Source organism: Rhinolophus sinicus, chromosome 14, assembly GCF_057876585.1.
Source record: "Rhinolophus sinicus isolate RSI-liver-muscle chromosome 14, RSI-T2T, whole genome shotgun sequence".
Taxonomy (NCBI): Eukaryota; Metazoa; Chordata; class Mammalia; order Chiroptera; family Rhinolophidae; genus Rhinolophus; species Rhinolophus sinicus.
The window spans coordinates 58,712,766-58,784,854 of record NC_142514.1 but is presented as its reverse complement, the minus strand read 5'-3'; the positions used below and the strand labels follow the sequence as shown (position 1 = coordinate 58,784,854).

Below are 72,089 nucleotides of genomic sequence, written 5' to 3'. Positions count from 1 at the left end.
GTTGCTTTTTTTTCCTCACTCATATTTTCTGTACCACAACAGTGTCCTAATTCTGAAGGTCAGCTTCTTCCAAACACCCCCAGTGTCCCACTGTTCCCCATCCACGCCCCACATTCAACAGAGTCACATGTCATGTTAGTATAGACTACATAAAATGGTCAGGAAATGGCAACATAGAAACTTTCAAATCTGCTATTACTATTAAGAAAGCGTTTTCATATTGTCACTATACAAGTACCATAAAGTCATATTTCTGGACCTTTTTTTTTTTTTTTGAGTTCAGAGTGAAGAGAAATGCTAAATAGGGCCTTGTAAGTCTGTCTTATATGTGAAGTTATTCTCCATACTCCAAATGCATATATATATGCATGATCCTCCTGTCATGCAGTTCTGTCCAGGCAAATTAGAGTAAAAGGAAACAACAAACTCAGCATGTGAAATAACGATCAGCCAATGAATACATATTTCAAGAAGTAAAACATTCTTAAGTTAATTGCAATAAAGAACACAAATAATTGAAATCATAAAATATATTGATGATGACTCAATAATTAAAATCTGAAATGTGAGCCATCATAGGCTGATTTTCCCCCCAGCTATTGTCAAATATCCTGATTTTAAAATAAGCATCTTAGAGCAGACATGAGGTAAGACCAGTGTTACAACAGCAAAGTATAAGACAACCAGAAGTTAAAAATAAAGAAGAAATTGACTGAATTTCCCATGAGAGATAATTGTGTTAGCCATATCTAAGTTCTCTAATTCTTTAAAGATGTTATAGGGTCGATAATTAAGAAAACATTTTTAAGGTGAGCAATTAAATAACTATTTCCAATTAAATAACCTGGTTCTTAAGTTTTTAATCTGCTGGGTAGTGATGAAGGGAGTAAGGACTTAAAATTGCCAAATGAGAATAGCTCTGACTCTATAGGTTCAAATCAATCTCTTTCGGTAGGCTCCATCTTTTATGGGTAAAAGTTCAGTTTTTCAGCCTTTCTATCCCACTCCAATCTATTCAAGGGAGCAAAAAAGTGATGTCATGTAGACATCTGCTTTGGAAGTTTGAGCTCATGGCCATTTGCCTCTGGTCATGAGACTTTATACACCATGAGTTCTTCAACTGGACCAGAGAAGATTTCAATCTTCTGATCCTCCTTTATTCTTTACATAAAAATCCTACACGTGCAGGTTATGATGAAATAGAAATGTTACTTTTTGATGATTTACCTAAAATACATAAGCCTTTGCAAATTCATTGCTATTTTGGATGTGTTACTACTGAAGGAGCATTTTGCATTTCCCAGGTTCCCCTGTCTTAATATAGATATTTCTTTCACATACAACCCTGAGGATTCCCTTAGAAGGAAAAATGATAAACTGACACTGACTTTCTTTCACTAAAACTTTCTTTCCCAGAATTTCTCTAACTTCCAACTCAGACATCTTTCCACATTCTATTTTGGCAGGTAGGATTTCTATTACATCATATTCTGGGTTCTCAATGCCTGATTTAGAATGAAACTGACTGTTCAAACTTGTCTCTGTCAGAACTTGGCTCTTGATTGTGCATGCAAGCTTAAGGAATTTAGAAAATCCTTTCTCAGTAATGTCTAGCTTTCCAGAATACTGTCTCACAAAAGACACTGAAATTCTTAGTGACTTTAGTGACTCATTTGACAATAATAACCTTGTAATGATTTTATTGCTATAACTGGTATATCCATTTTTCCCAGAGTTAAGCCTCTTGGCTTGTCCTTAAGAGAACATGACAGGGGAAAATTATTTAGGAGGAATAAAAACAAATCAAATTAATATTTTCAAATATTGTCTCATTATTGGGTAGAGGAAGTGGCAATAAAAACAAATTCTATAGTATAATATTTGTATTTTTTGCAAACATATGCTTATGCTGTTGAGTGAACACTATATAATTTAATATTAATATCCTTATTTAATAGAGTATCAATTTTATCATCATTACTTATACATTATTATTTAATTGTTATTATATATAAGAAGTTACCGAATATTAGCCCTACAGTGTCTTAAATAAATTTAAGCCATATAACATTGCAGATTTCTATCTTTTGTAAAAAGACTTCAAAAATTTGGTATATTCAGGCTTATATTTTCTCATAGAACAATTAGCAGGAGCTAAGTAGTGGCTGGCAGCTTTCAATGACATTGGCCCCTTGGTTAATTTCAGTCCTTTTCACTTGCTATTTTCTCTCTAACACAATAACCATTTATTTATTAGTAGTAACTTCATGGTCTCTCTAAGAAAATGAGTCTACTAAATATATTAGGACTGTGTACACAAATCTAAGAAACCATATTTGGATTGGGTAAGCTCTAAATTATGGTCACAGTCAACAATCCAGGCCCATAAATTGCAAAACCAATAAGCAACATCCTTCGCCATATGCTACTACCTGTGCCAGGCTTATTTCTGTCAATGTGTGCTGCCACCTAGAAGTTACAGTGGCACTGACAATGGCCATTGCCTCGATTCTTAATTCTGGCACTTCTCACATTTCTTGCCCTAATACAGAACCACGTATTTAAGAACCTTTGATTTCCCTTCCCCATTTAGAAGGTCAATAGGTTGCCTGAGCCCTGAGAAAAGGTCTTATGGATCTTGTGTGCCAGATGGAATTGGGAATAATAACTGTGATATTACCTATAATATCACAGAGAAAGAAAGCAAATAAGAAGTGGTATCCAAATGAAGTAACAAGGACAAATTCCCAAACGCATACTTGAATCAGGATCTAAAAGCACGATAAATTGAAAGAGCCGAGAAGGTCTCAAAAATCACAACAGAAGAAATAACATAAAGCAGCAGCCTAGACTAATTCTAACTGTGTGCTGAAGGACATGAAGCTAGATTTGTATTTTTGTTTTCTGTATTTTTTTTTCAATTACAGTTGACATACAATATTATGTTAGTTTCAGGTGTACAACACAGTGATTAGGCATTTCTATACCTTACAAAGTGATCTCCCGGATAAGTCTACTACCCATCTGACACCATACGTAGTTATTACAATACTATTGACTATATTCCCTAACCTGTACTTTACATACCCATTACTGATTTTATAATTGGCAATTTGTACATCTTAATCCCTTTGCTTTTCTCACCCATACGCCAAACCTCTTCCCATCTGGCAGCCATCATTTTTTTCTATGTATCTATGAGCTTCTTTCTGTTTTGTTTGTTCATTTATTTTGTTTTATAGAAACAAGTCAGGCAGAAAAAGACATATGGGTAACTGGCACGTAGACTGAATCTACGCAGAAGGCCTAGGATGAAATGGACAAAACAGGAACTTAAAATTTGGGTTGGCACTAGAATGAAGCAGTTAAGAAGCTCCCTCTAAAAAAGAAAAAAAGAAAAAAAAAGACGTCCCTCTGACTTTATCTATTCTCTGGATGTGTGACATAATTTAACAATACAGGAGAGTTTAGAAAATCTATATAGTAGCATAGAAAAGCAATAAGATTAAAACATTTAAAGTGTATGGTGCTTATAGTTTGAATAATATGAATCTGTGTCAAATTATAGATACTTCTTAAAAATAATTGTGTGATATGTGGTTGTATATTTTTATTCAGCAAGTATTTTCTAAGAACTTAAAATTGTGTCAAATATAAAGACTAAAAAAAAGAACAGTTCGTTCAGGGCATAAGAAGAATTTCCCTTTAAGAAGTATATAATCGCTTTTTTAGAACAAGATATACATTCTGTTTAGAGTAATTTGAAGCCAGCAGTAGCAATTTTCCATTATCACAGTCCTTCTTTTAAGTACCAAACACAATATCAGATGATAGAAGTGAAATATTTCATTCAGTCCTCAAGGTAAGTAAAAGAGATATTATTATTTCCGTTTGAAAAAATAAGGGAACTGAAAACCTTTTGGCTAGATTATCTTGATAGCTTTCCTAAATCTCAATTCCACATCACCCAAAGCCTTTGTTTAATGCATTCTTCAAGCAATTTCCAAATTTATATTACTAAAACATATCTCTGATCTTGTCACTTATTATTCTGTATGGAAAAGTTAAATTTCTTAGCCTACCCTTCAAGGTACTGCAAGATTTTTTGCTAATACAATACTGCAACAATTGTCACTATTTTTTCCCTTTCAACACTATATTTCAATGTATTCCAGAGCTCTCTTCTGCCCAACAGCTTTAAACTTCAGTAATTGAGCATTTGTTCCACCTTTGCCCATTCAAGGAATGTCCTTTCTCCATTTTCTTAATAACAAAAGATTACATATTTTTCAAGTTAAAAAAAATGAAATAAAAATTTTCATGAAGTCTTTCTTGATTTCCCCAGTCTCAACTAATGTACCTCTACCATGAACAATTATCTTTGCCATGAACTGTTCTATAAGTTAACCCATTCCACTATTGTAGCATTATGTGCCCAATGATGTGAATATCAAATTGTTAATGGTTTTGTGGCTGGAAGATGTATAGGGAAAAAGATATTGAAAAATGAAAGCTGTTAGGAAGGGCACCTGGAAAGCAGGCATTGAAACCCCAAAGAAATTCTGGCATGAATGGTGAAGATGATATAATCTCTGAATTCAATGTTATTAAAACCTATTGGTATAACCCAGGATGGCCCTGAACTAGGTTTAGAGATAGGTCGGAGTAACAGGGCTCTTCATATCATGAAGATCCTGGACTTTACCTAAAAGTTATACTGGTAAAATGGTCATGGCAGTTCTGCATCTCTGAGAGGGTTAAGTTTGCTTTCTGGTGATATGAATGTATAAGTATAAAAAGATACAACGTTGGAAGTACAGGCACCAATTTGGAAATTTAGGTTTAAACATCCTTTTCTGAGGTAGCACAGACAGTGGTTTCTTCTTACCTTACTTGAAATTTTGCAGCAAAGACAGAAGCAGCATCCAGAGCAGGTAGTTCAATTCTATCTACCTTTCAGTGATATAACCCAACAGTCAAATCACAGAGAGCAAAGAAACTCTGTGCGTGGAGGCCAGGTTAAAATTGCTGGTGTTCAGCATTGATGGAGGATAGCTCTTTTGAAAGAAAGAGAGTGTAGAGTCTCTCTAACCTCAAGTAGGAACAACTCAGTTCTAAATCCAGTAACATGTTGGAGATTACAGCAAGAAATGACCTTCGTTGCCATGACTAAATACCCTTACAATTTCTTGGAATTTCAAGGGAAAGAAATTTAAAGAAGACGAACTGGACTTTACATTAAAATATGCATATACATTCTTGATGGGCAAAATTCGTGAGAATGGTATCTGACATTCCAAGGAGTGTCTAATTTTGGCCTTCAATGTTGGTAGATTTTAAAAATAAAACCTGGCCCCTAATTATTTTCTTACTTATTTTTGTGCCCTTGAAATATTGTATTGCAGCTTCTTCTATCAAGAAATGAATCCAGTTGGCCATTCAATTTGTTGGCCAACAGGACATTAGCAAATGTGACATAAGCAGAGGCTTAAAAAATACTTGATACTGGCATTTTCCCTCTCTCTTTATGGTCCTGGGATACTCTCCCATGTGAAAAAGCCAGGGCTAGCCAGTGGGAGGACAAGACATCTTGTGGATAACAATTGAAGTCCTCAGGCTAAATGAAACTGCAGATGGGTTATCTTACACCCAGATCAGTGGAGCCCAGCCTAAAATTGTCAGTTCCTGGAGTTGTGAGTTAAATACATGGCTGTTTTTTGTTTTTTGTTTTTCAGTTTTAGAGTAATTTATTATACAATAAAAGCTACCTGATGCAGTGATTTGTGAAAGCAAACATCTAAATCACACAATTATTTATGCACATACCTCATCTTCAGTTCTAGATAGTAAGGTATTTGTGGCCAGGGTCCATGTAATACAGTATTTTATTTTTCCATAAGGATAGGCATTGTAATTTTCAGCACAGAGTAGAATCTCAGGAATCAAAATGTATGGCTCATATAAATGTTATATGAGAACTGAAAAGCAGAAATTCACGTAGGTGGATGCTTAAATAAGGGTATTAGGATCTATATTTGGCTCAGGTGACTTTTCAAAAGTATTTACACATCTGTCTTAATCTGCACAAATCTGAATCAACACACCCGTCTAATAGAAGTCTGCCACATTGTCCTTAAGAATTCTAGGAAGGGGCATTTCTTCTTAGATTAAAGCATTTGTTCTCAGATGGCATAGAAAGCACATGACTCCCCCCAATATTGGCTGCTATTAATGTTTTTTTTAATGGCCAAAAAGGAGTGTGGCAGTTAATTTTATGTATCAACTTGATGGGATGAAGTGATGCCCAGATAGTGATAAAACATTACTTATGGTTGTGGCTGTGAGGATGTCCCAGGAAGAGATTAGCATTTGAATCAGTCCACTGAGTAAAGATCACCCTCATCAGCCTGGGTGGGTAGCACCCAATCCATTGAGGGCTTGAATAGAACAAAAAGGACAGAGTAAAGTTGCTCTCTTGCTTGAGCTAGAGCATACATCTTCTCTTGGTCTTGAACTCAGACTGAATTACATCACTGGCTTTTCTGGTTCTCCAGCTTGCAGAAGGCAGATCCAGGGTTAGACTTCTTGGCCTCCATATTTATGTGAGCCAATTTCTATGATAAATCTCTCTCTTTCCATATACTCAATATACACACACACAAACATATATATATATATACACACACACATATATATGTATATACGTATATACATATATACGTATGTAGGTATACATATATACGTACATATGTGTGTGTGTATATATATATACACACACATATATATAATTACTCTGGAGAATCTTATTACAAGAGTTATACGTAAAAGTTGTTCCTTTTCTTGACCCATGAGCTGTCAATACCCTGTGGTATTATCTTCCTGTACATTGTCTTTATTGCCTGCACAAACCAGTAAAGCCATTTGAAGTTCTCTTCCTGTTAGGCCCTATGGGAAGTGAATTGACAGAGGAAACAGAGTTTGAAAAATAAAGCAAGGAATGCTGACCTGTTTTCTTCATTAAGAGAATGTCCTCCAGCCCTTCCCTCTCTTGGTTGGCACAGCACACATATATGCATGCATACACAGCCAATGTGTTTTGGTCTATAGGTCTGCATGTTTTCTTCTCTTTTTACTTTTTTGTCTTATAACATAATGTAAACTTACAACTCACATGGATATGACTACCTCTAGAGATTATAAAGGAGATGTTTTATAAATGTTGAAATTTATATTAGACTAACATGCATGCTGTTTTGGGAAAACAGCTCACTGGGCTGCAGAAATGCCATGATGGTTTTCTAAAATGTATAACCCAAATTACTATTGATAATAACATGACACAATAATTAACACCTGCATAACATTTTTCATTTTAAGAATACTTTAGGAATATTAATTGCATAACCTCTTCAACACCCCACTTTACAACTAGTAAAACCAAAGCAGAGGTTAAGTGATTTCTCAAAAGTAAAAATACACTGCATGAAATTTGTCAACATGCCCTTGATGTGCCCACCTTAACCTTAGACAAACAAGTGATCTCTCTTTTCCCTTCATCTCTAGGATTAGGAAAATGTTCCTGGCAGTCATATAGTACTCTACTACCAGCCATTATAATAGCCAATAGTCCATCTACTGAATTATATTCAGATGCTTTCTGAAAAGGAAGAAAGCCTCATGAAAAATCTGCCAGCAAGATAATAAATTAAAATCTGAGAGTGCTCTATTTTATCTCCAATTTGTAAGTACAAAAGAAATTCTAAATAGATTTGTTGGTGGCAGATGTTGTAGTCCTTTCAACTCAGGGCAAAGGAGAACAATAGTTAGGAGGGAAGGACAAAGATATAGGCAAGGACAATACAGAATCTGTAGACCTCACAGATATGACTATAGAACAAATGATATGCAAAGATGACACACTTTCCTAAGTGACGCCATTCTGTAGAGGGGCACTGAGTAACCAATATTTGCAATTCATTTAACTATTATCTTTCTTTAGCTACTATCTAAGGACAATTCTGTTCACTAGAGTTAGCAACACACAAATTTGGCTAATACCTAGATTTTAATGCACAAAATGAGCTCTATATCTTGGGAACAGGTCTGTGCAATTTGTCCTATTTGTGCAATTTGTCCTATTTAATAAAGTAGAGTAAACCTGAAAAGTGGTAGTGTAATTTGTGCCATAGTGTATAGGTACAACATATAAAAATAATTCTCAGGTGTTTTATATTTTGGTTAAGGATTCTTTCCAGAAGCTACCAGGTAAGTCTCTGTTAAGTTCTCAGTATTAAAAATGTTAAGAACATATAGAAAAGCAGATACTCTTAATCAGTGAATTAGGAGAATAGTCTCAATAGTGAGATGTCTAAGTGATGAGATTCAACATAGGGTAGATGATGACAGAAACAAAGTCAAAACTAGGAATTATATTAATTAACTGATGTTGGCCTGATGAGAAATGTGCTATATTTTGTAAATAAAGCAGCTTAATGTGATTAAGAAGTTGCTATTATAATCAAAATCTGTTGGTATCTTTGCTAATTTAATTAAAATTGTGAGAAATATATATTGGACACTTTGGAATTATTATCTTGGAACTTTGGAGCTGCAATATCAACATTTATTTGAATAGAATATATAAACCATACTATTGCTGGCATTATAGTAGACTATCCTAAATGAATCTCCTGAGGGACAATGAGAGGAATGTAAAAGAAAAAAAATACACAGAGAGAGGCCAGAAATAATGTGAAAATAGGAAAGTTGAGGATTTCAAATAAATGCTAGGTAACCTGAACTCACTTTGATAGCTTTGGGGGCACTGAGATAGAAAATAAAGTCTAAAAACTGGGGCTTATTGAAGATGGGAAGTCTTACAGGAGACCATCTCATAAAGCTGAAAACCTAAAGGGAAACACTCTCAATATAAATGAGAAATAAACCCCCATTCAGAAGGGAATATCAGAACAATGTCCTCTGTTGGAGAGAAAAATCATCTAGTCTGGAAATTTATAACCAAAATTCAGGCCTCATGTGGTTTTGTATTTGAAATTCATGAAAACTCTGTGGCCTGGAATAGCTCTAAATGGTCCCAAATTGATAGTGTATCCAGGCAACTAGTAGAAGCAATTATTTATCCTCTGCGGATAAAACAACCTTAACTCAAACATGAAATAACGTCTTCAGTTAAAGATCCAAGGAAATTGAGTACTCACTGTCAAAAATTACAAAATACAAATTAACTAGGTAAAGGGAGTGAAAACTACCCCAAATAACTGTGATTGATTGGGAGAAACCCAGAACTCCCTCCCCTAACTAAAGCTGTGCTGCCCAGTTGCAAGAAATGAGGTCAGATGACTTCTCTGAAGCTGAGAGTAGCTTGTTCAAAGTCACACCCTTTCTGAAGCAGGTTGCAGCTGGTGACATGGCAAGGTGTGGGTACAAAGGCCCAGCTATTTCTTCCCAGGACAACTCCAGGGGGCAGTATTTGCTCCCCAGCTCTGTATCATGTTGACTGATGTTGGTGTGGAGCCTGAACTGCAGTATGACTTCCTCTCCCTGCTCTTCATAGGGATTCTCAATAAATATCTTCTACCTCAAATTCAATGTCAGCATCTGCTTTCGTAGAATCAACAAGTAACAGCACAGACAACAGAACCTGACCCTCAAAGGTATCCAATGCTGAATATAAAATAAATCTATTTAATAGATTTTAAGAGATAAAGGATAAGCTTGAAACATCACCAAGGAAAACAGACTATTAAAAAGAGATTTGAAAACAACCAACTAGAGTTTCTAGAAATGAGCAGTTGTGAGTTGAAATGAAAAATTCAGTGGATGGATTAAATAGCAAAATAGAACGAAGAAACTGTGAATTAGAAAATACATTTAAATAAATTATCAAGAACATAGCCCTGAGAAGAAAATGATTAACAATACGAAAGAAAAATGGAGACATAGAAAAAGTGAGATATATGCCTAAGGGTAATATCAGAAGAATAAAATAGAAAAAAAAAAAAAAAATGTGAAAGGAAGTGCTATTTAAAGAGATAAAGACTGAAATATTGACCAGAATTGTTGAAATAAGCCAATTCTCAGGTTCAGAAACCAACCCCCAAAATCTCAAGCCTAATAAAATAATTCCACATCCATTCACAATATAATGACAATCTATAACACAAACAGAAGATATTTTTAAAGAAAACAAAGAAAAGCTAGAACAACAATTACACTGATGATAGAATGAAAGACAGAATATTGGCTAATAAAAAATATAGTCAACTCATCGAATATTATTCTCAGTGATATTGCCTTTAAAGAATGACTTTTAAAAAATAAAAAACATTTGCAAATACAGAAAGAAGTATTTGGAACAACAGATCTACACCAAAGAATCTTACAAAACATATATTTATTTGGACTGGAAATTATTCCAGATGAAAGGTCTGAGAAGAAATAGTGAGTGAAGATATTTATGAATGTTTAAATAAAACAACCTGAATCTAAAAATCGTTATTGGTATGAAAACATATTAACAACAATGTCTAAAATAATGTTGAATAACATGGATTTGGAGAAAATTAGATTTAAATAATTTGTTTTACATTATTAGAGAATAAAGTTTTTGAAAATAACTCTTGACTTGATCCTTAAAATTTGCATGTTAAAATAGCTAGAATAAAGCCCAAGAGACTAGCAATAGAATAAATAACTAAGTTCTAAGATGCTAAAAATTAAACAGAATATCTAAAAAGCAAATCTAAAATAAAATATTTAAAAATTCTAAGAAAATATTAAAACACACTGCATGAGCAAGTGGGATTTATTTCAGAATCAAAGATGATTTTTTATTAAATAAAAGATAAATAGAATTTATCATTCTCATAAATTATGATGGTCAAACTATCTCACTCATAGAAATAGAGTCTGATAAAATTAATGTTCACTTATGAATAAACTGTCAGCTAATTAGAGACAAAATTTATTGCTCAGCATGATGGAAAAATAAGTAAAATATATAAGAATAAAAAAAGGGAAAACAAAACTTTTGTTTATTGAAGATGATGCCACTGTCTATGTAAATAGCCAAAAGAATCTACAGATAAATTATGAGAGCTAATGACAAAAATTAACAAGCTCACAAAATGTAATGATCAATATACAAAAGTTAATTGAATTTCTATATATTGGTAATAATCAGAATATATCATTTAAAATATAAATTACATTTATCTATGTTTATATGTAGATATACCATTTAAAGTAGCAATAACAAGTATCTAGGAATAAATCTGACAAAAGATAAAATTATTTTATATAGAAAATTATACATATTATACAATAAATAAACCCTTAACAAATGGAGAAATAGTACATGTTTTTGAAATGGTTGACTGAATGTTGTAAAAATATCCAATTTCATGGGATTGTTGTGTAACATAATATCAATAAGTCAGAGTAAAATTCTGTGTGTTTGTGTTTCTTTTAACTCAGGAAGCTGATTCTGAAAATTATATGAACAAACAAATGCCCAGGTATTTCCAAGATGTACGCAAAGCAATTTGATGAGGAAGATAAAATGAGTAGATCAGCCCTATAAAAAAATCAAAACTTATAAATCCACACTAAGACATATGTTCTTGGACACTATTAAGACAAATAAAAAAGAAGAGAAAGTTAAGAAAATGACCCATGCATGTAAAGACACAATTCATGTCATAACCATCATTGTGAGTCAGTGGAGAAAGGGTAGATTGTTTAAAATTTGGCATTGGAAAAACTAGTTTTTCCACAGGGAAAAAAAAATTTTAATTAGATCCCTACTTTATAGAAACTCAATTTCAGGTGAGTTAAAGAATGAAATGTAAAAGGAAAAACAACAAACATTTTGAAAACTCTATTTAGTACAATATTTTTAGGACCACATGATAAAATGGATTTCTTAGGAAAATGGATTTTTTGAAAAATCAGATTATTATAAAATTAAGGAATTTTTGTCATACCCTGAAAATATAAACACTACCTGGGAGAAGATATGTCCAACACATATTACAATAAATTATATATCAATAAGAAAATTACAGAGCCCTATAGAAAAATGAACATAGGATAAAAAGGATTTCCTCAGAAGAGGAACACAAAGGTTTATAATAAATGAAAATATTTTCAATATAATTATCAAATATATGCAGTTTAAAACTACAAAAATTTTATATCCATGATAGGCAAAAATGTAAAAGCTTGAAAATATGACAGAATGTATGTAAAGTAATAGGGATTACCAAACTGAGTTGGTTGAAATTAAAAATTGTTCAAGCATTTGGGAAAACAGTTTGACACTACTTAGTAATTTTGAAAATGAGCACACCCTATATTCTAATCAGTCCATGCTTTGGAAAATGCCATAGAGAAACACTAGGATACACGTAGCAGTAGATAGGTTTTTAAAAGGTACATAGAATCATCATTTAAAATGGCAAAATATCCCAACCCATAAACAGTAGAATGGAAAAATAAATAGTGGCATATTCATACAATGAGAAACTATACAGCTTTCAAATAAATAAATTGCAGCTACTAAAATCAAGCAGCATAAATTTTGCACTCTTAATTTTGAATGAAAGATAACACCAAAAAGAAACCAAACAAACAAACACTATATATATATATATATATATATATATATATATATATATATATATATATATAATGTGATTCCTTTTGTATAAATTTTACAAAGACATAAAACTATACATTATATATGTCGTAAAGCTATAGACTAAAGGAAATAATACTAAATTCATGCTTGTAGTTACCTTTGAGGAGAAGACAGGGTGATATTATTGGGGAAAGGCACACAGATGGCTTCTAAGATACTAATAATCTAGTTTTTAAGCTTGGAGATAGGTGGATTGATAGATGAGAGATGATAGGTAGGTAGATGATGGATAGGTGCATACATAGATAGATAGATAGATAGATAGATAGATAGATAGATAGATAGATAGATAGATAGTCATTCTGATACTAGTTTTAAAATCTGTACATGAATTTTTTTACATAGGGAACATTTTCAACAAATGAAATATATACTACACCGATATCCATTACCCCAAAAATGGTTAAACACCCTGGATTTGAAGTCAGAAAAATTTGGATGCATGTTCTGGCTCTCCGACTTACTACTTGTGTGCTTTGGGATATGTTTATGCAATCGTTTAAAGCAGGCTGCCTTTATCTGTGAAATAGAATAACAACTGTATCTACTTCATAGAAATGTAAAGTTTAAATAAAGTAGTTCAAGTCAAGTACTCAGCACAGTACCTGCCACAATAGTACTCATGCTGATACATTAGCTGTCATTAGAGTCATCACTGTGCTGCATAGGAAAAAATGAACACTTAGAGATTTATGTTAGAGTTAGGCATACCCAGGATCTAAACTGGAACTAGTTGTATGACCTCAAATCGTTTCTATTATCTCTGGTTCTCAACTTCCTCAGCTTTAAGATGGAGGAAAGAATACTTAGCTCATTCGGTAAAAGGAAGTAAGTGAAACTGTATATCAACTGCCCAGCAGAGTGCCTGACACACGATAGGTGTTCAGTGAGACATAATTCCTGTTTTAGCAGTATATTGCCATGGTCAATAAAGTATCTCAGTAGTGCATTAGAGTGGCTTTGTAATATATTAACTTGGCTAGGCTGAACTTCATTTTCCAAAAATCCTCTTTATTTTTTGGTTAAGGAAGTCCGCAAGAGAGATTCTTGTGGGAGATCCGGAAGGTGGAAGTGAACAGTAGTTATTTTTTATGGCACACACATACATTTGTGCTGATACGCTGGCTCCCCTCAGCGTGATGCAGAGACTAGGCTTTCAACGGCTGCACCTTCCCCTAAATCTCCCTATAGCTCTCCTGACTTGTGGGCCAGTTGCACATTTTTAGCTCCACAGCTTCTGTGGGACACCCATACCCTCAAGGTCAGAGGCAACAAGGCTGACACCAATTTGAGCCTTTCCAAAACCAGCTCGTGTTTGTGGGCTCTAGCTCGATCTTCCTCTCCCCTACTTGGCATTCATCTTCCCTTTCCTATTGCCTGCACTGCAGACTTGAAGCTTCAGAGGCACCAGATGCAAAGACAACAGTCTTACTGAGACTCCTTAGCCACCTCCCACAATTATATAAGGTAAAATCTTCGTTACAAAATCCTGTGTGTGTGTGTGTGTGTGTGTGTGTGTGTGTGTGTGTGTTATTGCCATTGTGTACACACACGCACACATACATATACACACAATAATATATACATACATTGATACACAAATAGAGCAACTAAGATATATATGTATGTGTGTATATATATATATATACATATATATACACACATATATATACATATATATATATATACACACACACATATATATATAGCCAAAAAATGTATACATATTTTAAGAAAGGGGAAAAAAACTGTATTAAAATTATGCTAATGGTAACTACTTTGAGCACCTCTTGTAATTGCAGAAGTCAAACATTACTCGTATTTATCATGTGTCATTGGTATATATTAGTATTACAATTTTAATACAGTTTTCCTTTCTAAAATGTGTATACATTCTTTTTGCACCCTTTGTGTATATATACTCATGCATGCATGTGTATCTTAGTACTTTTGGTTTCTGGTTGACTTATGAATGATACATAGTTCATTATTCTCACTATTTGTGAATTTTTATTTATTTATTTACATGGTGAAAAGTCTGTACTCCAGATTAAAAAGATAATACTCAGTCCACACTGGTAAGGAGATAAGAGAAGAATCATATGGAAATTCTGAGAAAAGATGTAGTTCAGGTGTGGCAGAACAAGCACATTCTATTACCTTTATAATGAAAGGGGCACTTACCGATTTGGTTAAAGATTTAAATTAGGAAAGGCTCATATTGTTAATTAGCTTGTTATCAGCCCAGAAGTGTTCAGAAACATCATCTTAAAACATCCTGTTTACATTGGGGAATATTATTTGGGATACGTTCAATAGCTGAATGGGTTTTTCACTATGGCTACCACTAGCGTTTTCCTTGCTCATTGATGTCCCTAGTGTTCACCTTCAGCCATTTTCCTGGGGAAAACAGGGAAAGGGAAGATGGAAGCTTTGGAAATCCAACTTGTCTTTCATCCTGAAGACAAGATATGTGTCTTAAAGCTAACTTCTTCTTCTTCTATGTTCACCACAAATGAAATCTGGAAAATCAAGTGACATGGTATGAATCCTATATGAATTAAGGCATTGATTTTATTGCCATTGTGTGGTATTTATCATGAAACCTGAGACATGCACAGTCATAAAACTAAACCAACCCCACCTCTTCATGTTACAGATGAGGAAAACATGGTTTAAAGAGATTACTGTCAAACTTGCCAAAGCCACATAACTATTTAGTGGCAAGTTTCTAAGGAAAGTGTATTTCTTGTACAAACAGGATTCCAATGAGTTTTGTTGGTTTGTTTGTTTGTTTCTTGCCTAATGCACAAGGCAATTCTGGGAGATTTCAGGTTTCTTAAAAGAATATAACCAAGTAAGAACACTCTGGGGCTATATATTTATTACACTTTCCAGAAATAGGTAACATTGATCCTGATGTTTTTTGGCATTTCAACAACAGCAAGATATAGAGGAAAAGCCTGAAGTATTTAAATAACTCTGTTCCTGCTTATTTTAAATTTTGTACAGTCATGATGGTGATATTTGCTATGGTTGTGGTGGTAAACCTATGAAAACTGGCTGGAAATCAATACTACCTTTTGTCTCATTCTCAGTGTTTCAGGAAAATCTCTCTCTTGACGATTGAAGATTTAATAATATCAGTAAGTGATTTTATATTCTCAGAATATTTCACTGGTTTTTATAACTTGAGGAAAACTAGTTTTGCTATTTAGGAATATTTCTCACGCCTTTAAATTGTGAACTCAGTTGGGAAGGTGCTAATGAGGTCATGGTCGTAGCCATCACTCCCATCTGGGATGGAACAGTTTTTCACAGCCAAAGAATGAACTCCAAACATCACCAAGTCACATAAAAACTAAATATCTCTGAGACACATTTAAAGATGGGTCAGAGTCAATTCATGCTCCCTACTGAGAAAAAAATAAGCACCTCCATTTTCATGCCTCACCACAAATTGCCCAATTCCTCTCCTCCTCTCATTGGCCGCATACGACTCAGAGAGGTACACACACATACTCACTCACTTGTTATGGAACCATATAATCCAATGTAGTGCCTGGTAGTGTTGTAGTGATGGTTAAGAGTGTAAGCTTTGATGCTGAATAGAATGGAGTTCAAGTCTTTGCTGATAAATTTACAAGCTGTGCAGCCACAGGCAAGTTAGTTAAGCTAAGCATCAGTTTCTTTGTTTAGAATGAGAATAATAATACTCACATCACACAGTTGCAGTGAAAGTTAAATGTGCTAGTAGTACACATAAGCCATAGCCTAATGCCTTTGCAGTCTAGCCAATAGATATTTAATTACATGTTTTGAAAAAAGTAGTATCTAGTCCAAATTTCAAAGCAACTATTTCCTTAGTGTCTCTTCTTGAATTATGTGCACTCTTTTTGAAAATTGACACAGATTAACTTGCAGCGTTGCCTTAGAAGTGATTGAGATTTTTCAAAGAATGGTTTAAAAAATATAAAACCATCTGTGGCTGGATGTCTTACCTATGTGGTCTCTTTATTTATGAAATGAAGGCATGAAAATAAATTATAGCTAATTCCCTTACTGGAGTAAAAGCATCTTTTTCCATTGGTCTATGCCTCTTTCCATCACTAGTTCAGTCCCATTAGCTCACCTTAATCAGAAAATTGATAAAGGGAAAGAAAGACACTTGAGGATAAACAAGAGGCATTTTATTGGTAGGAGAAAGAGATATACTGAATACAGACAAGTACAATGGAAAAGTGCAGGGGGAACTATGGTGAAAGAGGCTAAATTTGGGCTTGATCTAATTTAGGGCAAGAGTGGCTGGCTCTTCTTGTAATGGAGGGTCTCAGAAGCCTAAACAGGGACAGAAAAGTTTTGGGAGGTTTCAGAGTTGAATATCCCTGTGGTGTCACTAGCGAAGAGTTAGTGTGGTGAAAGGTTTAGTGAGCCCATTACTTCAGTGACTCTAAAGTCAGATTTGCACAGAAGGAGAAAACATGGGATGTGTATTCAGTAGCACAGTCATCTCAGTAGAAATTATTCATTTTCTAGGGATTAATTTGACTTGGAACCTAGCTGATTCTGCATTCTGTGTGACATGACAATATGGGTCTCAACTGGAGGAAGCTATTAGAATCAGAATCCATATTCAATTCTGCTGCATCAATGTCCACTGCTAAAATCCCAAGTCAAATCATGGCAGATGTGCTGCTTTGTTGTTCTTTCTCTCTATTTCAAAACATGATATTATTTTAACATTGAGGTGTGTGTGTGTGTGTGTGTGTGTACAAAATAACAGAATCAGGGCAGCCTGAACAATAGAAATTACTGTCTCACAGTTCTGGAGGTTAGACGTCCTAGATCCAGGTGTGGGCAGGGTTTGTTCCTTCAGCTGGCTCTATGGGAGAATCTTTTTCAAGCCCCTATCCTAGCTTTTGGTGGTTTTCTGGCAATCTTTGGTGTTCTTTGGCTTAAAGATGCATTTACTTCAGTTTCTGCTTTATGTTCTCATGGCATTCTCCCTATGTTCATGTCTGTATCCAAATCCTTTTTTATATGGACACCAATCATATTGGACTAGTGGCCCATCACATTCCAGTATGACCCCATCTTAACCAATTATATCTGCAAGGGCCTTATTTCTATATAAAATCCAATTTTGAGATACTGAAGCTTAGGACTTCAACTTATGAATTTTGGGGGAATACAATTCAACTCATAACACTGGAGATTCTGATAGAAGAGATCCCGATTTTAAGAAAACAAAGTTTAAGTACCTTTCCCAGGTATTTAAAACTTTAGGCAATCTCTCTCAAATTTACCGTTTAAAACTCATTTCCACTGTCCCTGTCCATTAAAATGCACTAAACAGAACCACATATTATTGCATGTGCAGGACCATTTTAGCTCTAACCACTTTGAATGTCAAACTTCTCCCTCTGCACACTCAGGTTTTTTTTTTTTTTTTATTTTAGAGACCAAATCAAAGGTCACCTCTTCTAGGAATCCTTCTGTTATTGCACCCCACTCCACCCCCAGTTGGCATCACCCAGTTTCTTCATTAATGACTCTGACTGAGTCTTTCTACTTAGTGCCCAAATTATCAAGACATCTGATATTGTTCTCCTGTTTAGACATTTTGTTCCCTAATGATACGTTTTATATCTAATTTATATTTAATTTCCTACACTGCTTGTCATATTACATATGTAAATTTGTTGCTCACTAAATATTGAGAAAATTTAATTAAAAAAGCAGGTAGTTTCTGATGTTCCTGCACAGTTTCTTTTTAGTCAACACCTTTCCCTCCTCGCCATAGCTCAGACAGTGACTGTCTGCCCCAGATGATTTGGGGTACAAAGCGGTTAAGCATGACACCCCAACCCCCTTCCTTCAGAAGTATGCTTAATGTGGCTACATCGGAAATGACAAGGCACCCCTCAATGGGAGATCTGTTTTCAGTTGTCTCCAACAAGGAAGTGTTTCTTCCACCCTGGAGATCAACTCACGTCTTCCTTTCACCTCAGTGTGGAAGAAAGAACACAGACACAGAGCAGGCTGGAGAGAAAGGGTTGAAGGGCCAACTTAGAGACAAGAACCGGCTTTTCAGTTAACAAGTAAAACAGGCAGCCGGCATTTGTCTGAACACTTTGGAAAGGAGAAAGACTTCCTCACTGACTAAATTGAAAGTTCATTTTGAGCATTTGCATTGCAGAGACTAAGAACTCCAAACGAAATGGCACATAGTTAATGAGGTCAGGACATGCAGAGAAAACAATTAGCAGAACAATTCATGAAAAGTCAGATTAGAGGCTTCGGCCACACGGATTAGCGGTCTTCGCTAGATGCTCAGTGAGAAAATAAATATCAACGTCAGAACCTCACAACATATAGTTCGAAATTATTGCATATATTTATGTTTAAATAATACATGCATTAAAAAGTACTGTCCTCATTAAAAACTTCTTTAGAGGTTGTATTAGATCCGGAGTTATAGGATCCTGGGATATAAGAACAAGACAGAGTGGACACTATAGAAGTACCATAATTAAGCTGCTGATCGCTCACAAAGAGCAAACTAAGGGAGTAGCAACCCTTCGAGAATGTGGTCGAAAGAATGCTGAATTCGGTCAAAGAACACTAGGCCTTACCTTTACTTAGCTGAACTTTTGGAGCTATGGTGGATCCCCCTAACGAACACCAAAACTGCTGAAGAACAGTGAACTTTTGAACTTATTTTTTCTCTTTTTGATACACTATCACCCAACTTCTCATTTTTTGTAAGATAATTATCATTATTTTCTATTTCATAAAGTTAAATTAGCAGTAACCCTAGCAAACCAGCAATGTCAGTTCACATTCCATAGGTATTTTGATTGCTTTTAACTTACAAAAGAATAAACACATTTTTTTTTTTTTTTTTTTTTTCTGAAACCAACTTTCCAACTCTTCCCATCATTTCAGCACTGCTTATGTTCGGGATCTATTAGATCTGCAGAGCACAAACTTTTGCATATTAACATTAACCATGTATCATTTCTTTTTGCCAAGTGCTAACTCACTGACTGGAAAATATAAAGACACACTCACCCTGACCCTGCTACCTGCCTTTTGTCACTCTGAGCTGATAACGCAATGTAAACTTCTTTTACCACCTCTGGATTCCAGCGCTTAGCAGCTACTGCTGGGAACTTACTGTGAGTGTAAGTACTTTTAGAAAGCTTGCTGCCTTGCTGTTAACTGTCAATAATTGGAACTGAGACAAGAGACTGACATATCCCCCCAATGCAAATCTAAGGAATTTTCTTTATAGTCACACACTCAGAGTCTTGTTGATAAATAACACTAGGGATCTAGCAAACCATATACAAAACAATCTACACTATGGTAAAATGAAGGCTGTAGAGTCACTGAGATATTAACTATGAAAGACCTCCAGGATTTCTTTTCAGTATTCTATAGAAGAGATTTGTTGGTGTGTTCATCTTTGTGGTAAATAATGCATAAATAATGGGAAAGGTATATAAGGAGAACATATAATTGGAGGAGAGCCAGCTTTTCTAAGGGTGAATGGTTCTGTTCACTTGTTTAATGTATCCTCTTGTGATGGATGCAAACCTGCAATGTTTTAGAATGCTATTTGTTTCAAGGAAAAGAAAAAGGCTTGTTTAACAAACAGAGGTTCTGGTTTTTGTATGCAGAGGGATCTCCTGTTCCTATTTCAAAAGAAGGAGACCTCAGTCAAAGTCCCCTCTGGAGTTCATGCTTTTGCCTGGGAAGGTTGAATTCATTTAAGTCCAAAAGGAATACTTCCCTCCCCTGCTCCCGTGGCCTTTGTACTGCTTGTATATCGAGGAATGAAAATTCCAAGAAATTACAGAAATAGTCATAAAAGTGATAATATTGTGATCAAAACAAATGTATCTACAGGCCTCCTAATTTTCTGTACTATGTTTTTATGCAGTCTCCAGTGGGCTTGAATACAATATTCAGGAAAAAAATATCACTTCTTCAGAGACAACAAGACCCCCTATCTGTTCACTGGAGGTGATCTCGGTAGCTTGAAAAGGAACTATGACATTATAAAGCAGAAGGAGGAGTGGTTTTCAGCCAGCTTAACTTGTGCAGAGCTGGCACATGCTGGAAAGTTATTTGTCTGTTTTTTGCTTTTTGTTTTTCCCTGCAGTATCTTTTTTTCCTTTGTTTTCTCATTACTTCCATAATATACAGTTTTATTTTGTGCTTGCAATTTTCTGCTGCAGTGACTTCAAAGTTTCTGAATAATGAATTACCACAAGGATGATAAGAAGATGTATACATACATTAGAACATTATGTTTAGTTTCACTTCACGTAATTCAGTCTCACAAAAATCTCTCCACTTACCTACCAGTGAAGCAGGATGTTCTGGCCAGGTCGGGACAGAACTTCACCTTCCTCATTCTGGGCCACCTTGATGTTTGATCCAGACCTAAGGCGATTTGCATTAGAACAACATTCAATAATTGTTCTAAATTGCTTTCCATATAGTACAGTGCCAAAGAAAAATCAACAAGTTACTGCCTTCATGACTTGAGAGAGAAAACTGTTCTATTGTATTAAATGTAAGACAAAATTGAATGTAGTTTTCAATAACTCCCAAAGCTAGTATTAAGTACCTGAACAGATAAGACCAGGATAAGGTCAAGAAAGAGGATATTTAAACATCTGTAGGCTTTTTTCTTACTTCTTTTTTCTTTTTAAACTTAAGCGTTTAAATCTTGAAAGTTCATGTCTAGTGCCTTGATCAGAGATGATAAATGAACTACTGAATTGGAAGAAGATGCTGCTATTATTTTAACCAGTAAACTAACTCAGGGTTAATCTGGGTGTTATTTAACCTATTGAAAGTGTTTTGAGTGAACATATGGTTTCTATTGTGAAATCAAGGCACAGTTTTAACTATGAATATAGATAATTACCCTTTGGACTTTAAACATTTATATGTGTCACATTGTGTCAGAGCATTTTTCATGGTCAATAGGTTGAAAGGTTATAAAGTTGAAAATGAAAATCAGTACTTTTGAGTAAAACTATATAGCCAGCACAATAACGCAATTCACTACTGCTCTCTCTTGGAAAGAGCTAGTAATAACACTCAGAAAACAATTACTACACCAACAATAGTTTAGATAGTAACTGCAAAATATGATCTCAGTTAAGCACCTAAATTTTGCATTTAGAAATTCAGCATATATGTGTATATATATTTTCATCAACTGAAATATAGATGATGGATTTTTTGTCTTAGTGTAAAGGAAAGAAAAGGAAAACTCTTAAAATTATTTTATAACTTCATATAAAATGTGTCTATTGCAAATCTGATTGGAACATTTAGTAGAAATGGAATTTCAGGACAGATATTGAGCTTTTACAGCAGGGACAAATTTTATAAATAGCTCGGTATGATCTCAATACTTTAGGCCTAAAAAACCAACTCCTTGAAATAGAAATCAAACAATATTGCAAATATCCACAGGCCTTCTGTGTGGATGGATGCCAGAGTCTCAAAAGAGCATTACCCTCTTTGAAACATAGTAACAGCAAATTATCAGACTCATAGGGGAGATAGAGAAAGAGAGAGGGAGAGGGGGAAATGCATTTTGGAAAATATATGTTTTAATTAATGCCACCAAAGTGACTAAATATTAAAGAATTTTTTAATCAACACTACTGAATTGGCAGAACGTAGCTATAAAAACAAACTATTACGAATAAGAATACTGCTTATTCTCAAAGTAGTATTTTCAGAGTAGTGTTAACATTCCTGAGTTACAGCACCCATTTTGCTCTGGCTGGTGAAGATAGTCCTGTCTTATAGTAGATGACTTATTACAAACCAGAAAAGTTGCTCCTTCTATCCTCTTACCTATCAAATGACACATTTTGGGACAAAGTGTCAAGTGGCTTTGGTTTTATTAGAAAAGGAAAGCACATACGTTGTTTGTGACATGAGCTTTGTTGCTCAGATTGTTTGGAACCATTGGTAGCAGATATCTTTATCTTTTTAAAGATCTCATAGCTAGTGTTTTAAGAATGTCGTTCCAGTGCTGCAAGATGCCAATAGGAAAATCCAACTGATGATGAAGGACTTTGAGAAATAAGAGCTTATGACAATACATACAATATTTTCATTATGCTAGACTAACAAGCAATTCAGAGACAAGTGCACAGTCTCTTTTGATAAACATATTGACCTTCATTTTCCAACAATAAACACCATGGAAGCCTCTAAGTGTTCATTTGTTTACAGCCAGTTGTATCTACGTTATTTCCATCTTTAAAATCAAATTTTAGGATTTCTACATTTGTTACTATTGTATTAGAGTTTTTTGTTTTGTTTTGTTTTGTTTTTGTTTTTCAAGAGTTGAGGCAATTCTTTCTCTAAGAAAACCAGGACTCTGGTCAGACAATTCCACACAACAACAAAATGTAATAACTAAACTTGAAGAGACTGACAGTCTCTGAGTAAATATCAAAATAATCATTTAAACCCATTCATAGTGACAAGAAACATGGAAGAAGTATACCTCTGCTTATAATTCATGTCACCATTAAATCGGTGGGGATAGAAGTGACAGAGAGATGGGAGTGGGGTCAGGGGATAAGATCATATTCTCAAGCAATGGTGTCAATAGTGGGTGAGTGGGTAAAGCAGCAGTTTATAAGAAACCAATGATTTGCAAAAGTACTTTCACTAGTCTCCCAGCCAGTAATTGTTTGCTATACCCCTACCCCCTTCACCTACACACTTTTTAAATTGACTATTAGTCACCCCTCACAGGCCAACTGAGGAGGTAACATGTTTTGAGACACAGACATTAAAAAAAAAAAAGCCCATAATTAACAATTTGCAAACAACGGAATGCACTATACATTAAAGAGAAAAATATATGTCATATTGCTAAATGAGATTGAACTATTTTATGCATTTTTTGGTAATTTTTAAAATAAAAAATATTTAAATGGAAAAAGAAAAGATTTTGGATGTTTGCATAAGTTGTAGAATATCAGAATATTTATAACTATTCTGCTCAATTATTTATGACACATTCTTTCATATAATTTTAGAGTTTACATTCTTTATTATATATCTATACATAACTCTTATTTTTTCCCAATAATATGATAATATCCCCCACTTGCCCTAAATTTCAAAATCTTACAAATGGAATTGTTTAAGGAGGATACATTTAAATATTATATTGTCTATGATAACATATACAAGGTATTTCTAAGTAAAATAATAAATATTTTATACTATTTTAGTTTTGAATGTTCTTTATGTAATTATAAAAATTATGCCTGTATTAAGTTCCCAAAGTGCCTATCTTCATTTTTTTTTATATTCATGAAATATTAAAAGTATTTTTACCCAAATATTTCTTAATGTGGAAACTCTGGAGAGGGCAAAAAGATGAAATGAACATAAAGAGTTTAGCTCTGGCAAAAGGAAATATTTTCTAACAAATGTGTAAACTATTTGAATCATAAAAATTCAATGTATGCATTCCCCCTTCAATTTATTATTAATTACTATTATTATCATTATTATTAGTCAGTTATTAGGCCTTGATAATTAAATGACTAATGGACATTTGGTCTTGCCCAGAATGTCCAAGAGACATTTGGTCCAGTCAACCCACCTACCTAACCCCATGTGTCATTATCAGCCAGGCTACCAAGGCAGAAAGGGTTACTATTTGCAATTTAGCCACAACACAATTTTTGGACCAATAAAAAATTACTGTATTTTTTAATGTATTAGCCTTGTAAACCAAAAATATAAACAAATGTTATGGGCTGTTTATTTATACTTTTGATTTACAAGAACCTAGGGGTGTTTTCTAAGTCTAGATATTTTGACAGGACCAAATATCAAGGAACTTTTGGCATGGATCAAATATCTCCATGGAAGTTTTGGGCAAGATCAAATGCACTGCAAAGAATTAAATGAATGTGTGTGCACAATATTTATATATTGTGCTTGAAACACAGTATATAGTCAGTATGTCTTAAGCATTATTATTTATTCATTAATTCATGTATTAAAAATTAATAGAGTGCCTACTATGGTATTAAATGGTAAATTAGACCAACACCATTTCCCCTCTAGATTTCACAATCTAGAATGTATTATAAACTTTACCTTAACATATTTATTTTCTAAGACAAGCTATCATATTTCTGGGATAGCTCAGCAATAGTGTTACAAAATAATGGAGGAATATATTTAATGGCTTCTCCAAGACTCTTCCATTCTCAAGAGTCTTCACTGGTTCCAATGAACCACTTTCAAAAGTAAAATCATTTACTTTATATCCCACCCAAGTCTTGACAGATACTCATTACAACCTGGAATTCAACACTGTACTGTTTAAATAAGCCAGGACTGAAATCAGAGTTCAGAACAAAAACATACCAGAAGTTAGTCTTGAGCAGTAGTTGAAATACTTTACCCTGCAACCTACTTCTGAGAGATGGTGAATTGGTTAATGAAGTCATTTCTATACATTTTATAAGCTTCTTGGAAATGCAATGGTAACAAATACGAGATATTATAAGAAATATTCCAGTGCTTTAGGATCTGTTTATAAGGTTGACCCCATTATCTAGGCTGAGAGACTCATTACCTGATATCCCCAGTGCTTACTCTCACTGGGAAAGGAAGTGACAAAGCTGACTTTTAAAATAGTTCTTACTACTATTTTAATGAATATTAAAACATTTATTAAGAATTCATAAAAAAACATTGAATAAGCTTAAGGAAATTCCTGAAAAAGACATACACCTGTGAAAACACATAAAGGACCCATGACTGTGGTTCACACTCAGCATTTTATTTTATCACTTTTAATAACATTTGCTATTACATCATAATCTGCCTGTGGTTTGCCCCTTGAGATCAAGCATAAGAATAAAGAAATGGGACCATGTTAAGGGCATTAAAAAATATCATGATCAGTACTGGTAATCTTCTAAAAAAAAAAAAAGAAAAACAAAACCAAAAACCATTTGCTGGATTTCTTCAAAGTTCTGGATAACATCACAATATTGTTAGAATCATTTCTGGAGGGAAAGAAATAAACAGTATTGATGTTATGTTAGCACAAAGATGTTACTATCTTTCTTTTAAAATATAATTGAGGTACATGGAATTAGAGTTGTTAGTCCACAAGGCATAACTAATTTCAAAATTTGACCACCCAAGATTTCTTTCCTATGACACTGTTATTATGAGAAAGTTTCCGTTCTTCCAACTCATTTATTTTGTCTCAAATGTATTAAAGGTTGACAAGAAGTCTCATTCATTAATAACTAAGACATGACTTCAACCTATCACATTTCCAAAATTAATGTTCAGTTCATCTGCAACACATTTCTCCAACATCTTTAATAGTATGTGGGGCTGCTACTCAGCTGGAGGAAGCCTTGATGCTAGCAAGGCCCCTACTCATTCCATGCACTAAACAGAGAAAAAAAAGATCTAGAGATAATGCGAGATTATCTTGTTCATCCAATCCCTGATCTTACTCATGAAAGGAAAAGTCCACAAGCTGGGTTTAGAAAATTCTGAAACAATTCTAAAACAATATATAATTGACAAAATATTTGGAAGTTCTTTAACATTCTGATGGATAAAAATTGATAACATCAACTACTTGCCCAAGTTTAAATCCCGATGCAAAAATGTATCAGTTCTGTAGCCTTAGGCAAATGACTTCACCTCTCTGATAGTCTTTCTCATGTGTGTGATGTCATGGTTATTGCATGTAACCAACCCATCATTTCTGCTCAAACTATTGTAGTATCCCCACTTTATAGAAATTGTACATCACTATTTAGTAGAAAACATGACACATTTTGTCTAGTGCGCAACCAAATACTAGTGTTTGGTGTGTTTTTTTTCAGTCCTTATATATAAAAAGTACTTTCACCTATTATTTTCTTAAGCTAAATGATTCATTGTATTCCAGATAGCCTGAAATTAGTTTACAGCATTGAACTCAAGCTCTAAGGTGTATTTGAAATGTGTCAAAAGTCATCCGCTGCATTAATCATTATTTCTACTCATTTGCATTTCTTTCTGGGTTATCTTCATTGGAATTAAAAAAGTAAGTATTCAGGACACTGCTAGTTATGAACATTTTCAGTAGCTTCCAAGGTGATATCTGAAACCAGCCCCCAAAGAGAAGTGCATCAAGAAACCTTAGAAAGAGGCAGTCCAGTCTAGACTGGTAGGTGGAAAGACAACTTCCTTACAAAGCTTGTCTTGGGTGACTGCAAGATGTATAGTTTTCTGCATCGACTGCTAAAGCTTAAGTTAATATAGGGATTTTAAAAGGGTTCAGTCACATAGCCAGTCCAGATAGTCTCATTAGCACATTTCTACCTAAAGATTGTGTAATCATAACTATATAGGTCTTATGTCAATTTTAATACAACTGATCAGGTCCTACTCAAATAGGGTTTAGGTCCTACTCAAATAGGTATAAGGTTTAGGTCTCCTTCATATGTTGTTAGTATATGCAAGTAGTCTATCGAGGTTTAACTAAAGCCAGGAAACAGCCTTGCTTTTTTTTTTTTTTTAATACAAATTTATATTTTTTTCCTATTGCTCAAATAATTTTACATGAAACAGGTGAGTGGGATCAATTAATATCCATTGCAATTTCTACTCATCAGATAGATACCTAGGATGCAGGAGCCATAGAATCTCTCTCTCAAATTTTGCTTTACTTACTACCCCACTGCTGTAGATTTTAGAGGTAACGTGAGACAGACCTAGAGAAATTGAGTGATTTTCCTACATCAGACAAATAACTAGTGACTCAGGTACAGCAGGCTCTTTGAACATCCAGCCCAGTTATTGTTTTATTGTGTTTTTTTAATTATTGTAACTACAGCAGATTCACTTGAAAAGTAGTTTGACTGTGATTTTGTTTCCCTTTAATAAGAAAAGATTTCCTAATTGACAATAGGTTGGTGAAAAAGTAATTGTGGTTTTTGCAATTATTTTAACCTTTTAAACTGCAATTACTTTTGCACCAGTCTATAAATGTTCTTATTCTTCCTCAGATTTCATTCGTAAAATGTGCTTCTGTTTGCTTTGAAGAAATGTATTTTTAGAAATGTGTGTCACTTCATTCCTGTTAATTTTCTATAATAAATGTATAGGTATTGATATATACACTCACCTTCACATGGCCTGCTATTAGCTTTTTTTTTTTTTTTTTTTTAAATCTGAGAACACTTTTTTGTTCATCACTGAAACTGTACCTACCTTTTCCACTACATGAAATATTATTCCTAGGGAGAAAAAAAATGTAAGAGAAATTTTCATGTTATTGAAATTGAGCACGATTTGGTGATTAATTGCATTGTTCTCATTATGTTCTCTGCCTGATATTCAGGGCTCATTACTACAGTGTGAATTCAATGGAACAAGAATCTTAACCAGATGTGGGTTATTAAAGTGGCAGTGCCCAATTTGAAATTGTTAAAGGAGGTGTATCAAAGTTGATATGCTTAACTATGTAATTCTTCTAGAAAGAAAAGTAGTGCTTGCTCAGGAAAATCACTCACATCCATCATGTGACAAAAAGGTGCAAAAACTCTTCTTCCCTTGGGTAGAGCAGGAGGGAATCACATATCTGTAGCATACTCCAGCAGCTTCAAAACTGACAAAACAATATAATTTGTTAAAAAGCACACATTTTGATATTTGTAAAATTATTTGACATATAAATAAGATGTGTTTTCCTTCACTTAGAAGAAAATAAAAACTATAGGCTGAAAGAGCACATGAGGTATATATTAATCTCCAATTGCAATAAATTTAATCCAAGTTCTAAAAAATATTCTTAAAGTTTTATTTAAGCTCACTAGTTTAAAGATGGACTAATTTCTTCAGAAAGATTAAAGCATGCTCAAAAATCAATTGAAAGTGGTTTCACTAAGTTAGTCATATCTTTAGGTAGCTCCACTATAACAACATCAAAGATAGGCTCAAATTATAAATTTGGGGATGCAAATAAGTGTCAGCTCCATTTTAGAGAGATTATCATAACCCCTTGTGGTAATTTCTGGCATAAAATGTTAGATCAACAACAAATTTGGCACAAGTCAGAAAACTAAAATAAATGGACATAAATTGAGAGCTTGGAAGAAAAATATTATATTACACAGTTTCACAGTTTACAAAGGAATTCACGATCTAATCCTACACAATCTCTCTTTGAGCCAGGTACAATGATTCTCATTTTATATATGAGTATGCTCAAGTTTAAAGAAAATATGTTTCTTGCCCCCAAACTTATATCTAGTTAATGATAGAATGTGGATTGGAACCCTAAGCTTCTGACTTTCTCCATTGCCTCTACATAGACTGGTAGTAAGTGGTTAAAGAAAAATATAGTTCTTTGAATACATAACTGGCATATTTGCCATTTTACTGACTCTTGAATGTTTACTGAAAGGCAGTGAAGGATCAAATTATGTTTTGCTGTGATTTCTCAACAACTGAAGAATGACAAAGGAAACCAGCAAATGGCTCTGTGTTACCAGGAAAGAATTGGAGGAAAATAAATAAATAAACAAATAAGTAAAGCTTAACCAGAACAAGGCTTCGAAAGGCATTAATATTTGTTAATTATTGTATAAATTAATTTGTTCCTCTATTGATTGATATACAGTGACAATGAGGCATTTCTGTTAGTCAAAAAGAGAATACTGGTTGGTAACAAAAGAACTAAGATTTCAACTGGTCTTTATTATATTTGTTCATATCATATTAGATTGGCTCAGCAGTCACAACAGAGAAGTAATAAGATGGGGAGAATATCAGGTTATGGTGGAGAAGAGGATCTATTTAGAGGAAATTTGAAGTTTTGAGTGCATGTCATTAAAAGTATATCAAGCCTTTGTTAAACAACTACTTTGTGCATAGCAGAATAATATTAGTTGTAACATACAGAACTTGCAGTCATTTTAGTTCCAAAATGGTTGAATGGTATCCACTCTATATGGTTCAAATTACCAGCAGAAGCAGAGGCCATGTACCTCAGACTTTTGCTTTGTGATCCTGAGAGGAAATATGAATGCAGATCACAGCTTTCTTGCTCATACACTATGGAAGTCAGACATTTATTTAACTTTTCAACCTTAATTGTTTTGTCCATAAAATGATAGTAGTAGTACCTATGTCCATGATTTTTAGGGGGGGATGACAAATAAGATTTTGTATGTCAAACATTTAGCACCATGCTTTGCAGATATCAATGACTCAATAAGTGCTAATATTACTATAAGTCCACGTATACTAAGGTTCTATAAAGCAAACAGCAGAGAAAAAGGAACATATATAACCTAGATTCGAATTATAAATTGGGTAATTGTTATTACAAATACAGAGAAATGAGTTCGATAAAATACACTGGATGGAGGAAGAGTTGGAAGAAATCCAGGAAGCCCTTCATTAAAGAGATGGCCCTAAGCCAAACTTGAACCTTCACAAATATATAGGATCTGACAGAGAACAGATTGGCGCTTGCCAGAGGCAGGGGATGGAAGGTGGATGAAATGGGTTAAGGGGTCCAAAAGTACAAATTTACAGTTATAAAATAAATAAGTCATGAGGATGTAATGCACAGCATGACACTATAGTTAATAAGACTGTATTGCATATTTGAAAGTTAATAAGAGTAAATCTTAAAGTTCTCATCATAACAAAAACAAATTCTGTAACTACGTATGGTGACAGATGTTAACTAGTCTTATTGTGGTGATCATTTATATAAATATATATTATATATATATATATATATATATATATATATATATATCATTATGTTGTACACCTGAAACTAATATAATGTTGTATATCAGTTATACCTCAATAAACAATAAACATTTCAAAAAATACAAACCAATAAAAAAAAAGAAAGACCAATAGGATTTGAAGTAGGCCGGGACGGGCTGAGGTAGGTGACCCCAGGTAATACAACAGCAGAGATATCATAAATACTGCATTTGACAGTTGGTAAATCTGCGGTCTGAAGAGCTGGGCTACATATAGCTAAAAAGAAGTCTATATTGAACACAAACTTTAACCAAGGCATTGTTCTAAATGCTTTATAACTAGCATGTCAAATATTTGCAACCATCTTATAAGGTAGCCTGAGGTAAGTACTATTCTTATCTCCATTTTACAGGTGAGAAAAATGAAGTACAGGAAGATTAAGTAAATTGCCTACGACTGCACTCAGTAGTAAGTGGCAATCCTTGGAAAGAAACCGAGTTCATATTTGGCAGCATTCATGCTCTTAATCGATAACTGTGTAGTGTTTGTATTTCTGTAATCCGAAACATTTCCCATGTGGGAACAGGTATATGGCATCATTTAGTTAAAAAAAAACTTTCTGATGTCTGAGAGGGAGTAGCCTTGAGGAACAGAAAGAATATCGAGTACCTAAAATTCCAATGTTATCACATCAATCTTTTGAATGAAAATGTATCATTTGCTGTTATAACTTGGCTAAACTAGCAAAAGAGAAAAACTTGAAGAGTCTATAAAAATCCCACCTACATTATTATGACATTATAAAAGTGTGCGGATGGCAAATTATATTTATATTTTTCTTCCTATAAAATTATAACTTATTTGGTAACTTGGATGTGGTAATTTAGCTATGTCTGAAAATGGATTTCATATTATGGCTCAATTTATCTGCTTCACCATTTGTATTATACTTCATTCCAACTTGGAATAATTTCTACTTCATTTATTTTATATAGAAAATGTACACTAAAGTGATACTTAAGATATAAAGTTTAGTCTCAATATAGAAAACCTACAAAGTTCTACTGAGTTCTCACGTAACTCCTGATTTTCCAGATGCAATTTACTCAATTTACTCTCATTATCCTCACTTTATCCCTTCAACAAGAGATATTTAGACCATTTTTGGTCCTATGGATATTTGCACTTCTAAGAGGGCTTGGATAGAAAGTGAGAGGTGAAATTTAAATCAGCCCATTTCACTGTTATTTTATTAATTTTAAACTGAATCTTTTGACTGGGACAGAAAGTTAGCAGCTCTAATGGAAGTATGATTTAGTTTTGATGTAACATATCCAATTTTTGTCCTTTCTTTATTCAACTATGTTAAAAAGCGTTTATTTGGTCCCATGGTACCTTATACCAGTCTATTCTTGGGCATGCTCTAGGTAGTATTATGTGAGTTTCATAGAGAGGTCTGTGACTTTGAGTGTTTTATTTAGTTATACACCAGAATGTCAATTGCAAATGGCTTAACTGACTTCAAGTCAGCAGTTATTTCTACCCAGCTTGCATGTGAGGATACTTTTGTCTGTGACTTCTAAGATTCGTTTCCATTTTTTTCTGCCTCTCCATATCTCAACCTTTCCCAGTATCTCAATTTGCTCACATCACCATGTTTTTTCACATTCTGTTCTCTCTGCTTGCACCGACCTGTCCTCTAATCTCAGCCTGGCATACACTCTGTTATCTGTCAAATGTCTGCTTAAATAATAATGCCTGTCCTAATTAGCCAGAATATTGACTATTCTCCCTTTGTGCTCCCATAGAATTCTATTATTAGTATTTATTATTTATCATGTTTATCGATTTCCTGCATTAAATAATGAGTTTCTTGAAAGCTTAAAATGCATTGTATGATAGCTCAGTATCTGGCACATAGCAAAAATGCACAACAGGTTATTTTAATATCATTATCATAGCTAACATGCTTGAGTGTTTCCTATGTCAGAGAGTGTCAGATAATTTACATGCATTACTCATTTACTCCTCAATATGACTTTATAAATTAGGTACTATTATTTTCAGATGAGGAAACTGAGACACAGGGAGAATAGATAAACTGCTCAAGAGCACTCAGTAAAGAAGGTGCAAAGCCAGGGATTTCAGTCCTTGTGGTGACTTCAGAGCCATAATAACCATGTATGGACATTCTGAGTCAATATGATTATGTTGCACGTTTTGACCTTGCTTATGCACACATGAAAATTTGGTAGCCCTATTATTTACTGGGCATATATTATATGCTAGACACAGAGGGCACGGCTGTTGTCTTAAAATAATAAATAAACTTTATGTTCATAATGGGTAAAAATCTGCTATAGATATACATACACCAGAAGCAACAGGGACACAACAGTTGGTGGTTGTTTCTCCACAATTTGCAATAGTGGAAACTTTATGGATGACACTTAAGTCTTAAAAGACGAAAAGAGTTTTTTGTTGTTTGTTTGTTTTACCAGGTAAGAAACAGACGAAAGGAATATCAGGAATAGGGGACTACAAGGACAAACTATCAATGTTCACATCAGTTCAAAGTAAAACTATAAATAAAAATAACAATAACGACCAAAAAATGTTTACTGTAGTTGTATGTCAGAATCCACCCACCATTCGTGTTCACCCTATTTCATCAGATATGTATATTTTTTCAATTTCTTGATCTCACTGGATTATCTCATTAACTTTTAAATGTGTGCAAGTCTTTCTCATTACAAAAATAATGAGTAAGAGTATGTACTGCATTATTCCATTTATATTAAATTACAGAGCAGACAAAATTTTTCTATGGTACAAAAATATCAGAACAGACTCTGTTCTCTGGGGATGGGAAGTAATTTCTGGTTAAGCAGCATTATTTAGTGAATAGCTATCAATTTATGACACATCTCCAATATGCATTAAGTAGTAGTGATAGTGGCATCCTTGTTTTCTTCCTGACATTATTGAAAATGCCTTTTGCCTTTCTTATCTAGAAAAACTAATAGATCACTGGACAAGAACAAAGAGTCCAAAAATAGAACCATATTTACATGGTCAATTGATTTTTTTTACAAAAGGTTTAAGGTGATTCAACGGAAAACAGAAAGTCTTCATCAAATGTGTTGATGTAGATGGGTACACATATGAAAAAGTGAAGCACTTTTCTCTCAAACCACATGAAAATATTCATTTGAAATTGATGCCTAAATAAAGGAGAAAATGATAAAGTTCATAAGATAAAATGGAGGGATATCTCCTGGTTTTAAGAAAATGTATCTTGGACAACACACAGAAAGGGAAAACTAAAGACAAAAGTTATTTATAAATGGACTCCATTAAATGGACTTCTCCCAAAAGGTATCACCAAGAAAATTAAAGGGAAAGCCACAGACTGAGAGAAACTATTTGTAATGCATATATCCCTGACAAAGAGTTTGTATCCAGAATATATTAAAAAATTCCTACATGTCACTAATAAAATGACAAAGCAACTAAAACATGAGCAAAGATTTGAATATATACCATACAAAAAAGCCTAATAAGCAAAAGGCTGATAAGAATACAAAAAATTGCCCAACATCATCAGTTATCAGAGCAAAACAAATTGAAACTACAGTGACATAGTGACTTTACACCCACTAGAATAGCTAAAATTTAGACTGTCAACAGCAAATGCTGTCAAGCATGAGGAACAGTTGGAACTTTTGCATATTGCTGGTGTAGTGTAAAATGTTACAAACACTCTGGAAAACTGACAATGTCTTATACAGTCAACTATACATCTATCCTATTGCCCCATCAATTCTACTCCCTGACATTTACCTCTCCAAAATGAAAACATCTACACACACACACACACACACACACACACACACACACACTCTCAAACACACACAAGCTTGTTTATTTTGGCTTTATGCATAATTTCAAACCAAAAGTCCCAAATTTTGAACATTCTGCAGTGATGGAAATGGTCTCTATTTTGATTAGGATGCGCTGGTTTGGTTTGAAGCTGGCCACCAGGTGTGCCAGCCCAGGGGCCTCCTGGGAGAGGACCCTCTGCAGGCCAAGTTTAGCTGCAGGCTGTGCTCTGCAAGGGGCCACCTGGCATAAGGCACAAAGCAATCCACAGATGGCTGCCACCCGCACTGGGCCTAGAGGTGGCTCAAGAGGACAATCTGAGACCTGAGACTGGCTGTTGCTAGTGCCAGACTTAGGGCTGCTCTACTGGAGGTGGAGGACATGCCAAAGCCAGATGCTGCTCGTTTGGGTTTTGTGAACCTTTGAGAAGATTTTTGAAAGTCTGCAGCATGAGGCAAGATAGGTTGTTTATATGGAAAAGCCACTGCAAGCTGCTTGGGTGTGCCAGAAAAAGGGAGGGGCATGGTCTCAGGGAATCACAACGGTGGCGTAAATAAAAGGTGATTGACATTTTGATGGGGACTCAGATATGATATCTGCCTGTGTCTGCATGGAGGAAGGAGGAGGGCTCAAGAAAGAAACAATGCCTTCTGCCAGCTCCTCCATCCTGGAGAAAGCTGCCCCTCCAGCCCTCGCCCTGAGACTAGAGAATTCATTTTCTCTCCGTATGTCCCTGGCACCTTTCAAGCAGCTGCCACAGCGCTGGAGTACAGAGCGAGTGAGTATATCAGCACATAAGTCCGTGTATGGTCTTTTTAAGAGGAGCACCTAGGAATATAGCCACCCTCTATCTCAGTCAGCTACAATCTCCACTGGTTTTCACAACCAGAAGTTATGGAGACTTCTCTTCCCAGTACTGGAACCCTGCACTGGGAGTCTGGTGGGGAGCTGGGAGGTCCCCTTGGTGTGGAGCTGGGAGGACCTCCTCAGCCAAGATCTCCCTCTGATTTTTGACGATCACACGCAGGTGTGGGACATGCCTGCTCTGTGTCTCGGCCCCTCCTACCAGTCTTGAGGTGGTTTCTTCTGTATGTCCTTAGATGTAGGGCTTTGGTTCAGCTGAACTTCAGGTGGTTCTCAATGATGGTTGTTCTGTAGTTTAGTTGTAACTGATGTGATCTTGAGAGGAGCCGAGCACAGCACTTACTTACTCCGTCATCTTGATTCGAGAATGGGCTGTAGGTTTCTATTTTATAATATCTTTATTAGGTTTTAATATCAGGATAATTATGCAGGAAAGAGTTAATTAGGAAAGACTGCATTGTTCAAACCCTGCACAATCCCAAGAAAGGCTTTTATCTTCAGGACTGGCCCTTGGCAAGCTCTTGGGAGATGAACTCTGAGCTATGGGATATTCTGCCTGATAAGAGTGTTTTTATCTGCCTGGGGCCTTGGGCATCTCTGTATCAGTTTGACCAGATCATTTAAGTGATATATGTTGAATACTTGTTTTCACTTGGTTGTGTGCAGTGAAGTAGCAAGTGAATGGAATGTGAATAGTTGAGATCTATTAGACAGGTGCGGAATGCCTATGTGACTTGCCGTGCGGGATGTCATGCGGGAGACCCTGCTCGCTGTGCCACCTGTCGTGCAGGGCAGCCTGTGGGAACCCAGTTCCCGCTCCCCACATAAGAATGCAGGACATGGTGAAGCCAAAAAGGAGCACCCACGGAGCCATACCACACCAGGTAGAGGAGTCATACCACTATATTCTTGCTGGCAGCTGGGTTGGAGACACAGGAAGCAGGAGCCACACTGTCTGCAACCCACCGTCCTAACTGTAATCCGCGCTTGCTAGCTCATCCACCATCTTCTTGCTAGCCCCCATTTTCTGCTAGCATAGCCACAGCAATTATATCAGTGGCCAATGGCTCACTGGTTACAGCTGATGGCCAACTAGCCACCGCTGATGGCCATCCAATCACAGTTGATGGCCATTTACTACCTGAGCCAGCACCTTTCCTCGTGAGGCCGAGAGCCTGGAAACTGCACTCTGGGACTCTGTCCCTACAGACTGATCCCAATTTAAAAAAGAAAAAAAAAATCTGACACCAAGACTCAGATAGGCTTCCCTGATTGGCAAAACTTAGCAGATGTTATCACACGTTTTTGCTGGGACAATTAAGCATGTCCCTGTGAGATTCAACTATAAAGAAAAGCTGGACATTTGTGCCTGTTTCTTCTCAAGTTTTCCCCATATGCCACTCCCTTTGCTGATTTTAACCTGTGTCGGTTTTTTGTTTGTTTGTTTGTTTTGTTTGTTTTTGTTTTTTAATTCTGAATACTGATAATTTCTGTCTTCTTTCTTTTTATCTGAATCCAACTGGCTAGAGGTTTAAAAAATTTATAAGTTTTCTCAAAAATTGTAGTTTGGTTTCTTTGACTTTTTATATTGCTTTTCTGTCTTCTAATTTACTAATTTAAAATAAGTTCTTTATTATTTCTTTTCTTCAGCTGACTTTGAGTTCACTTTCTTCATGTTTTCCAATTTCTTACTGGAAAACTGGGATCATCAATTTGATCTATTTTTTTTTTTTTTTTAGTATAACTATTTAGTGCAATAATTATCTCTGCTAATCATTGTTTTAATATCACCCTGAAATTTGGTAACTAATATATTTAATACATAGTAATTTAATAACTTGTTTTTTCATATTCATTCAGTGTGGATTATTTGGTAGTATTTTATTTAATTTGCAAATATTTAAGGACTTTCCAGAGCTCTTTTTGGAAGTTTTATATTCAAATTAGAATCTTTCATTTTTCATTTAATTCCATTGTGGTTTGAGAATATACATTGTATATTTTAATCCACTTAAATGTATTAATATTTGTATGGTTCAGAATATGATCTATGTTGGTAAATATTCTATGTGTACTAAAAAGAAATTGTATCCTTTCGGTGTTGAGTGAAATGTGGGTTGTTTTGTTTTGTTTTGGCATAATAGCTTTATTAGTTCAAATTGAGATATCACACATGATCTAGCCAATCACGATGAACTCAGCTCTTCTTTTTAGTTGGAACTCAGGAATTTGTTTCATTCCAATGATTCCTGAGACTCTCCTTCCTGCTTAGCCCTATGTTCCGTTCGCAGCTTTCTATACAAGATTTCATGGCATTCATCTTTCTGCACCACGCAAAGCAAAGGGATATTCTCATATTCAGCATACTTGCTATTGTTCTTATTTATTTTGGGCCAGACAAGTTCAGGATAGTGGGGGCCATGTGACAACCGAGTTGCCCTGCATGCCTCATGATAAAACTTTTCTTTAGAACTCACACTACTTTCTTCTTCAAAGAGCCATTCCACCTCATACTCTTCTTCCAAATCAGTCATCTGAATCATCGGGAAGCACAATGTGAAAGAGGGCATTTTTCTTCAAATACACTGTCTTACCATTCAAGAATACACTCTAGGCCTGGTCACCTGTCTTTAATTTCCTATTCCTCTTTGACTTTTCCCTTGATCTCTGTGTGGTGCACTCTGGCAAAAACTCTTCATTCACCAAGGGCACTTGCTCAGGGGACCTCTCCAGCTCTGCATCCTGCCACCAGCTCATATCACACTGGATGGCTTCATCAACTCTGTCAACCTGAGCCAACCAGACAGGTGAGGGAATGGCCCCCTGGGGATAGTTGTTCTGCTCTATCTCTTCCTCTTCATCTACTTTCTCAGGGAAGCCATAACTCCCCATACTGTTGTCTGGCTTTCTTTCCCCAATGCCAATTCGCCTCTGGGATCTAGATTGTAGGTTCAGGTCCTTGACTGCTTCCATGCTGATGATGCACAGTGGCCTTTCATGAAGCGTATTGACATCTCTAGAAAATGGGTACAAATCTGAATTCAGAGTATTATGGATCTCCATCTTTGACTTCACCTGGAAGTGGCAGGATTTGGGGAAAAGCTACATATCCCTTCTTTTCTTTATCTATCTCCATAGTGAATCCTGACTTTAACATCTCATCATATCTGACATCATGACACTGCTCTGACCTGACAACTCTTTGTTCACCTTTATACATAATGGGGTCTTCACCCTCCTGAGGGTTATTGGGCACACTCCAACTTTCACATGAACTCTGTGAATTCCCATTGTTCTGCACCTGCTGAAGCTCAGTTTGAGTCTCTTTTGTTTCCAATTATTTTTCCATAGCCACCGCAGTGCCAGAACTGTGCTCGATTATAACACATAGGGAATACCCGTCTATGGTTAAAATGTAGTGGACAATGGGGATTGAGGTACGAGGAAGCCAGGATACTCATTGGGCACCACTGAACATGGCAATACAGACTTCCGTTTCTGGATCTGCCCCGGGAATGAAGAATGGATTATAGGCAGGATTCTGGTATCAGACACGTGGGTAATGCTGATGGGCTATGCTTTCCATGGAGTAAAAGAAGTTATTTTCCTCAGAATGTGTGTTCTCTGAAGAATTCATTTTCTAGGCTGCTGTAGTTTGAAGTCTGTGACTGGGACCCTCTGTGGTGGCACACTGGCCTGCTTCTAGGCTGACCTCAGCAACCCAGACCATGTACAGTTGTAATGTTTGATAAATGTTAATTTGGTGCATATGGTTGATTATGTTTTTCAGCTCTTCTGTATCATTAATAATCTGTTAAACAAAACTATTCGTTCTAACAATGGTATTAATATTTCCCTCATAATTGTGTATTTACATGTTTCCCTTATAGTTGTAGCTGGTTTTGCTTCATATATTTTGAAGCCACGGTCTTAGGTGCATCAACATTTAGGATTGTTATGTATTTTGTTGAAATTGACCCTTTATTAAGGTTCTTTGCTCTAACATCTACTTCATCTGATACAAATGTAACGACTGTAGTCTACTTTTATTTATTATTAGCATGGCATATCTTTTTCTATGCTTCAAAATTTAACCTTTTTGTATCTTGTTGTACATAAAGTGTGTTTGCTGTAGGCAGCATACAGTTAAGTTTTGCTTTTTTTGTTCAATATGAAAATGTTTGCCATTCAATTGGATGTTTTATACCATTTATAATTAATTATTTATATGACTATGGTTAAATCTAATATTTTGCTTCATTTTTCTCTTTACCCATATGTCCTTTGTTCCTATTTCCCTCTTTTCCTATATTATTCCTTTGTGTAATTATTTGTATGGTTTTATTTTGCTCCTTTCATTGACTTATTAGCTATGAAAGGAGCTATAACTTTATATATATGTATATGTACATATATATGTATATGTATGTGTGTGTATATATATATATAAGTAGTTACTCATGAGTTTGTAGACTACATCTTTAACTTATGATAATCTATCTTCAAGTGATATTATGCTACTTCATCTACAGTTTAAGCACATAATAATACTTTGCTTCCATTTCTCCCCTACTGAACTCTGTGCCATTGTTTTCATATATTTGAATTTTACATATCTTATAAACCTCACACTATATTGTTATTTTTGTTTAAAAAATCAATTGTATTTTACAGAGATTTAAACAATAAGAAAATACTGTGTATACGTTCCCATGTAATTATCATTTCCAGTTCTCCTTATTTTTTCTGTAAATCTATAATCTATTGGTTATCACATTCCTTCTCTCTGAAGAACTTTCTTTAATGCTATATGTAATGCAACTCTACTGGTGATGAATTCTTTCAGATTTTTTATACCTGAAAAGTCTTAATTATTGCCCTTATTTTGGAAACAAATTTTTTTCTGGTACAGCATGTTGGGTCAAAAATTCCCCCACCTCCATTCAGTACATTAAAACTAGGTTTTCATTATTTTTAACAAGAAATCAGCTTTAATCCTTATATAAAATATAAGGATTAATCACTATTTGAAATATTTAATTCAATTCTTATGAAATATTCCTCTGTAGGTAACACACCCTTTTCGCTGTGGGATCGCAGTTGACTGTGGGTAACTGAAGCCACAGACAGCAAAACTGCAAATAAGGGGGACTACTGTATTTTCTCTTTAAAGTATATTGTTATACTATCCAAATTTAGATTGATTATTGATCTACTGATACATTTGAATATTTTGTATAGCATGAGGTAAAAGTCAAGATTTTTTTTTATCACATATAAATATGGGGCTGACACAACACTATAGAAAACATCACACCTTTTTTACTATACTTCAGTATTATCTTTATTATAAATAATGTGATTATATTCTGCTTTATATAACCTGAGAATTTCTGTCTTATGTAATTGGTCAGTTTGTCTATATTTTTGCTAATGCTAATTTGTTGTAATTACTATAGTTATCATTATATTAATGACAATATTATATTAATTATTTCTATTAATACCAATTTATTATAAATTGTTATAGTTATAATTATAGTTATATATACTAAGTATATATCAATATATTACATTAATGTGTTTTATTAATATCTGTTATAAAAGTTATTATTATAATCATTAATTTATACTATAAGTAATCCAGATTCATTCTTCTTTAAGAATATATAAGCACTTCATTATGGTTTTAATTTGCAATTCCCTGATGATTAGTGATGGTGAGCATATTTTCATATGTCCTTTGGCCATTTGTAGACCTTCTTTGGAGAAATAGCTCCTCATGTTCTCTGCCCATTTTTTGATCAGATTGTTTATTTTTTTGTTATTGATTTGTATGAGTTCTTATATATTTTGGTGATCAACCCATTATTGATATGTCATTTGCAAACATATTCTCCCATTCAGTAGATCTAGAAAGTATTATGTTAAGTGAAATAAGTCAGACTGAGAAAGACAAATACTGTATAGCTTAACTTATATGTGGAATCTGATAAAACAAAACAGACAAACAAAATACAACAAAAAACAAAATCTTAGGAACAGATCACACTGATGGTTGCCAGAGAGGAGAACGTGATGGATGGGTGAAAATATGAAGGGAAATATAGTTAATAACAGTGTGATAATTTTTCATGGTGACAGAAGACCAGTAGTCTTAGGGTGGTGATCACATTGTAAGGTATATAAATGTTGAATCACTATATTGTACACCTGACACTAATATATTATTGTATACCAACTATACTTAAGACAAAAATATCTAGGCACAGTTTTTCCCTTTGCATTACAATGTTTTTATATTTTTAGTAAAGATGAATTCCATTATAACATCACACACCTTTATTCTAAAAATAGAAAAAATATAGAAAAGTAGAAAATGGAAACTTATTATTCATAAAGCACCTCCCAGAATTACCAAATTTTACCATTATTAGAGTATTCTACTCTTTTGTTTCTGCTTATTTTTAGATTTTTAAGTAAAATTATGTATGTGAAACTATATTCCTGGCTTTTCGAATATCAGATTTGTGATTGTGCAATCAATGTAATAATTTGGTTATACAAATGTGAGAAATGAAAAGTATTATAAATATTTTAAAATATTTTTATCACTGTTAAAAATTTTTATAGACAGTTTTTAAATGCATTTTTATAGTCTCATGAGATAAGGACATAATGATTTTTCAGCATTCTGAATCAAAACTATAATAATAGTAAGAAGATATGAAGCTGGACTCATGAGAGAAAATATGTTCAACTTTGTGGTTTAGGGACTTTTCACAGTTAAAAATCTCAATGACTTAATCAATTTTATGCATTTTAATGATGAATAAAGTCATTGCTCATGGTCCTTGACAATGAAAATGATAAACATGGTTCTCAAATCAACTTTATTTATTTTTTTAGGATTTTAGAAAATGAGAAACTATATATTTGCAGGTAATTATTCTCCCACAGTGGTCCAATCAAGTAAATAGTTTTGCCATGACATGGTCACTGGATTAGTACATGGTTTGTTATTGTCCAAGTGGATCTATCTGAACTGTCAGGCCAAGTTAGAATTCATAAACAAATTTCTTACAATTCAGAAAATACCTGAGAAAGAAGTGCTGAGAAAAGGATAAGAATTTACTTATGAGTTATTATTATAAATCTAGCGAACAGATATTAAATTATTTAATTTTATACATATCTCTCCATTTATTTAGTTCTTCTTTGATTTTTTTCATCAGTTTTGTAATTTTTCTCATACAAATCTTAGACATATTTTGTTAGATTTATACCTAAGTATTTCATTTGGAGTGTTGCTAATGTAAATGGTATTATTTAATTTCGAATTCCACTTTTTCCATTGCTGGTACATAGGGAAGATATTAACTTTTATAGATTGGTCTTGTATCCTGCAATCTTGTTATAATCACTTTCTAATTCCAGGAGGGTTTTTTATTGTTGTTGTTTTTTGATTCTTTCTGATTTTCTACATAGATGATTATGTCACCTATAAACAAAGACAATTTTATTTCTTCCTTCCCAATCTGTATAAATTTTATTTTCTTTTCTTATCTTATTGCATTAGCTAGGACTTCTAGTATAATGTTGAAAAGGAGTAATAAAGAAGATATGCTTGCCTTATTCTTGACTAAAGCAGAAAAGCTTCTAGTTTCTCACTTTAAGTATGATGTTAGGTGTAGTTTTTTTGTAGATGCTCATTATCAAGTTGAGGAAGCTCTCCTCTGTTCTTAGTTTACTGAGAGTTTTTATCATAAATGGGTGTTCGATTTTGTCAAATATTTTTTCTGCATCTTTCGATATGACCACGTGATTTTTCTTTATTAGCCAGTTGATGTGATGGAGTACATTAATGTACTTTTGAATGTTAAGCCAACCTCACATACCTACAATAAATCCCACTTGGTTGTGGTGTACTATTTTTTTATACATTGTTGGAATGATTTGCTAAAATTTGTTGAAGATTTTTACACATATGTTCATTAGAGATATTGGTCTGTAGTTTTCTTTTAGTAGTTTTGTGGTTTTGGCATTCTGGTAATTCTGGCCTCATAGAATGAGCTAGAAAGTATTACTTCTGTTTCTATATTCTGAAAGAGATTATAGAGAATTTGTATAATTTCTTTCTTAAATCTTTGGTAGAATTTACTAGTGAACCCGTCTGGGCCTGGCACTTTATGTTTTGAAAGGTAATTAACTATTCATTTCATTTCTTTAATAAATTTAGCCTATTGAGATTATCTATTTCTTCTTGTGTGAATTTTAGCAGATTGTGTATCTCAAGAACTTGGTTCATTTCATCTAGGTTATCAGATTTCTGGACATAGATCTGATATAGTTACCTGATATTGCCAAAATATGTCATAGGTTTTAAGGAAACCATTATTGATTGAATGAGTTTCATATGCATTTCTCTATTGAAACTTGATTTATATTATACTATTGACTTCCAATAACAATCCTTTAAGGCAAGACATTATTATTCCCATTTTAGTAATGAAAAAAAACAAGGTGCAGAGAATTCAGCTAACTTAGATATTTCAGAAGAAGTAGGAAATATCTTTGTCATCAAAAGCTATTTTGGGGGGCCGGCCCAGTGGCTCAGGCGGTTAGAGCTCCATGCTCCTAACTCTGAAGGCTGCCAGTTCGATTCCCACATGGGCCAGTGGGCTTTCAACCACGAGGTTGCTGGTTCGACTCCCACAAGGGATGGTGGGCTGGGCCCCCTGCAACTATCAATGGCAACTGGACCTGGAGGTGAGCTGTGCCCTCCACAACTAAGATTGAAAGGACAACAACTTGACTTGGAAAAGAATCCTGGAAGTACACATTTTTCCCCAATAAAGTCCTGTTCCCCTTCCCTAATAAAATCTTAAAAAAAAAAACAAAAAAAAACAAAAACAAAAAAAACAACTATTTTGTAGCCAAGATTTCTATAGATACTGTTTTGTATAGTATATAAGTTGAGCTTTACAATTCAGGTATTTAAATGTGTTCTGTAAACTGCTGAAATATTAGATTGCTTCCCTAACCTTTATTGCAAAGAAAAGCTAACATTTATAACAAACGCATTATATAGCAGATATATACTAATTCACACCATCCCCACAAAAGCCTTATGAAATTAGTTACCTCAGTTTCACAACAAAGCAAAAGGAAGCCCAAAGAGAGACTAAATAATTTTATTATAGTCTGTAACTTTTAAACTGTAGAATTTATAATCAAACACAAAGAGTTTCAATGTAGAATTTTTGCTCTTAGCCAGTAAGCTATTTGATTACTTCAGTGATAGCTTATTCTTAATATATAAATAGCAGCAAGAAGCATTTGCATTACATAAAAATCTGCATGAAAACTGAATAATTTAAAAGGGAAAATCAACTAAATTCACCTAAAGGCATCTAAAATTCCTTAGATAGTTCTCATCCAATTTATCAATATATAGCTATTTTAATAACCAGAATAGTTACTAGGATTTGGTCTTTCAAAATAAAGACAAATCAAAAGGAGCAAATATTCTTTTACCTTTTCTTCTCATTAACATATTTGGATTATGCTTAGGCAAGGAAAACAAAAATAAATATTTTGAGAAAACAGAAGATAATTTAACTAACTCATAACCAATAGGATAATTAATTAAGAAATTCACTGATTAATAAATGGAAATATTTATCTTTTAAAGATCACTTGATTGTTTCTGGTACTTACTATTTTGTAACTTGATTTTTAAAGAGCCTTTTTATAACTCAGAGTTATCATTACCATGAAACAAACAAAAAAAGCATTTCTAAAATAAAAACAGCATTTGGAGCACATCTGTTTCAATGATATGCTTTAAAGAAATTTGCATCTATTGGAATCTGATGGCTTATTTGTGTGTTGCTTTGAGAAGGTGCTCTGCATGATTCAAAATTAGCCTGTGTATCAGGAGAGATGGGTGTTGCCATGGCAAGTACACATTTTTTTTTAATTGAATAGCAAACTAATAGGCACATAAAACCCACACAACATAAATTATCTCTCCTGGGGCTACAATTAAACATATTCCTCTTCTGAAATATTTTATTTTTTTTTCTGGGTTTTGTTTAGGTCATAGAGTCATATTTTATTTTGCAGCCTAAAGCCTCCTTTCCTAAGTTACCAGTCTTTCTCACTTCCTTTCATCAATGAAACTGCAGTATTCAATGAAAGGAAGAATTCATTTGTGCACAAAGAAGACATTAAAGATGTTAAAAATTATGTAAATCCTTGCTCTGATTTCTAATAAATATCTGAAATAATTGCACCTCAAATATTAAAGGGAAGCAATATTAAATATAACTCAAGAAATCTCTCCTTTTTAATAGTGTTCCCGATAAAACAAGGTTTGCTGTATAAAGTGAATAAAAATGAACATTTTCAGATTTTATTAAAAAAAAGTCATTAGCTAAATTTGTAAACTGAAATTCACCAGTTCTGTTTGGTCTTCTTCCCTTAGCCTTTCCTTCCTTACACCCCACCTAGACCCCATCCAAACCAATTTATCCATACCTTTCATTGACACAGCAGTAAAAATTTTCGTTATTGATTATTTTCTCCACTTGCATATTATGGACTCACATCTCCTCATTCATCTATCGATTCAAAAAGAAAAGTTCCTTTCATGGCATTTTGTAGGTGAGATAGCAATTTGCAGGATAATGGTCTGCCTTCCCTTCCCATTTTGAAGATTTTTTTTTTTTCTGATTTTACTTTAATCACAATGAAGCATGTGGAAAGGACAGTCATTTGGACTCATATCCAAGTTATTTTTGGTAGCACATTGACAAATTTTTAAGTAGACATTGTATTTCACAAAGAATGCTCTTCTGCGATCACTCTGGCTTCAACAATAAGAAAATTCAAGACTACGGGAGATCAGCACAACAGGATATCCATAAGTAACAACGCCTACTTATCAACCAGGGGAAGCTTCACAGACTTGTTCCTTACTGTGACAAACAGTGAGCAGAATTTTTAGAGAGGCTATAAGCAGAGAATGAACACAAAAGATAACTCTGAAAAAGATTTGGTGTGGTGCAGGAAGACAGCTTCCTGGTACAAATCAAGAGCGATTTAGAACAATAGTGACTGATCATTTTCAGCAGCTGCCTCAACTTGTATTCTATTGCCTTGTAGAGTTCACTGAACTTTGTTTTCTCACTTTGATTTCAGAGTTCATTTTTCATGGTGTTCATTTCTTATGATGAAAGTAGACCTGCCTTGAAGGAATAGATGAATAGTTCCTTGTGAGTTCAAAGATACCTTCAATGGCTTGGAACAAAAGGAAATTATTATACAGATCAAGAGACTATATGGGAATGTTTTTACAGATTTTAAATAAAATATAAACAGCTGTTGAGAGAAGCATGGCATAGTAACAGTTGTTACTAATCCATTAATAACGTAATCTGAACACAAATTTGATCCTGTTCATTATGTGTAACCCACATTCCTCTATGGGGAAAACAGTTAGATTTGAATGTGTGAAAAATGGATTCACCAGCAAACCAGAACAAATATAGAGTAAGGAAATGGTGAATCAAGTCTGAATTTATTTTGTAATTTTCTTGAACACCAAGTAATCAATATTTTCGAGCTACGTAATGAATGGTGCTAATAGTGATAGCCTGCTTTTATTGGCTACCATTCAAGGGCCTGTCAGATAAATGATGAAACACATCAAGGAACTCTTTCCCCCTAAATTTTTATATTGTCCATGCTAATAAAATGTAGTCTTATTTTCTAATCAAGTGTATTCAGTCTTTCTGGATAGTTGGTTATAAAAACAGAAAAAGTATTTCTCATTTATTTTTATGAATCACCCATCGAAACTTGGCATGGGACTTAAATTATCCTAGTGACTTATCTTACTAAAACTTTTAAAGTCCCCTTAAGTTGATGTGTGCAATCCAGAGTGGAAGTAAGTAAGAAGTTAGGAAATTCTTTCTGAACTCCTTATTCAATTGAAAGATATAGAGCCTAAACTGAAAGAGATTATGTTCTACTTTGCATTGAAAGACCTAAATGCAGCAAAAAGATTTCACCAAATCAAATTGATTACTATCGGTTATATTTGTATTAATGTCACATGATACAGTAAAATAGAGAATATCAAAATCTGACTAAGACTACATAAAGTTTTAAAAAGTTGGTGCACACAGTTAGTGGTATCTGCTTTTAGAGAAAAAGAACCATAGGTAATGAGAATGAATAGGGCAACAGGAATATCTAACCTTCAGGATGACTGAGCTGCCTGTTGTGTATTCCCGTGTTTCCTCGAAAATAAGACCTAGTCGAACAATCAGCTCTAATGCGTCTTTTGGAGCAAAAACTTATATAAGACCCGGTCTTATTTTACTATAATGTAAAACTGGGTCTTCATAATATAATACAATATAATATAATATAATATAATTAATATAATTAATATAATATAATATAATATAATATAATATAATATAATATAATATAATATAATATAATACCGGGTATAATATAATACCAGGTATAATATAATATAATATAATACAATATAATACCAGAGATAATATAATATAATATATAATATAATACCGGGTCTTATATTAATTTTTGCTGCAAAAGACGCATTAGAGCTGATTGTCCTGCTAGGTCTTATTTTCAGATAAATAGGGTCTTATGTACTTGCTGAAAGTAAAACAATCCTTCTCTCTTCAGTGTTATCTATGCTACTAGCTACTCTATGTTAAATTAACTAAACAAGGAGGCCATTAGATTGAAATCTTTCTAATACCTCAGCAGTAATATATAAGCAAACCAAAACCTATGTCTGTAAATTCCTCAAAGTTAAAAAATCATAACCTAAGGCCAATCAACCACAGTCAACTGGGCTTTTCCAGAAAAGGCAACACTTAAGCTATAACCAATGATTTCCTTGCTTTGCTTCCCCCTTTTCTCTATAAAAGTCTTCCCCTAACTACTATCAATGAAGTATTCCTAACCACTTCCAGTTTAGTGCTGCCCGATTTGGAATATAGTTTGAGATCATTAATGAGTATTTTATCATATCCAACAAAAAGCCACTTAACTTGTAGGTACTCCCTTACAATGAAATATAATGTGCACATAAAGAATCCTAACTGATGTGAAAAATCCAGGAATTCTAGGAAAAACAGTCCACAAGACATTAACTTATTTTTTGAATAAATGCAGAAGTTGACTCAAATGCATTTATTGAAAACAATGCATTGTGATTATAAAAATATGTCATAAACAGCATTAAAAAAAAATTCTCCCCTCCATACAGAATAGAAAAAAAAATCTTATTTATGACTTTACCAAAATAGTTACATCTTCTCTTATTCTAATATAGTAATTTCTTTCCTCTTCAGGTTTACATCTGTGTAATGTTTCATTCTAAGATTTACATCTTTCTAATGTTTTTAATCATTTCGGATGAAAAAATAATAAAACTGCTTTTGAATAAAGAATCTCTTGCCTAAAGAGTAAATAAATGGCTCCATTTTTTAATTGAAATGAATCTGTGATATGTTCAGGGGCGACCTAGCACATAATAAAGGAAGAAACATATTTAATATACTCATTAGTGGTATTTATTAGCACACTTACGCAAAGAAGGAATGATCATTCAGGAATAACATGTTTATCAGACAGAGTATCCCCTGGAAAGGCTTATTGTCCCCAGGAAGTCTGAACATGAGCCATGTTAACGTTTGAACAATGGGATTTCTAAATAATTAACAGACATATGTGCCCTCATGATCTAGACATCAAAGGACAAAAATTTCACACCAAAATCAGACAATAAATACATCAAATATGAAAGGGCAGCTATTGTTGATCTAGCAAATCTGGCCTGATGCATTTTTAAAGTGTAGTTATACACTGTTATACTGAGTCAATGTTTGTTTTTTCCTCAATGATTTATATTTACATTTACAAGTCAGAGATGATTTTCTCAATTTTTACATGTCATGATCAGCCTGGGATTTGGAACTCAAACTGCATTCTCATCATGTCTCCTCCTGGCCATTCATTGATAAAGATCTGTAATTACAATGAAGCCAAAGATTTTCTTGATGATGTCAAGAGGCAGAACACAATATCCCCTGAACTTTCCTAAACACATCACTCTGCTATGCAGTCAAGGTTTCTTATGTCAGTAAAGCAAAAGGCAGGGCTGGAAGTAATAGAAATAGCCAAAATGCTTCTCACTTTCCTGCATAGCACAGCCAAGCAGCTCAACCTTTATTGTGTCCTAGAAGAGAAAAAGTGCTCTAGCTTGGTGCTAAATTCTAGATTAGAGCACATCTGTTTGCCAAAGCCAAAGTTGTTTTTTTTTAATTATTTTTATAGTTGATCAGTGAAATTTTGTCATACCCCTCCCTTCCCTCATTGTCAGAGTCTCCTCCCTCTGTGCATGAGATGCAGTATGGGGTCGTGGGTAAGGTCATGGCCTCTGGAGCCAGACTGCCAGGATCCATTGTCTAGCTCTGCCATTCGGGAGTTATGTGACCTGCGGCCACTAACTATACCTCTTATACCTCATTTTCTGTAAAATGCAGATGAGTACTTATATCTGCAAGTTGCTCTGACAGTTGAATGCATAGAACAATTAAAAGGTTTATAAACATGGTTTTGCACACAACAAATGTTGCGCAAATGAAAAATATTGTTGTTGTTATTACTATTACCGTGTTTCCCCAAAAATAAGACCTAGCCGGGCAATCAGCTCTAATGCATCTTTTGGAGCAAAAATTAATATAAGACCTGGTATAATATAATATAATATAATATAATATAATATAATATAATATAATATAATATAATATAACGTAACACCGGGTATAACATAATATAATATGATGTAATACTGGCTCTTATATTAATTTTTGCTCCAAAAGATGCGTTAAAGCTTATTGTCCAGCTAGGTCTTATTTTCTGGGAAACACGGTATATTTATTATTACTTGTTATTAGTTTTCTAATTTCCTTTTCCTAAATAGGCTGGAAAGCTAAAAACAAATGTCATTGATTCTCTTCCATCTAGGCTGCAGGCCTGTGATCAGTTTCTTCCAGTCAATGCACCTGTAAAACATGACAGCTGGCCAAAGGGAAATTAGATGTTCTGGACCACACAGTAGAATACTGGCATCTAATCTCAGCCAGAGGTTCCTAGGAATGGGTATCAACTTCACACCTGTTTCGCGTAGGAGAGTCCTACATTTTGGATGGGCATTTTTTTCCTGACTGTGAAACACAAATCTGATTCTGACATTCCTGATGCTCCATAAATTACTGATGATGCCTTAGTAAATCCATTTCCACTTAAACTAGCTAGAATGGACTTACCTATTTCCAATAAAGAGCCCTGGCTTTCACACAATGTCATTTAAGTTTCCATGAAACAACATGGCCTTATCTTGTAAGTGTGACTACAGTGTGGCAAGGTTATGACTCTCATACAGAGAAGAGGGACTGCTCTCATGCATGTGACAAATACTGGTCCATACAGTTGTCAAATAGATGGATCCCTTTCCTACAATTCTGTCACCACTTTCAGCTTCAGATTCCCAGAGAATTAGAGACATCTGCTCTAATGATTGCAGCATGTCCATGGTTCTCCCCCTACACTTTATGCTTTTCCTAATGCGTTCCTTTCACCTTAGGTCAGATCAACATGGTCTGTAAACAAATAAATCCAATGCCCAATTTTGGGTGATCAGAAAATGAAGAAATTTCAGCCTAAATAATGTAGACAAAGATGATAAATCCCTGGTTTATGTTAATAGATGGTCCCAAACTTTCCAGAAATATCTCGTTCCATTTCCAATCATGCCCTTTTTTTAAAGAACACTTCAAGGCTTGTATCAATTCCTATTTAATTAATCACTAAGGAGTCAAAATTATTCTCAAGGAATCATGAATCACAAACATTCAGTTAGATAAGGGCAGAGTTGAGAACAAAACATAGATCTTGTACTGTCTTGCACATAACTGTTTTTATTACTTCTTACTACCAGTCTTAACCAGACCAGGCATCACTGCTGAGAGTATCATAACTTTTACCATAAGACCATGGGTAGTTCTGTAAGTGACTGCTGCCATTCTGATTAATCTAATCTCATTAAATCAGTAATTTTTAAATATATATGTAATCATATTAGTATGAAGGGTAATAACAGGATCAAATATTTTAGTTGGTGTTATATTTATAACAATTACCAATTACATTTAATATCAATTGATCCATCAGGGTGTTTTATTTGTGATTTGCAATGCAAAATTAGATAGATTATCTGACGGTATCACCAATGCATCCAGGAATTTAGAAAGTTAATTGGTTCCTACGAATCTCCAAAAGGCTTTTGGTATTCTCTCTGTTTGCAATGCCCTTCCTTGCTCTCAGCCCTCTCTCTCCACCTTCTACAGTTTCTCTCACTCCTCAAGTGTAAGACGTTTTCTGCTCTGTCCAGTTGTTCCTCATCAACTCAGCTTGATATGATTGCTCCCACAGCCCTATTCTCTTAACAACACATATGGAATTTATCAAATGCTGCTGTGCATTACAATTTGTTGTTTACTAAACTGTGCTTCCCCATCAGAGTATTAGCCAGATCCAAAGAGACATACATCAATTCTTATATTTCTGTGGTTGAGTTCCTCAGAATGTTTGGAGCTTTTCACAAAGACAATAAATATTGATGAGTAAAGAGAGTCACAAACTCAATTGTATGCAGGGTGTCCGGTCAATGCGACTGAGTGTCACTAAGCCTGCTATAAGGAAAGTGGGAGTAAGCTGCTTGTGCTATGACTTTGCATGAGGCTGCCTACTCACATTGCATGTGCTTAATGAAGCCAAAACAAAGCATGTCCACATGTTATGTCAAGCCCAGTGCTTGCCAGTTTGTGTCCCTTGAATCAAACACCAGTCAGCCTCCTTCCCTCTAGTAAACATCAGCCTAGAAGGCTGAGCCTTTTCCTGGGGATTGAGATAATTTTGTTTTCCCGTCTGATTTCAAACGAATGGGTGTATAGAGGTTAGAGGGAGTACAATCATTAGTCATTGATTGATGGTTTGGGAGAAAGGAAGGAAGGAAGGAAGGAAGGAAGGAAGGAAGGAAGGAAGGAAGGAAGGAAGGAAGGAAGGAAGGAAGGAAGGAAGGGCAAGAGAGACAAAGAAAGAAATGTTGCATTATTATAGATTTAAACCTTATGAAATTATTTCACCTACGTTATTTGATTTAAACAACCCCCCCCCCCTTTTTAAATTATTTTTTTTATGAATGAGAAAAATCAAGGCTGGAGAGAGTCAACAAACTTGTTCAAGTCTGTGCAGGATCACGAAGTGGTTCAGATATCACTAAACCCAGAATTTATGCTGCCTACCCCAGAGCACATGCCACAATATTCTTCTGCTCAGCACCAGAATGTGGTAGTTATCTATGTGCCCAGGGCTCACCGCAGAAGTAGGAGGTAGTTCTTATTGAGAGAGGACCAAGTTACCTAGGCTTTGGGATTTTCTTTACTTTTGTATGGATTTTTGTCTTTTGGTTGACATATAAGATTCTGCATAATATCACATGTTTATTTTCCATGTAATTACTGCTATTTTTCGTTCACCTGTTATATGTGCATATTTGCAAATCATAGCAATTAGCATCCTCAAGACTTTATCCACTTTGCAATGCTTATCCTGAATTTAATGACATAGAAACACACACAAACACCACCATCATAATTTACCTTTCAGAAGAATGTCTACATCGAATAAACCAGCAGCCAAATTGAAAATTCAAAATTGTGTTGGAGCTAATGAAAAAGAAAATTATCTAAGATAATATCCGTGACAATCAATAGAGTCTGTGTTATTCAAGAAGTGAAATGCAGGGGGTTTCCATTGGCTTGGTGGGTTTTCACAATTAGTCTGCCAATCCACCTTGCTCTTTTAAAGGGACTCAGGTTACTTTTCAACATAGGAAAGCAGTCATCCTTTTAGTCCTACGTCACTCTATCTAGTGAAAAGTTACACAGGCAATTTTCCTCAAAATCGTGCTGAGGGACTGAGGAAGAGGATCACAGTCCATGACTCAGAATTACTGAAAGTATGAATATCGTGCTCTGGAATTTCAATCTTGATAAGACAGAGAAAAGAAGAGGACAGGGCTGGGGTGGATGATGGTGGAGAGGTGGTTGGGGACAGCTATCACTTTCTCAAGGTTCTGCTGTATATCACTAACATTGGATTTGTTTACAGACAGTAAAAGAAGATGAGGGTGGAAGAAAAGCTATGAGAAAAGTGTAGAATGGATAGTTGCAACTCAAAAAATTTTCACTGTTATTCATAACAATCTCATCACTCAAAATGTAATAATTCCATTATTTTGGTCTGCTAGCTTTTGACAATTATATACCTGTCAGTCCTCACAGCTGAAAGGAGAAACAGTAGAAGAATGGAAGAAAAGTGAATATTCTGAAGAAAAATGGATCTATTACTGGTTTACTTAGATGATCTTGATAATGTGACTAAACCTTTCATAGACCAGCTACAAAATGATATCTAAATAATTTAGTTCTGAATGTATTAACTGCAGCATTTTATTTATACTCTTCCATTGAAGTGAGTTGAAAAAAATCTAGAGGGGAGTTATCAATTAATATTGATAGATTCTATGATCATTTTATATAATTTGAGGGTTATAGACCACAGCGACTCAGGAATTTATATTTATAATTATAACTGAATTCTTATGATAGAAAATTAGTTTCATATAAACATGATTTCATAATGAAGTGCCCTTAATGTCACACTGAAGGAACTCATTGCTGACAGTTGTAACCTGAGAAAGAAAAGGAGAACATACTCACATTTAATTCTGCCAATCACAGATTTTCCTCCAAGTAATGTGCACTATATAATAAGAAACTATGCAAAAAGTGCTATAAAGATTCCTACCTGTAAGTAAATATAGCACAATAAATAAGAAAATCACTCTGATGATTTAGGAAAAATATCTCAACAATTTTTTGAAAAAGTGGTTTTAAAATGTTTATTTAAAAAAGCCATATGACTTCATTGATATGTGGTATATAAAACTGAAAACCAAAAAGGAACAAGTCAAACAAATGAAGAAACAAAAACTTACCGACTCAGACAACAGTTTACTGGTTACCAGAAAGTAGAGGGGGAGAGGGTGGTATTAGGTTGGTGTAAATGTAATTGCAGTTTAAAATGTTAAAAATAATCGCAAAAACCACAATTACTTTTGCACCAACCAAACAGATGAGGTTAAAAGGGATGAAATATATGATGATGGACGGAGAACTGACTCTGGGTGGTGAATGCACAATGTGATTTATAGATGATGTATTACATACGTGTACACCTGAAACCTCTGTAACTTTACTAACAATTGTCACTCCAATAAACTTTAATTTAAAAAAAAAAATCAAGATTACTCAGATTATTAGTCTTATTACTGGCTAATCCCTAAAATGTCTATTTCACTGTTCCTGCAAAATCAGTTATTGAGGTGATTGGTAGCTATAATGGTAATATTTTAATAGGTTAAACAAACATGCACAAACAAAAAAAAACATTATAACCCAGATGCTTAAAGCCTAGTTCAGGGGATGAAATTACCTTAGAAAAGAATAAAAGTAAAGGAAATAAAATTGGTTGTGCAGATTAACATTAATGATCTCTTTATCTTTGGCAAATTCCATGACAATACTTTTCAGAGCAGAGAGTAGCATAATTTTACTACAAATGAAAATTGATCCTGACACACTTTCCTTCAGGTCACTGAGTAGAAGCTTTGCTTTATTCTGGAAACTGTTGTCATTCTGAGAAGTAAAGGAAAAGGAACACATTGGAGAGTAGTGGGAAAGGAGGGAAAAAAGAGAACCTGTCTGGAGAATACAATACAAGATACAAGAAAGGAAAGAGAAGGAGAATATATGATTAGATTGAAAGTTAGAGGGAGGAAATCCATGTTCATGAAATAAAATGAAAGAAGTAGCCAAATGATAATAAAACAAAACAAAATGAAAAAAAGAAAGAAAGAAACAAAGAAAGAAAGAAAGGAAAAGGAAAATGATTTGCATTGTCTAATAGGTAGGGAGTATGATACTATTTTTGCCATTTGTAATAGAAATTTAAAAAACCAAGAAAAGTTCTTACATGAAGGTTACCCTCAGCTATCTCCCAAAGAGGAACTCCACAGTCAAAGTGATAATTTTTGGTATTTGGCAAATCATTTATTGGAGGATGGAAATAGAGAAGTGACTGGAAAGTTTGTGATAAACAGTGAAAGGGAAGGACCAATTTAAAAATTGTACTCATAACACACTGGAGGGTGATGGTTCAAGATGGTAGATTAGGTAAACACTATGCCTGCTGCCTGCCAGGATCACATCAAAATTACACCTAAATTTTAGACTAATCAACCTCAAGAATTATCTGAAGTCTAGCTGAACAGAACCCCTATAACTAAGGATCTAAGAAAAGGCCACATTGAGACTGGTAGGAGGGGTGGAGATGCAAATGTGTTGATCCCAAACCCACAGGTAGTGATTGAACACCAGAATGGACACCTCAGTGGTGGAGGTACCTCCTGAAGAGTGAGGGGGTCCCAGCCACTGGGCTCCCCAGTCCAGGGGTGCTGTGCTAAGAAGAGAAGTTCCTACAGCATCTGGCAGTGAAGAGCAGCGAGGACCCTGTTGATCCATCCTGGTAAGATGGAAGGTAGCTGGAAACCCAGACATCCTCTTAAAAGGCCTGCACACAGAATCACTAATAAACACTCCCATGGCTCCAGTGGAGGGGTGGCAACTCAAGAGATAACCAGAGACATGCAGGGAAAGACCATGTGGCTATGGCATGAGGGGTAGAGGGGCAGCTGCCTTTGTCCCTCTGTGGAGTCTACCTCACATGTAGCCTACAGGAGGGTGCCATCTTTTCTATGTTGAACCCTTTCCCAAAGGGCCAAGTCTGAGACTGCATTGGTCAGGTAAAACCCATGTGTGTGTGTCCCTGCCATTCCCAGCTAGTACTGCATCACCAGGGGCACTCTCAGCTCCTGAATGGATGCCCCACAGCTGTGGAAGCCTTTTACAGCAGTGGATGGCCCACGGTAGCCTGCAGAACTTTCGGTGGCTGTCAGTCAACCACAACTTGAGCTACAGCCTCTCTTGTGGAGCTCTCGGGGATCTGTGGCCTTGAGGCCAGTGGTGGCTGGCCGTGATGTTTTCAGGGCATTTCGCAAAGTGGTTACATGCCTAGCACTGGTGCGAAAACCTAATCTGCATTAAGTTTGTAAAAACCACAGTCCACACACCCTGTGACTCTATGGAACCCTGCCCCACGCAGTTAGTACTATATAATCTGGGGCACTCTTGGCTCTTAGGAAGACAGCTTCACTGGACAAGCTGTGAAAGCCTTTTACAACAGTAGACAATCCAAGGTAGCCTGAGGAACTTTTGGTGACAGGCAGTCAACCACAACTAGCACTGCAGCCTCTCTTGGACAGCTACAGATTCTGCAGTCCTAAGGCTAATTGTGGCTAGCCAAGGTGTTCTCAGGGCATTTTGAGAGGCAGTCAAAGGCCGGTACTGGTGCAAGTACTGAATCTGCATTAACTTTGTAAAAACCACTGGCCATGCCTTGTGACTCCTTGGGACCCCACCCTACCCAGCTAGTTGTTGCCTCACCAGGGACACACTCAACACCGGGTCAATCAGACCAGCCTGTGCACCTAAGAATGCTCTTTCAATGGATGAGCCTCACAGGCAGTCCGCAGGTGACAACAGGCCTAGGAAGACCCTGGGCCATTTGCTAAGCTACCCCAGACCCAGTATTGACGGCAGCCAGCCTCAGTTCTCGGCAACGCCACCCCACACCCTTCCAGGTCCAGCACAGGCAGCAAACAACCACATATAGCATTGTGACTCCAATCAGGTAGCCCCAGGCTGGTCTCAGGCGAGGCTGAAATAACACACCAAGAGTCTGGCTTCAGGCAATACCAGAGCACTATCCAGTTAGCCCCACAAGTGGCACACCCAAAGGGTAGTCTCAAAAGAAACCAGAGCCCACTGGGGTGAATCACCCATCTGAGAAGTCAGCCCTCATACAGCAGCTCATAAAATGTGGGTGCAGCCAATCCTTACAGCCAGTCAGCTTGGGAGTCAATCCCACCCACTGATATGCAAAAGCAATCAAAGCTCAGGTACAACAGAAGAATAGACACACCACACATAAGGGACACTCCTGAAACACACACACACACACACACACACACACACACACACACACACACACCCACACCACAGAAGATCAGTGAGTCTGTGCCACTAGACAACACCCAACATATACTACATAAGGCCACCTGGCATAGACTGAGAAACTCAGGAGATCAACTTAATACATAGAAGCAAACACAGAGAGGAAGCCAGAATAAGGAAGCAAAGAAATATGTCCCAGATAAAAGAACAGGAGAACCCTACAGAAAAATAACTAAAAGAATTGGTAGCAACCAACCTACTAGAGACAGAGTTTAAAATATTGGTTATAAGGATGCTTAAGGAACTTAGTGAGAACTTCAACAAAGAGATAGTAAGCATAAAGAAGGACATAGAAACTATAAAAAAGAACCAGTCAGAAATAAAGAATACAATAACTGAATAACTGAAATGAAGAATACACTAGAAGAAATCAACAGCAGATTAAATGAAGCAGAGGATCAAATCAGTGATTTAGAAGGCAATGTAGCAAAAACACCCAATTGCAATAGGAGACAGCAAAAATAAATTATATATATATGAAAATTAGAATAATTTAAGATACCTCTGGAACAACATCCAGTGTAATAATATTTACATCATAGGAGTACCAAAGGAAAAGAGAGGAAGCAAGGGATCAAGAACTTATTTGAAGAAATAATTACTGAAAACTTCTGCAACCTGGATAAGCAAACAGACATACAACCCAGGAAGTACAGAGAATCCCAAACAAGATGAACCCAAATAGGCCAAAACGAAGACACTTTATAATTAGATTGGCAATGGTTAAAGACAAAGAGAGAACCCTAACAGTAGCAAGAGAAATACAACTAGTTACTTACTAGGGAGCTTCCATAAGACTGTCAGCTGATTTCTCAACAGAAACTTTGAAGGCCAGAAGGAATTGGCAGGAAATAGTCCAAGTGATGAAAAACAAGGGCCTACAACCAAGGATGCTCCACCCAGCAAGGCTATCATTTAAAACTGAAGGAGATATAAAGAGCTTCCCAAATAAGAAAAAGCTAAAGGAATCCATTACCACAAAGCCATTATTACAGAAATATTCAAAGAACTTCTTTAAAAGAAGGGGGAAAAACAAAACAAAAGAAGATAGAAAATATGAATAATAAAATGGCAATAACTATGTACCTATCAATAACCACTTTAAATGTAAATAGATTAAATTATCTAATCAAAAAAACATGGAGTAGCTGGATGGATAAGAAAACAAGACCCATGCATATGCTGTCTACAAGAGACTCACCTCAGATCAAAAGATACAAATAGACTGAAAGTAAAGGATTAGAAATTTTATATTTCATGCAAATGGAAATCAGAAAAAACTTGGGATAGCAATACTTATTTGGACAAAATGGACTTTAAAACAAAGACTATATTAAGAGACAAAAAAGACATTACATAATGATAGAGGGATAAATCCCACAAGAGAACACAACCCTAGTAAATATCAGTGCACCCAACATAGCAGCACTTAAATACTGAAGGTGCCAAAAACATGTATACACATTTTTTAAAAGGAAAAAATCATTAAAATTGTAATACTCAATATATACCGATAGGAAAAAATGACTACAACTCACATGTATGCAGTTTTTGACACCCCCTGTATATATAACAAATATTGACTGACATAAAGGCAGAGATTGACAGTAATACAATCATAGTAGGGGACTTTCACACCCTACTGACATCAATGGACAGATCTTCCAAACAGAAAATAAACAACAACAACAACAACAACAACAACAACAACAAAAAACAATGGCTTTAAATGACACACTAAAGCAGATGGACTTAATTGATATTTTTAGAGCTTTTCATCCCAAAGCAGCAGGATATATATTATTCTCTACTGCACATGAAATGTTTTCTAAGATAGATCATGTGTTAGGCCACAAAGCAAGTCTCAGTGAATTTAAGAAGTCTGAAATCACACCAGGTGTCTTCTCTGACTACAATGGTATGAAACTACAAATCAATTACAAGAAAAAACAAACTGAAAAACACACAAACACTTGGAGGCTAAATAACATGCTACTAAATAATGATTGGGCCAAAAATGAAATCAAGAAAGAAATCAAAATATACCTTGGACAAATAAAAATGAAAACATAATGACCAAAATCTGTGGGACACAGAAAAAACAGTTTTAAGAGGGAAATTTATAACAATGCAGGCCTACCTCAAGAGACAAGAAAAATCTCAAATAAGTAGTCTAACTACTGTGTTTCCCGAAAATAAGACTTAGCCAGACCATCAGCTCTAATGCATCTTTTGGAGCAAAAATTAATGTAAGACCCGGTTAACATAACATAATATAATATAACATAACATAACATAACATAACATAACATAACATAACATAACATAACATAACATAACATAGCAAAACATAACATAACATAATATAATATAAATAATATAATATAATACTGGGTCTTACATTAATTTTTGCTCCAAAAGACACATTAGAGCCAATGGTCCAGCTAGGTCTTATGTTCGGGGAAACATGGAAAGGGAACTGGAAAAAGAACGGCAATCAAAGCCCAAAGTGAGTACAAGGAAGGAAATAATACAGGTCACAGTGGAAATGAAAGAAATAGAGGCTAAAATAACAGTACAAAATATTGATGACATCAAGAGCTGTTTTGTTTGTGTGTGTTTTTTTGAAAGAATAAACAAAATTGACAACTCTTTAATCAGACTCATCAAGAAAAAAGGAGAGAGGACCCAAATAAACAAAATCAGAAATGAAAGAAAAGTGACAGTGAACACCACAGAAATGCAATAAATTCGAAAGTAGTACGAGTCTATATATCAACAAAATTGACAATCTGGAAGAAATGAATAAATTCCTAGAAACATACAATCTTCCAAGGCTGAATCCAGAAGAAACAGAAAAATCTGAACAGACTGATTACTACCAATGAAACTGAATCAGTAATCAACAATCTCCCAACAAAGTCCTGGACCAGACAGCTTCAAAGGTCAATTTTACCAAACATTTATAAAAGAATTAACATCTATTCTCCTCAAACTATTCCAAGAAATCCAAGAGGAGGTAAGGATCCCAAGCTCATTTTACAAGGCCACCATTACCCTGATTCCAAAAACAAAGACGTGTACAAAAACAAAAACAAACAAACAAACAAACAACAACAAAAATATAGACTGATATCCTTAATGAATGTATATGCAAAATTATCAACAGAATATTAGCAAACTGAATTCAGCAATACATTTAAAAGATCATACAACACGATCCTGGTATGCAAGGTTGGTTCAATATCTGCAAATCAATTAATGCGATATACCACATAAGCAAAATGAAAAATAAAAATTATATGATCATATCAGTAGATGCAGAAAAAGCATTTGACAACATCAGCTTTCGTTTTATGATAAAAACATGTAAGTGGGAATAGAGGGAACATAATAGAGGGAATTTCAACACAATAAAGGCCGTATATGATAAAGTCACAGCTAACGTAATACTCAATGGAGAAAAGCTAAAAGCATTCTCCTTAAGATCAGGAACAAGACAAGGATGTCCACTTATTAAACATAGCACTAGAAGTCCTAGCCACAGCAATCAGACAAGAAAAACAAACAAAGGGCATCAAAATTGGAAAGGAGGAAGTAAAATTGTCATTATTTGCAGATGACATGATACTATATAAAAGAACCCCAAAGATTCCACCAAAAAAAACTATTAAAGCTGATCAATGAATTTAGTAAAATTGCAGGATACAAAATTAATATTCAGAAATTGTATTTTTATACACCAATAATGAAATATCAGAGAGAAATTAAGAAAATTACCCCATTTACAATTGCATAAAAAAAAACTCCAAAACCTAGGAACATATTTAATCAATGAATTAAAAAAAACATGTACTCAGAAAAATTATAAGACTATAAATAGGGAAATTAAGGAAAATACAAATAAATGGAAATATATGCCATGCTCATTGTAGGGTGGATGTTGAGGAAAATTTGCCTTCGTTGGTCGATGTGAGCTTTTGTCTATTAACTTTTGTCTGTTACTGTATGTGAGGTAATTTCTATGCTGTGATCAAGGGTTGAGTAAATTCCCCCTTTGGTTTCATTCTCTTGAGCAGGGGAGTTATGAGATGATGTTTGCTGTTCTGTCTGTGCTGCGAGGTGATGGTTAGCTTAGGGTTAAAGAAATTCTTGATCGGGGTTGAGAGAATTCCCTCTTTGTTCTGTTTCACCCACATCAACAGATGAAGTGAAGAAGTAGCTAAGTTATATCAGGATGACGTGACAGGCATGTTGCCAGGTTTTGGAAGACCTTGGGCTGATGGTCCCAAAGAAGAACAGTAGATATTGCTTATCTGGATGAATTGGCCCTTCGGCTGGATGGGCAGCATTCACATCAGTAACTGCTGGACCCTCCCGGAACTGGCCGTTACCAGAGGGGGAGGCAGGAACACAAAAACTTGGCTCTGGGGTACATCTAAAGAGATATATAAGATAGACCTCAGGTGGATCGATTGATTGGTTGCTGTTTCAAGAAATTGTTATTCAGAAGATTTGCTGTTTCAGGACTGCTGTTCAGGATTAGACTGTTTCAGAGTAAGAGTTCAGAACTTGCCTCAATGGACAGTAGAGACTTATTTTGTTGGTGAATTGTCATCATTCTAGCATCTTTGGGAACTTGTACACAACTTGCAGCTTGCAGCATCACAAAGCTTCCTAACTTCCAACAACAACAACAACAACAACAACAACAACGCCAACGGCAGCAGCATCTTGGGAACTAGCAAACAGCGGTGTGGGAGATGCCTGAGTTTCTCTCAGCTACAGACCTGACGAGGTTTTGATTTATGACTTTTCCAGTGCCATTCCCCACCCTGATTTGGTGAGCTTGTGGCATCTACTGTAATAGTTACAATCCTATAGAGCTTATTACTGCTTTTGGATACTCCTTACTGATGTTCTTTGTGTATTTAGCCAAGTGATTTTGATCAATAGTAAACATATGTTGGGATCACTTAAACTTATATGTATGTGTACTCCTTTGACATGACATTGTTATTAATGTATATATTTAGTCTTAACCACCTTTACTTTCTGTCATTAGCACATTCTATTAATTGTCTTTGTCTTTTGCTATTGCATATTACTAAATTAATTAATTAGATATTAAATTAATTAATTAATTACCCCCACTTTTGTATATGTTCCCCCCCTTTTCTTTTCCCATTGCGTCATTACACTCATGGACAGAAATAATTAATATAGTTAAAATGTTTATACTACCCAAAGCAATCTACAGAGTCAATGAAATCTCTATCAAAATGCCAGTGACATTTTTCACAGAACTAGAACAAATAATCCGAAAATTTATATGGAAACATTAAAGACCCCAAATAGCCATGGCAACCATGAGAAAGAAGAACAAAGCTGGAGGTATTATGCTACCTGATACCAAAATACACTACAAGGCCTTAGTAATCAAAACAGCATGGTATTGACATAAAAACAGACAGATAGATCAATGCAACAGAATAGAGAGCCCAGAAATAAATCCATGCCTACCTGGCATTTAATCTATGAAAAAGGGAGCAAGAATTTACACTAAGGTAAAGACAGTCTATTCAATAAATTGTGCTGGCAAAACTGGACAGATACATGCAAAAAAAAAAAAAAATGAAACTAGACCACCTTCCTGTGCCATAAAAAAGAATGAACTCTTAAAAATGGATTAAAAACTTAAATATAAGACCTGAAACCATAAAATCCCTCGAAGAAAATATAGGAAGTAAACTTTCAGACATTACCCTTAGTAATATTCTCATTGATATATCTCCTTGGGAAAGGGAAACAAAAGAAAGAATAAACAAGTTGGATTACATCAAAGTACAAAGTTTTTGCATAGTAAAGAAAACCATCAACAAAATGAAAAAATATCATACTTAATGGGAGAGGATATTTGCCCATGATACATCTGATAAGGCATGTGCAAAATAAAAATAAAAACCACAGTGAGATATGGCTTCACACTTGTCAAAATGACTATCATTGATAAATCAACAAACAAGTGTTGGCAGTGATGTGGAGCCAAGAGAACCCTCGTGCACTGTTGGTGGGATTACAAATTGGTGCAGCCATTATGGAAAACAGTATGAATATTCCTCAAAAAATTAAAAATAGAACTACCTCATGACCCAGTAATTCCACTCCTGGGTATTTATCCAAATAAATCCAAAATAGTATTTCAAAAACATATATGTACCCTATGTTCACTGCAGCACTATTTTCAATAGCCAAGATACAGAAACAACCAAAATTCCCATCAATAGACGATTAGATAAAGAAATAGTGGCACATATATACAATACAGTATTACTCTGCCATAAAAAAAAATAATAATAACATTTTACCATTTGCTACAATATGGATGGACCCAGAGTGTATTATGCTGAGTGAAATAAGTCAAACTGAGAAAGACAAATACCATATGATCTTACTTACAAGTAGAATCTAAAACACAGAATAAACAACAACAACAACCAGAAATAGACTCATAGATACAAAGAACAAACTCATGGTTGCTAGAAGGGAGCGGGGTTGGGGGAATGGGTAAGAAAGAAGAAGGGATTAGGAAGTACAAATTTGTAGTTATAAAATAGTCAGGGGTTGGGAAATACAGTGTGGGAAATACAGTGAATAATATTGTCAAAATTGTATAGTGTCAGATGGGTGCTAGATTTATCAGGGGGATCACTTCATAAATTATATAAATGCCTAACCACTATGCTATACACCTGAAACTAATATAAAATAATGTTGAATGTCAACTATAATTTTAAAAATATATAGTCATGGAATGTGATGTACAATATAGGGAATATAATCAATGGTATAGTGTCAGATAGGTAGTAGACTTGTTGGGGTTATCACTTTTTGAGGTCAGTAAATGTCTAATCACTATATTGTTTTGTACACCCGAAACTAATATAATAATATGTTTAAATTGTATTCACAGACTAGGCATGTTTGTATTTATTTGAGGGTTGGGAAGAGAGCATGACACACTACATTCTGAAATACTCTTTTCCAATTGGGTAAAATGTGAAATTTTTTTTTTAAGTAGAGTCTTGTGAAATAACTTTTATTATATTAAAGGTGAACTAAGGTGCCTTGTGATCCATTTAGCCAACCCTGAGAGGAAACATAGATGGGAAAAAAAATTGTATCAGCCATATAGCTAATTATATAATATTTTCTTTGCCAAAACTTAGATTCCTTTATCCACAACCGTGCTCACTTCTGCATCATGCATCATTCACACACTATGGAAGAAAGTCCTGAGACACAAACCACCAGTTTGTGGTCTTCCTTATAAAATCTTTTCTAGATTTTTCCTTAAAACAAATTACATTAAGTTCCAAAAGTCCTAAACAGTTTGTTTATTCACTTTGGACCTTATTGTTTAGACTTGACACATCTCCACAGTTTCACTTTCAATCTGGCCAATTGTGGAAATAAAGACAAATTCTGTTCTTAACATATCCCTGGATTTCATTAGCTTAACACAGATATACATACTTTGTAGCCAAGCCACATCTAACCCATCAATTTGATTTCATGATCTTTGAACTGCTCTTTCCATAGCCCTCACATTAAATGTCTCCAGGGAAGTGGTAAGTTGGATGTCAAGACCTAATAATTGATTTAATTATTATAATGCTTGGAGCATAGAGTTTAATTCCTACACATATCTTTGCAAGTCTTACCAAGTGAGTAGAGTTTCTGTCCCCATGATTCTGATAGAAACTGCACTATATTTTCAAATCCAATTGGTATATCTCCAACCTCATCTTTCTTGAATACTCAGCAACATTTGACACAATAATTTTTTTCTTTGAACCCATCAGTCTTTCCTACTTCTAATGTGTTTTCCACATGGAGAGAACTTCAAGCTAAAATTTGTTTCACAGAATTTCTGGAACTTGCAATTAAAAATAGGAGTTAGGTTTGACCAGTCAGTGTCTTCTCATGTAAATTGAGAAGCAAAATTGAAGTGAGGGCTGAATTCCTACTGTTGTTTGCTACTCCTGCCAGGCAGGCACTGTGTTCAGGGAGTTTGTTTTTTCTGTGGAATCATTGATACAGTTCTCAATGGTCAGTCATTACATTGAAAGCTTTCAGTAGTAATGTATCAGTTTCATTTTGTAGATTATGGCAGCAAGATCTGATTCTGGATCTGGTAGCAGTACTATACTTCCTAAGCATGTCAGTGGCAGTAGAATTCTGTAGCTATCTATGTGTTGCCATCACCAGCTCTGGCTGGGGTCCAGCTGCTGGGAGGGGCCAGTCCAAAGCACTTGGTGGCCAGGTCAGGTTTACCAGCTGACATAGGGGGAGAGTGGTGTTCAGAGAGGGGAAAACATATTCAGATTGACCTGAATCCTCTCTCTCTCTCTCTCTCTCTCTCTCTCTCTCTCTCTCTCTCTCTCTCTCTCTTTCTCCCTCTCTCCCCTCCCCTTTTTTCCCTGGAATACTGCTATCCTACCATGTCCCAGGGACTGATTGATTACATATATATGTATATAATATGGCAACATACGGAACAATTTTTAAACAGAAACAGTCTTGCTTTTTCCACACTTCTGTCTTGTGTTTTTTTTCTTTTTTCATTATAACTCATATTGTTCTCTTCTTCGCACATGCCTGATATTTCTTCAAGAAAAAAGAAAAAGCAAACAATACTTCTCCACAAAGAGGATTTAGGAAGACTTTTCCTGTAAATGTGACTGTCACATTCTGGTCTTGAGTTAAGACAGCTGTTACAAACAATATAAGGAGACTGGCTAGTTGCTAGTGAAATGTAAAAAGTATAAAGGGCAATACTATTTCTTGATAGGTTTTGATGAGTTTTTTTTTTTTTTTTTTTTTTTTTTTTTACGTAGCTAATGAAAATATCTTTATCAAACTGGTTTCATAAAACCTTTCATTGGAACACATATGGTTCCGTTGTTAAGACACTGTTCACCCATATGAACATTCACTGATTTATTCCATGCCAAAAGTCTGTGGGTGTTTTAACTGTCATGTATCTGGCAATGTACCATAATACTTCACTCTAAAAACTGAAAGTCATTTAACATTCATGAAGATTAAAAGCCAGCTGAAGATAGCAAAGCAAGACCAGAAATGTAGTTAGGTGCTTAGGAAATTTTGAATTCCTCATTTATTACATGGCTTCAAAGTAAATGTGTGGGTAGAAGAGATGTAGATGGCATGTTAATGATATTCACATCATATCCCAAATTAGGAAAATTGAAACTACAGAGCTAAATTTATATACTTTGTGTCTCTGTGATTCAGGGATATAATAAAGACAAAAGAATCTGAAACATTGTTACACAGAAAAGTGAAATAGAAAATGAAAGTATATTTAGGAAGAAAGTAAAAGCTGCCCATTTGTATAAAGAGATATGAGAGACACTGATCAGTGTCACAGCAATACATTTAGATGATTCCACAACAGAGTTGGATAAAATTTGCTGCTAAATTATATAATTATAAAATCAATTCACATTTAGTTATCTGCCACATGGTAAGATCATTCATCTTGTAACATTCCCATTTTTGAAGTCACACTTGCTTGAGTGCCTATAAAGGGAAATGTTAGATGATATGGACGGTTAAGACAATTATTTAGAAAATTCGAATTTAAGATACCTACTTTCCTTCATTTTGAAAATATATTTAGATACAGTGAAAAGACTTTAAAACTTTCTGCATCTTCAGATCTCATATCTGAAGATAATTTTTCTAGAAAGCTTTTAACTGATGGCAATAGGTGCTTCTCCCAATGTTCTCCTGGCATCTGGAAATGTCCTAGCACTTTTCCCTAATTGTAATTGTTTCCTTGCAGGTCTAAATCCCATGCTAACAAGTAAGTTCTCATGGTGGGCATTTGACACCATATTTGTTGATTCAATAAGCTTGTGGTTTAGAATTGCAAAGGCATAGAATTATAAAGACCATGTAATTTACTGTAAAACCTTGGAAAACTTATATAAGCTATATTAGTCTCTGTTTCATCTTTAAAAAACGGAATGATAGTAATTACTTTTCCCAGGATAGCTGTAAGGAGTAAATGAAGTAATATGCATAACCCAAAAAGGATAGTGTTTGGCACATAGTAGGCAATAATAAATGTCAGTTTCCTCTCATTTCATCTATTTTGATAGCTGTGTAATCACCTAATTAAAATTTTATAGGAATAAATACATTCATTGACTCCAACATTGAAAAAGGAAAAAAGAAAAATCAACAATTTTCCACAGCTCTTTCTGCGTGCTTTTGCCTCCTCTCTGTATTCTCCTACCAACCTGAATTGACTGCCTTTCAGGAATCTCCTGCGTGCTCAAACTTCTGTCTTAGAAACTTCAGTTGCCTTTGTCCTTGCAAACCAGTAAAGGGGATCTGAGGTGCAGAGCCCTGGATATATCATTTTTACATTTGAAGTCTTATACAAACCTTTTGCCTGTCTGAGTTTCAACTTACTCATCTACAAAATAAAGAAAACAATTCCTACTTTGAAAGTATCCACTTGGTTCTTTTCAATTAAGGAACAAAGATACAGAAGGGAAAGACAGCCATGATTTCAGTTCTCCTGGAGCTTAGGCATTAAATTAACATTTGCACAAGCCATTTTCAATAAGTACAAAGTACAATACGTACAATGTGTTAACTGAACAGGAGAAGATACAGATATAGATATAGATGATAGATATAGATATACAGATATGTAGATCCATACATATCTATATCTATATACATGCATACAAATAATATATATATAACACTATAGTCTAAACTCAGAAGTGGAGGGTAACATAAGGGAAAGTGCTTTATAAGTTGGCAAACCTATATAAATGAAATGTACGTATGAGTATTTTCAGTAAGTCCCCTTATTTCATTTATTCCCTTATAGCTCCCATAAAAAAAAAAATCTGTTGCCTCTATATCTCTGTAAACATTTGTTAATATCTATTAAGGAATAAAGTCCCTTTAACATGAGGTGATGTAAGAGGCTATACCATCCAAGGGTAGCCTTGCTTAGTATGAGATGCCAAAATAGATTCTCTCTTTGAGATAATTCCTATTAAGAAATTTTTCTTGGTTTCACTTAGTTTTCATCACTCCTTTGTTTCTCTAGACAGTGAGTTAGCTTCCAGAGATTGTCTACAACTCAGGCTTGACACCAGCTTTTGTTTTTTTCTTTTCTATTCTTTTATAGATTTGCACAATACCACAATGGACTGACTTTCTTTTCAAATGTCCCTTGCCCGTGATTCTATTTCATTTCTCGGTTTTATGTGCCAGCTACTCTTCCTGCCTCCATGTTCCTCAAATACAGTGAGATTTTTGGCAATTTCAGATCCAGTTATGGCTAATTCCCACACTGCTGCCAATCTTCACATTAGTCCTCTTGGGTAAATATTTTATTTTAATGTGAAACTATTTGGAAGCTTGGAACTTAGTTCTCAGTCCTGCAACCTGCCATTCCAGAAGCTGTAACTGAAAAGTGGTGTCATTCTATCATCTCTAAAGGAGTCCCTAAGTAGTTGTCACATTGTCATGCTTCAGATTCAACCTTAATACCTCTTATTTACATAAAGAAAAGAGAACACTTCACAGAAGAGACTTCTTTTATGATCTTGGAAGCAAAAAATCTATAGACATCCAAAATTAAAGACAATTAAAACATCCAGATGAGCAAAACAATAAACATTTTAAGATTTAACTAAATACTGTTAAATCTTCACATTAGTTTTTTAAATAATGGCAACTGATGAATTTAAAATGTACATTGTAATGGTTAAACATTAGATATAAGAATAAAAATACATGTATCATGTTGTCTGATTTCACATGTTAGCCTCACTTCATTAGACTTGTATACCCTTCTCTCTCACTATTCACCATTTCTGGATCTTAACACACTTTTCCCCGAATATTGACCAACTATATATTATGTATTTATTGTTCTGCTCTAGTGTCCTCAATGTCTGTCTGACACATAGTAGCTGCTTAATATTTATTAAATGAAAAATATTATCTTATATGTAAGCAAGGAAACAGACTAAGAGATTTTCTCAAGGTTTCAAAGCAAATAAATGGCAGCACTCAATCCTAACTCTTTTCACATTAGATTATATATTCCTTCTTTGCTGTACAACATTGACAGGTTGCCATGGTTCATAATACTAAATGGGATTTTGCAAGGAAAACTCCTGGTTTTTAGAACTTCAAGCTTTGATATACTGTGCTGTAGAGTTTTCAAGAAATCGTCTGGTGAACTGTGCTAGTAGAGGTACTTAATAATAAGTCTATTGTGAAATCTGGCTTTTCATCTCCTTTTTCCCAAGATTCAACATGTGTGGCTAAAATACTATTCAAATTATATATGAAAACATCACTGGTAGAAGAATCAACTTTCATCAGTTAATTCCCCTGAACAATACCTGGGATGGAGAAGCCTTTCATGAATGCACACAGTGACCATTATTAGAGTGAATCAAAAGCCATAAATATTGTAAAAAACTTTTACATCCTCCTCATTAAGTAAGCCTCAAACTCACCAAGATGGTTTCATGGCCACACTTTTACACACACACACACACACACACACACACACACACACACTTATGTTTTAACTGCAATAATTACATGTCCTATAAAAGGTTTTCTGATTTTTACTATTATAAAATGCACTGAAAACTTCTTGAACATAGTTTTTTTTCCCTTATTGTAGATATTTTAAAAATATATTTCTAGAAAGGAAATTATTATATCAAAATGTTAACAATTTTGAATATTTGTGACATATTACTAAATTGCCTAAGGAAGGGTTGTACTATTTTTCTTTTCGGTATATTCTACATTCCTTCACATCAGAACGTTTGTCTTTTTTATGCCTGTATCTTCAGCTTTGGCATACATAGTCAAAACTCAATAAACATATTTGTAATGAAAAAAATGAATGAATTATGATGAACTAATGAAACACATTCATAAAGAAGTCTGTGTAATTGTGTTTAATTTCAATTGTTTTAAAAAAATAACAACTAGCTTTGGTAAGAAAAAGGAAAGACATCAATTCTAGTTATCACAGTTAGGATATTCTGTCATTCCCCAATGCATATCTCTTATTAACAGACATTTTACCAAAGAAGCTGCTTTTTCCAACCTGAATTTTGAGCACAGGTATAAATTTGCTGTTGGTACTTTAAATTATTCTACTCTAACCCTAAGCTTTTCGATTCTAAATAATATCCACTCCAGATACCCTGATATCTGACTGCAACGTTGCTTGCTCATCACCTCATGACATGACTGTTGTTCAGCCAGTAAATTAGAGTTCTATGTCCCTAGATGTAAGTTGAAATAAACTCGATTATAGAGTGCTGTTTTTTTGTTTGTTTGTTTTGCTGTGTTTTTTCAACTATTAGCGCTAACCTACCTAATCTTCTTGCTCAAGGGATTCACCTCCATTCAATGATCACATCCAGGAGAAGATATGTCTTACCTATTTGTTCGTCATCTAACAATTTCCAGCAGAGCCATTGATGTCCACCAACCAGAGCCACTGACACTCAACCTTACCAGAACCCAAATGATTATAAAATAATGTGAAGTGTGAATTGTACCTTTTATGGTCATAATTTAACTTTCCTAGGCCTCTCAAATAATAGTTGCAATGGCAGTTGTATGACAGTCGATTGATGCTTTTATCTAAGGACTGTAACATAATTAACTAATGACAGACTATATTCAAATCATACTTTCATCATGTTCATACCGAACTCGAAGCAGGGATGATAATAAGATCTATTAGCCAGTGAAGAAATTAAGAACATGTCTAGGTCTGACATAGTTTTAGTATGAAGAGAAATTCTTTTTGGTATTCGCTCCAAAAAATAAACTCGGTCAAGTGGTTTAAAAGAAATCTGGACTTAAACATTAACCAGATCACAGGTTCTGTTGTCAAACTACATGGCAGAGCTGTTTCATTTACAACCACCACGTTGGTAGCTTAGCTTTGTTTTTCTAAAAGTGAATCTGATATAAGATCATGATCTATCATGTGGTCCACCTCTGCTCTAAGAGTCATCATGTGAACAAGACTATTTGATAAAAGTATTGTGAAGAATTCAGCAGCAAGCAGGGAAGTAAACAGCAAAGGGACCAATGAGATAGAAAAACCACTCTCCCCCAGCTCCAGACTACAAGTTGCTTTCTAAACACAGAGCATGTTTCTCATATTCTGAGTCAGCAGGGTATACAACAAAACACCAAACTTGGGAAACAAACATCATCTACAAATTAAAGCATAAAGAGAAACATCTTCATGTAATCCAGACAGGCTTCCCTACAGTAAGATGCAATGCCTTAGTTACTTTAGTTCAATTGTTCATAGT

The 72,089-nt window shown here is 34.7% G+C and overlaps 1 pseudogene; it reads right to left on the bottom strand.

The window, feature by feature from the left end:
* Positions 1–37,900: 37,900 nt before the first annotated feature.
* LOC148755698 (uncharacterized) lies at positions 37,901–56,052 on the bottom strand (annotated as a pseudogene).
* Positions 56,053–72,089: the final 16,037 nt, after the last annotated feature.